We start from the raw sequence: 72089 nt of genomic DNA, 5'->3' as shown, positions 1-72089 counted from the left end.
TATAAGCTTTGCTATGTTTGGGGGAACATATTATGCTGTTGTTTTTGTTCTTTGCCTTTTTTTCAAGATGTCCTTTTGTGCTAGAGTCGTTGACCTCCCTGTCTTGATTGAAAGTTGGGAAGGTTTTCTCCTTGCTTGTTTCCTGTTTGACCATAAATTGTGTGATTGTAATAAGGAGGGCATTGGTTTCTGCAAGATAAGTCTTGATGGCCTGGATATCAGAGTTCAGATTGGTTAATTGATTGATCAGATCCTCTGCAATGGGTGGTTTTTTGAAGGCCTCTGATGTTAGAATTGTCTCTAGACCGCCCTCTATTGTATTCATAGGGACCTCAACCACATCTTCATTGGGGGATGTTAAAAACATGCCTCCTGTGCCCTCTCCTACCATCCAGATTATCTAAATTGTCAGTAGCGAAGGCAAACTCCTCAGCTATGCTTATGCCTGAGTTCTCATAAGGGTTAAAAATTACCCGACAGTGATCTAGAGTCCAGTCCAGAGGCGAAGCTGAGGGGGTGTTCTGTTCTTGCTCCGGCTCCTGTATTTTGACTATGGGAGAGAAGTAGGTTTTATCTCTGTTTGTTTTGTTTTCTTTCTTTTCCCAAGCGGGGGAGATGATATTAACGGAGACAGAGATTTGTCACTGTTTCTGTAGGTCTGTCTTGTTCTGATTACCATGGTTCTTTAAAATAGAGTCACAGAGTCTTTAAGCAACCAAGAGTTTTAGGTACAAGTTAAGAAGTTAGTAAGTGTTAGTTGGTATTTAGTAGAGATTGCTGCAATGACTTGATAAAGCACGCCAGTATATCTTGATGTTATTTTTTATACTTGGCCTTAATCTTAATAATTTTTTATACTAGTCCTTATATCATCTGCTGTTTTGTTTTGTTCCCTTGCAATTCGTACCAATTTAGCAGAGAATTGTGCTTTGAAAGAGCTCTGAAGTAAAAACAGCTCAAAGAGTGTTCCTTGAGTCAGCAGCCTTGCGTAGTAGAGGGCTCTCTGCTTCCTAGTATGTACTCCAGGGTAGCAGTCAGCAAACAAACGGAGACCAGATAAGAAAAAATAAAATAAAAGGAAAAATATGTAAAAAAAACCCTTTGGATATCTTGAGCACTGCAAGCCTTCCAACCAGCCAGGAAGAAAACAGTTTGAGGCAGGTAGAGATTCAACAGTGTGATCCTCTTCTTTCCTCACTCCTTCCCTCCTTCAAGGGAGGCTTAGGTGTTTTCCACACACAGTTGCAGATAAAACCTTTAAGACTGCCTTAACTACACTTGAACAGTCTTCGGTAAATGCAAGGAGTTCAAGGACAGCAGTCTTCAATTAAAATTGAGAGTTTAAAATAATACAAGAGCAATTAATATCAGCTTCAAAACTTGCCCTTGAGCTCGGCTGACGCTGCTCCTCCCGTTGCTCCATCTATATATATAAAAGAGTGATGGAATCCCGGTGATGGACAAAACAACAAAACTAAACACCCCACAACCTCCAAAATTGACAGCACAACTCCTCATCCACGCCTCTACGTTCATACAACAAAAAGAAAAGAAAAATAAAGTCATAATTAGAGGGAGAGGAATAATTGTTTTTATCCAATTGCTGCCAGTTAGAAGGCTAAGCTCTGCCCACTTGGTCTCCTAGCAACCCACTCAGCCCAGGGGATAGGCAGAGTTAGGCCTCACTTAGGCCTCTTCCACACTGCCTATAAAATACAGATTATCTGATTTGAACTGGATTATATGGCAGTGTAGACTCAAGGCTCTTCCACACATCTATATAACCCATTTATAATCTTATATTATCTGCTTTGAACTGGATTATCTTGACTTCACACTGCCAGATAATCTACTTCAGTGTGCATTTTATCCAGCTGGCTAGAAGGGGCCTCATATAATCCAGTTCTAAGCAGATAATATAAGATTATAAATATACAGTACAGTCTCACTTATCCAACATAAACAGGCCGGCAGAACATTGGATAAGTGAATATGTTGGATAATAAGAAGGGATTCAGGAAAAGCAGATTATACATCAAATTAGGTAATCATTATACAAATTAAACACCAAAACATCATCTTATACAACAAATTTGACAGAAAAGTAGTTCCATGCGCAGTAATGCTATGTAGTAATTACTGTATTTACAAATTTACCACCAAGATATCACAATGAATTTAAAACACTGACTACAAAAGCACTGACTACTAAAAGGCAGATTGCATTGGATAATCCAGAACATTGGATAAGTGAATGTTGTATAAGTGAGATTCTACTGTAATATGAAATAATTACTGTGGTATAATAATACAGAACAATATAATCTCTAAAACCAGGACAGTAAACAAAGAGCAACACTCTGAAAGCAGGGAAATTGGGAATTCCACAAAGGAAACAATCAGGGCCAGCTAACCCCTCCCAAGAAAGGATTCTTCCAGAAAGGAAGCTGAGAAGGGAGTGAAGCAGTGTGTATTACCAAAGTCATTATTATTACTATCATTACTATTATTATGTTGCTGTGAACCATGAAAATGAACACAATCTGGCTCCAAGTATTCAAAAACACTAAAATCACAATATATAAAAAAAACTGTGGTATAATAAAAGAGAACAATACAATCTCTAAAATCACAACACTAAATAAAGAACAACACTCTGAAAACAGGGGAATTCCACACAGGAAACAATCAGAGCCAGCTAATACCTCCCAACAAAGTATTCCCATCACCAAAGTCTGGCAAATCCTCTCTTTTCTGAGGGCTACAGACAGTAGAAGCACTTAAAATATCGCAAAAAAAAAAACACCACTCTGAAAACAAGGGAATTCTAGACAGGAAACAATCAGGGCCATCTAACACCTCCCAACAAAAAATTCACTCAGGGAGGAACCAGCCAGTCTTTAAAGCTGCAAGGCCATTACATGTTAATCATTTTGCCTAATTGCAGCATTCATACTTGCCTTCAACAGACAAAAAAATCAGAAATATTGTATATTCGCAAGCTTTAGGAAATAATATCACCTGATGCCGCAGCGTGTTAAAGTGCTGAGCTGCTGAATTTCTGGACCGAAAGGTCGCAGGTTTGAATTGGGGGAGCAGAGAGAGACCCCCCTGTTAGCCCCAGCTTCTGCCAACCCTAAAGTTCAAAAACATGCAAATGAGAGTACATGAATAGGTACTGCTCCAGCGGGAAGGTAACGGTGCTCCATGCAGTCATGCCACATGACCTTCCAGGAGTCTATGGACAAAGTCAGCTCATCGGCTTAGAAATGGAGATGAGCTCCAACCCCCAGAGTCAGACATGACTGGACTTAATTTCAGGGGAAAACCTTTACCCTTTACCTTAACTACCACCAATTCCTCAATACTTTATTTCCCATACCACCATACTTTGCCACAGTAACGTGTGGCCGGGCACAGCCTAGTGTGTGTATATATATATATATATATATATATATATATATATATATATATTAGAAAAACAATATAATTTAAAACATATAGAAATATGGAAAGAAGAATTAAATAGTAATGAAAAAAAATCAAAACTTGGATAAATATAATTCAAAAATTAAATACTTAAGAATTATGGTAACACAACAGAAACATTTGGCAATGCGGCATTGAACCCCACACCAACTAACCCATATTACAAAAAGTACATCAAAACTGTGAAAGAGAAAGGAATTATGAGATTCATATTTAACAAATTAATAGAAAAACAATACAATTTTAAACCCACACTGTTAGAAGCATGGAAAGAGGAAATAAATCAGAAAGACATAGACATGTGAATAAATCCAGTAAAAAAATAATCTCATGATCAAAAAAATACAACGGAAAATACTGACTGAATGGCAGAGAACCCCCCAGCAATTAGCACATATTACGAAAAAATACCCCTAAATTCTGTTGCCATTAATGTGGGCAAACTAGAACTTTTATCCATATGTGGTGGGATTGTTTCAAGATACAAGATTTCTATAAAAAAATAAAGGTGGAAATGCAGGTAATATTAGGGCAAAAATAGTGTTGAATAAAACACAGTTTTTTACCCTCAAACTGGAATGGAAAAGCTACAAATAAAGATTGGGATGAGATGAGAAAATATATTTTAGCTGCACCTCAAGCTACAGTTGCCCTAAGATGTAAAGAGTATTAAAAATGGGAGACACAAATATGGTATGAAAATTTAGCAGATTATATGCATGAAAAATTGCATTTTGAAAAATAAATATACTATCGGATATCCTAGGGGAAAATGGGAAGGGAAATGGGAAGAACTGATAGCCAAGGTAAAAGGCAACCGAAAATACAAGGAATTGAACCATACCATCCTTATGATCAAACAAATAGAATGAACAATAAAGAAAATGTATGACTGTTCCTGGAGGGAGGCGTGACAGGGAGAGGAGAGGGGGGAAACAGTGCAAAAGGAATGGATATAAGTAGGAGCAAAGTACGAAATTAATAAGGTGTACAATAGGTGACACCAAAAGGGGGCAAATATATATATGGATATAGGGCTATGTGATCAATAAAAAAATGTTTCAAAATTAGGGTTGCCAACATTTCATTTCTTTTTGTAAAAGTGTTTTTATTAAATCCTTTTCAACAAGATATAAAATGTACATACATGGGGGTTTTAAATCAGGGGAAGTAAGGGGAGGGAAAAGGAGTATGGGAAAGAGGTTGAAAAACAATGAGGGAAAAATTTCCTTACTATTTTGTTACAGTAATTGTGTACATGGGGGGCTTCTGGGGCTCATTTCTAACTCATTTTTGGAGCTATTGGGGTGAAATCTGCTACAATAGTAGAACACTTTTAGCACTATTACCCCATATATATATATATATATATACACACACACACACATATACATACACACACACACATTGTATACATTGCCTTTGTTGTTTCTAAAAGTTCTCATGAGGAAATGTGGATATGTTCCAAATAATAATAAAAATTAAGTACATCAAAACTATGTTGGCATAAATGTGGGGAAATAAGAACCTTTATTAGATATGTTGTCGAAGGCTTTCATGGCCGGGATCACAGGGTTGTTGTATGTCTTTCGGGCTGTGTGGCCATGTTCCAGAAGCATTCTCTCCTGACGTTTCGCCCACATCTATGGCAGGCATCCTCAGAGGTTGTGAGGTATGGAGAAAACTAAGCAAAGAGGTTAATATATATCTGTGGAAAGTCTAGGGTGAGAGAGGTCAGTGTGAATGTTGTGTAGTTAATCACTTTAATTAGCATTGAAAAGCTTATCTGCTGTCTTCTTCCTGCCTCTGGGGCATCCTTTGTTTAGAGTCGTTAACTGCCCTTGGTTGATTCATGTCTGGAAATCCTCTGTTTTCAGAGTATTGCTTTTTATTTACTGTTCTGATTTTTGAGTTTTTTAATACTGGTAGCCAGATTTTGTTCATTTTCATGGTTTCTTCCTTTCTGTTGAAGTTGTCCACATGCTTGTGGATTTCAATGGCTTCTCTGTGTAGTCTGACATGATAGTTGTTAGAATGGTCCAGCATTTTTGTGTTCTCAAATAGTATTCTGTGTCCAGGCTGGTTCATCAAATGCTCTGCTATGGCTGATTTCTCTGGTTGAATTAGTCTGCAGTGCCTTTCATGTTCTTTGACTCTTGTTTGGGCGCTGCATTTGGTGGTCCCTATGTAGACTTGTCCACAGCTGCATGGTATCCGGTAGACTCCTGCAGAAGAGAGAGGAACATGCTTCTGGAACATGGCCACACAGCCCGAAAGACATACAACAACCCTTTATTAGATACTAGCTTCGGGACCCGGTGGTGCCTGGATCATTTGAAAAAGGCATTGTTTGACCCTGTTCCAAGTGTAGCCTAGATCCAATGTCAGTTGGGTTCAGTGGGTGTGGGTGAACTACAACTCCCATATGCAAGTCCCACTGTCCATGGTCCATGGTCCTCCAAACAACGGCAGGATGTAAAGTGGGTCATGGGTGGTCTGTGTGCCAGGTTTGGTCCAATTCTGTCATTCGTGTCAATTCCAGTGGTGTCAGGAAGTGAGTGAAGCTACTGTAAATCCCATCATCCATGGTCCGTTGTCCCTCAAGCCATAACAGGACGTAAAGTGGGTGTTGGGGGGGGGTATGTGTGCCAAGTTTGGTCTAGAGCAGTCATTGGTGAGGGTTGCAGTTGTCTGAGGAAGTGTGTGAAGGGACTGAGAATCTCATCATCCCTGGTCCGTTGTTCCCTCAAACAGCAGGAGGAAGTAAAGGGGCCACATTGCACCTTTGTGTCAAGTTTAGTATAATTTCGTCATTCATGGGCATCACAGTGGTCTGTGGGAGGTAAATCGGATGAAGGTACTGGAAATCCCATCATCCTTGGTTGATTCTCTCGCAAACCGCACCAGGACATAAAGTGGAACACATTGCTCCTGTGTGTCAAATTTGGTACAGTTTTGTCATTCATGGGTATCACAGTGGTCTGTGGGAGGTGAATTGGGTGAGGGTACTGTAAATCCCATCATCCATGGTCCCTCCTCCCCGAACTGGACTAGGACGTAAAGTGGGCCACATAGCACCTGTGTGTCAAGTTTGGTACAGTTTAGTTATTCATGGGCATCACATTGGTCTGTGGGAGATGAATTAGATGAAGGAACTGCAAATCCCATCATCTTGGTCCATCCTTGCCCAAACTGCTGGAGCGTGTAAAGTGTGTCATTTGGGATATGTGTGCCAAGTTTGGTTCAGTTCTGTCATTTGTGGCAGTTTCTGTGGTCTGAAGAAGTGAGTGAAGGTACTGCAAATCCCATCATCCTGCCCCAATCTGCACCAGGACATAAAGGAGGCAACAGGGGTTCTGTGTGACAAGTTTGATCCATTTCTGTCACTGGTGAGCATCACAGTGGTCTATGGGAGCTGAAGCAATTGAAAGTACTGCAAATCCCATTATCCATGGTCCATCCTCCCCCAAATGGCACCAGGACATAAAGTGCATCATGGGGGATAAGTGTGGCAAGTTTGGGCCAGGTCCGTCATTCCTGGCAGTCACAGTGGCCTATGAAATGTCAGTTGGGTTCAGTGGGTGTGGGTGAACTACAACTTCCATATGGAAGTGACATCATCCATAGTCCATCCTCTTCCAAACAATGCCAGGATCTAGGGTGGGCCATGGGTGGTCTGTGCACCAAGTTTGGTCGCGATCTGACATCAGCTGGGTTCCGTGCTGTCTGGATAGGGGTAAACTACAACTCCCAGATCTGAGGTAAATCACCCCCAAACCAGGCATGCATGCACAGTTGGCCATGTTGGGTGTGTGTGCCAAGTTTGGTCGAGATCTGACATGAGCTGGGTTCAGTGCTTTCTGGATGCAGGTGAACTATAACTCCCAAAATCAAGGTCCATTCCCACTACCCCCTTAGTATGTTCAGTTGCTCATGGGGCTTCTCTGTGCCAAGTTTGATCCCAATCCATTGTCGGTGGGGGTCACAGTGCCAGTGAAGGCACTGCAAGTCCCATCATCCGTGGCAAGTGTGGTCCAGATGCATTGTTGGTTGTGTGAACAGTACTCCCTGGAAATAGGTCAAGTACAAGTCTTGTAAATCACGGTGTGAATTCTCCCCTAACCAGTTGCTGATCAATTCCTCTGTTCACTGTGTGCCAGGAAATTGTAGGAAAGGGTTAAGGTAGAGACAGTGGGCGGGGTCATGCAAATGAAGGGACCCTGGGATGTCCATTCTGGAGGACTATAACCTGCAAAGTCAGGTGAGGGAGTGACTTGGTGGCTCCAAAGCACTGGAAACTATAGCCTGTTTGTGGAGGCCGGAGGCTGGCTGTGTGAGCAGACACCTGTGCTACATACACACTTACAGATTTTTCACTTTTATTATGGACTAGCTTGGGGACCCGGCGGTGCCCGGGTTATTTGAGAAAGGCATTGTTGCCTGTTTTCCAAGTTTAGTCTAGGTCCAGGGTCAGCGGGGTTCAGTGGGTGCAGGTGAACTACAACTACCATATGAAAGTCCCATCATCCATGGTCCATCCCACTCCAAACAGCACCAGGATGTATAGTAGGTCATGGGGACTGTATGTGTCAGGTTTGGTCTTGATCAGACATTGGTGGGGGTTGTAGTGGTCTCAGGAAGTGAGTGAAGCTACTGCAAGACCCATCATCCATGGTGCAAACTCTTCCAAACCACACCGTGATGTAGAGTGGGTAATGGGGCCTCTGTGTCTGATTCGTACTGATTCGTTGTTACTAAGAGTCGCAGTGCTCTCAGGAAGCTAGTGAAGGTATTGCAAGTCCTATCATCCATGGTCCATCCCCTTCCAAACAGCTCTCAGGTGTAGAGTAGGACGTGGGGCCTCTATGTGCCAAGTTTGGTCTTGATCAGTCATTGGTGTGGGTCACAGCAGTCTCAGGAAGTTAGTGAAGGTACTGGAAGTCCCATCATCCATGTTACATCCCTCCCCACACCACACCAGGGTGTAAAGTGGGCCACATTGCATCTGTGTTCCAAGTTTGGTCCAGTTGTGTCATTTGTGGGGGTCGTAATGGTCTGTGGGAAGTGAATCTGGTGAAGCTACTGCAAATCCCATAATCCTTGGTCTGTCCTACCCCAAACTGCGTACATCATGGGGACTGTATGTGTCAAGGCTGTTAGAGTGAGTAGGCCGAAGCCTGTTGGTGGTAGTTTTTTGCCTCAGTGAAAACTGAGGAGGGGGAGTAAAAGTTTTCATAAAGAGAGCCAAAACCATCTTTAAAAGGAAAGATTAAAAAGATAATCATTATTTTCTCTTTAGTCTGCTGTGAATAGTAATGTTTCCCAATGAGCCAGGGAAAAACTGCTTTCTTTGGAACAATATTGAGGAGGGAAGATGGCATCCTCTTTTGGGGCCTAGCAGGGCAGAGCCAGCCTGTTTGGCCTGCAAGTATGTGCGAGAAGGATGAAAGGAGGCCAGGATTGGGGCTTTGGGGGCTAGCAGGGCAGAGCAGCCTGAAAAAGCCAAGACATGTCAGTAGAAGCGCTGAAGGGGGGGCGAAATGAGGGAGTAGAAGTTTTCATAAACATACCCGCAACCATTGTTTAAAAGGAAGCATGAAAACATAATTATTTTCCTTCATTAGTTGGATTCAGAATGCTGTGAATGTGTGAGTGAACTGTAATTCCTTGCACCCAAAGTTTTTTATTATCAGTATGCACGGTTAGCCATGTTGGGTCTATTTGGTTCAGATCCGTTGTCAGTGGGTTCATTCCCCCCAAACGGCACCAGGACATAGAATGGGTCATGGCGGTTAAGTGTGCCAAGTTTGGTCCAGATCTGTCCTTCTTGGTGGTCCCAGTGGCCTGTGAAAGTGGCGGCCAATCAGAAAGCTGGCACATACTCCACCCAGCCAATCAGAAAGTGGGCACATATTCCGCCTGGCCAATCAGAAAGCTGGCACATACACCGCCCGGCCAATCAGAAAGCTGCCACATACAAATATTCACTCTCATTATATATATAGATATATAGATATAGATAACAGATGTGGTAGAACTGTGATAAAGTACAAAATTGTATAAAAATAAAAAGTGAGATGGAGCAAATATTTGGGATAAAATTAGAGATAAATAAAGAATAATGTTTTATCCAGAAAATGAAAGGAAAAGGCAGGTTTAAAGAATGGGCCAAAAATACAAAACATATTATAGACACTGCACAAGCAACTGTTGCCTAGGGGTGGAAAGAGCACAAAAATGGGAAATTTAAAAATTGGTATGAATACTTAAAAGATCGTATGCTGCAGGATTATATTATGGAAATCAGAATTAAATATACAAATGGATATTTTAAGGAGAAATGGAAAGAGCTGATACACAGAATAAAAGGGAAAAGAAAATACAAGGAACTAAATCAGCCCATCTCGATGATCAAACAAATAAAATAATATTTTAAAAAGAAAGGTACAACTGTTCTCGAAGGCAGGGGTGTGTCACACCTCAGCGCTGGTTCACCTTGCTACAACACACAAACTCCACCACAGCAGGCTTGAGTTTTTCAGTTTATTGATAAAGAATAGCAAAACTTAATAAAAAGCAGAAAAGAAATCATTGATCCAATTGAGAGTGCAATCCATAAAACAGTTCAGAGTGTCCGTAGATAAAAGTACAGAGTAGGGTTGTCCAAAAATTCGTTATGATTCTTATTTCGGAATTATTTCGGATTGTTCTCGCTTTTTGAACCGATTATTGAGACGTTGTCCCTGGGCACAACTGGCAATTTAATTCGAACCATCGTTGGCCCATTCTCTAATTGTGTCTTAATGTTTCGTTAAATTTCCCCCCCCCCAATTTTTTATATATATTTTTTAAAAAATATATTTTTAATTTTTTTTTGTTTCTGCAACCTAACTTGAATGGGAGCCTAGCGCAGCCTAAAATGGCTGCCGCTCCCAGGCCAATCAGAGACTTCCATGATGGCTGGAAAAGGTGGGGGCTAGCATCCTCTGCGTCCACGTGGAAGATCTCCATAAAAAACCCCTCCCTAACCCTGGCAAGCCATTCTGGGGCTGGGTTACCGAGCAAAGAGGGTGGTTCGCAGCGCTAGTAGGAATCAAGCCGCCTGCATTGAGGGGAGAGAGAGGGTAAAGTTCTGGCTGTAGAGAGACACTGAGACAGGGGTTTGGGTCTGGTAAGGGCTGGCTTTTGTTGCTGGTTCGATATTGTGTGTATTTTTTGGGTAATTGGCTTGGGGCTTGTGGGATCTGGCAAAGAGTCCTTGCTTGAATAGAGGCATTAGGCAATTTTTAGTTTTCAAAGGACGTGGGCGCCAAGGCATTGCTTTCCTGACACTCCGTTTCTATTCCCAAGCCCTCTGCCTCTGATTGATTTCAGCAATCTCTAGATCAGCCTAAAAGGGTCCAAGGAAATCTATAGTTTCCAAAGGACGAGTGCATTCCTGCCAGGGCATTGCTTGCCGTCCTCTCCGTTTCTAGTACAAAGACCTCTGCCTCTGTTTTATTTCAGCAATCACAAGGATGTGGCGCACCCGCCAAGGCATTGCTTCCCTCACGCTCCATTTGCAATCCCAAGTCCCCGGGCTGAGTGTTATTGCAGCAATCACAAAGTCACACATTGATTTGAATCCATAAAGGGTACACTGCAAGTAATAGTTTCCAAAGGACGTGGTGCACCCGCCAAGGTATTGCTTCCCTCACGCTCCGTTTGTAATCCCAAGCCCCCGGGCTGAGTGTTATTGCAGCAATTACAAAGTCACACATTGATTTGAATCCATAAAGGGTACACTGCAAGTAATAGTTTCCAAAGGACTTTGCCAATCCTGTCAAGGCATTGCTTGGTGTGTGCTGCGTTTCTAATCCAAAGTCCTCCGCCAGAGTTTTATTTTTGCCATCACAAGGTCAGCCAGGGGCACCATCCATCAATAAGGTCCAAGGTAATTTATAGTTTCCAAAGGACATTGCCAATCCTGTCAAGGCATTGCTTGGCGTGTGCTGCGTTTCTAATCCAAAGTCCTCGGCCAGAGTTTCATTTTTGCAATCACAAAGTCATCCAGTGGCACCATTGATCAAAAGGTTCAAAGGCAATTTATAGTTTCCAAAGGACAGTGGCACTCCTGCCAAGGCATTGCTTGGCGTGTGCTGCGTTTCTAATCCAAAGTCTACACAAGTAGAAGAGGGACTTTTACAGTGATAAGAACCCAATTGAACAGGAAATAAGACTTTCAAACCAGGAACAGGTTTCTTCAAATATTGAAAAATAGTGTATTATAAAAAGTTATGAAAATTTGCCAAAAATCATAGGAGACAGGAAACGTTCTGCAATTTGTTGAGCAAAGAGTGTTGAATGTGATCTCCCACTGTACCAAATTTGATGAGGATAGCTCAAGAAATGAGGGCATGAGAGCCCTGTAAAAGTCCCCCCCGGTTTCCTTTTTTTTTTTGGCGATTGCGCATGCGCGTCCGCCATTTTAGAAACATTAAGAATCATTATGAATTTTTGGAAATATCTGAAATTTTTGGGTGAAAAATTCAGAAATACTTTCTATATCGAAGCGCCGGCACCCCCTACTTTAGAAACGAGAATTGAAACATTTTTTCCATTGATCGGACAAGCCTAGTACAGAGTCCCAAAAATAGCAAGGCAATTCTGAAGAAACCAGAAAACATGAGCTCCAAAAGTATATCCAAACACAGATTCCAAACATGAGACGAGACATGAACCGAAACTAAGCAAAAGTTGAATCTCCAACAGCGATGTTGCTCTGACTGAAACCTTTCCAAATTACATCTCCTATAAAACATCCTTGCAAGCTAGAAACACATTCCTCTGAGCTCTAGCCCCCCCATGCTTGCCTCCAATTCTCACGGAGCATCTGGGGCCCGATCTCAACTTCAACCTGGAATCCCTGTTTAACACAAATACATCCCCCTCATTCCCATCTGGGCTTTGTTGATATTGACAATTCTCAGACTCCCGTGAAAGGTCATCCTTATCACAAACTTCAGCAGCATCTCTGCTAAATTCAGAGCATTTCACATTCCCCTGTTCTGTCTGTTTTTCTAAGCCATCAACACTTTCCAAATCCATCTGCATTTCAGAATCGTCAACATCCCAGGGACTAACTGCTGTTCAAACTGCTGTTCCACATTTCCTGGAATAGACTGCTCAAACCCAAATCCCCTTTCAAATCTCCCTTCATCATCAGACTGAACCACAACAGGGTGAGAGAGAGGGGCAAAACAGACAGATACAAGTAGTAGACAATTACAGTAACGAAAAGGCTAAGAATACATGTCAGACCAGAATGGTATAGTAAATGTGTGATTTTTTTTTGTCTTTTTTCCTTTTTCCTGTAATGTGAATGTGTCTACTTATATAATCTATTTTTTTTAAAGTCAAGCATGATTGGCAACAATGGAGTCCAGGAAGACAGTGTCCAGTATAGTCCTTTGGTTGACCGTTGTAAAATATTCTTGCTACCTCTCCACATTAAGCTTGGATTAATGAAGAACTTGGTGAAAGCAATGGGGAAAGCTAATTCTGCAAGATTTCAGTACTTGGTAAACAAGCATCCAAAGATCAGTGCAGCAAAACTGAAAGAGGGAATCTTCCCTGGGCCCCAAATTTGAGAGGTTTTGCAGGAGACAAACTTCAAAGAGTCTATCAATGGTGATAAAAAAGAAGCTTGGCAGGCTTTCATGTGGGTTTATCAAAACTTTCCGGGCAATTACAAATCTTCCACCTATGAAGCTGGCATTCAAAAGATGTTTGATATCTTTCAGAATTGTATGTTGTATGTCCTTGAAATTGCATTTTTCACATTTGCACCTCAATTTCTTTCCCGAAAATCTTGAAGCACTGAGTGACAAGCAAGGTGAACGATTCCACCAAGACATCCAACTAATGGAAAATACTACCAAGTTTTCTGGAATAAAAGCATGAAGGCAGATTATTGTTGGGTGTTACATCATGGTGAGTCAGATAAATTGCACAAACAAAAACATTCACAACAATTTTGGTGGTTAATTTTGTAGTAGTGGTCTAATTGTAGATAGGATTATTACATTGGTGAAATATGTTCATGATATCAGTGAAGTAAACAATATAGATGAACAGGGTTGTTGTGTGTTTTCCGGGCTGTATGGCCATGTTCCAGACGTATTCTCTCCTAACGTTTCACCCACATCTATAGCAGGCAGATGAACTTTGGTATATTCTGTTGCCTGCACATTTCTGAGGGATGGTTGTTTTGTGCTACTACAAAACTGAATGCATATTTGAATTTAGCATGAAAAGTTGATCTATAAAAGTACATTTCATTTATGATGAGAAAATAAAGTTTTATTTTGTTGTCTTGTGTTATAAGTAAAAATGAAATGCAGTTCAAGCAATGGACAACACAAACATTAAAAAGCAAATCAATAAACAGTCAACTGACATTATATTAGTGAGGCATGATGTAAATTTGACTTATGACTGTATGACTATTTCCTATTTACAGTTGTGATATCATAAATGCCCCATAACACACCTAAAGGGCCCGTTAGGTGTCCCGAGGGATGGAGGTTTGTGACACTATTGAGTGGGGCACTGCATGGGAAGGTGACCAATCTCTCCTTAGCAGTGAGTAATGGTACAAAAAGCAGAAGCAAAGATCCCTTGGGTTCCTGTCATAGCTATTTGTCAGACTATTGATCACTTGTGGGGTGACCCTGATGACATCAGCCTGTAGTACCCCACTCACTAATGCTGTAGAACACTATTGCTCCAAATTGCTTACCGGCTCTTAAGGTGGTTTTCAGGGACTGGATTTGGAGAAGGAGATCATGGCCAACTTGCAACAATTAAGTTAAATCAATGAAAGAATAACTGATTTATTTTTACATTGATTAAAATTAATCAGCATGGGGTCTAACTACATTTCTTTAGGGAAGAAATTCAGTTTTTTGGTCCTACTTGGAAATATCCATCACAGGTCATGCCCACAAGACTATGAAAGTAGTCTCCCGAACAGGTAGTTAAGGGGTTCAGCTTTAATAATTCTGTACAGTAGTAATATTTTACCTGTTCACACTGTCTGTGAGGTGCCATACAACCCTTCTTTTCTGTTTCTGCCATTTTCAACTATTCCTTGTGTACCACTGGTAAAACACACCTTAGTTTCAGCTCATTTTAAGTTAAATGAGTTATATATGAGTCATAGAAAAGATGATTGCCTGTTAAAATATCAACTGATTATCACAGGTCCCAAGTAAAGTTCACAGAGTCTCTTATACCAAATCATCAGGGTAATCAAAGTGTTCTTTCATGTTATATCGTCAACCTATAATTACATCAGAATTAATGGTATGCATATTAAAACTGGCTTTTGAAAAAGGTCATTTACCAGTGAAAAAATGATATTGGTTATAAATGCAGGGAATAAGGTCTTGACAAATTTTGAGGTCGAAAAAATAGTTGTTGAAGAGATTATTGAAATTCAGCTTTCTAGTGTGATGACCTGACTTTTGGTCATCTAATTAACGAATTGATTACCAAGGAAGTGGCAACTGGAGCATAAAACATGTGCTTTTATTGTATGAGTTATGTAACATTTAGTTCATCCGAATAGGAGACTCATTAACCTCTAGGTAACCTCTTTTGGCTACTTTATCCTACAAAGGGAAAAAAGATTGAGGCACATAATCGAACATGAACAATGAATCCTCTTTCTCCAGGGTTTTGTTTCTAATGAATGGGTGTTCATTTGCTTGACTTCTATACAAAACTCAGTTCAGCTTGACAAAGTCATTGGGAAATTTCAAATATTGTTTGAAATTACTTGAAAAAAAACATACAAAGAAATTATGGTAGGCCAAAGGATATAATAATCCGAGCTAGGAGGAACTTCAAAGATAATGTAATCCAATCTGTTCTTAATGCAACAAATCCATTACTCCAGATTCCTATATGGCTACAGGAAACTCTCAAAGAAGAGTACACCAACCTTCCTATGCAACATGCTCCAATAGGAAAGAGCTCATACCATCAGGAAGTCCATCCTGATGTGAAAGTAAACAAAGAACTTTAAAATACTTTATAAGAATCTGGAATAAATGTAAAATAAGATCAAACAGTAAAATACCATTATGGATATCATTTCAAGAGGCATTTCATAAAACTGACAAGGAAACTACTGAAAACACAGGGATGAAATGTATAGACTTAATAGTGTTTGTAAAAAGGTATCATAAAGTTAAACCACAACAAAAACTGTTGGAAGAAGGGAGGCAGCTTAACTACTGGTATAAATATAGGCAACTTTATGTATGATATGAAATGAATAAAATATTTGATTTTGAAGAATACAAATCAGAATTTGAAATCATTTAATACATGGATGTTGTCCGCTTGACTAGAACATTTTTAATAACAATTTTTATTTCCTTTTGCTATTTTAAATCGACATGTGTGTGTGTGTGGGGGGGGGGAGTGAGGGGGTAGTGGGAGAGGGAAGAAAAAGAAAAAGAAAGAGCAAAAAAAGAAGTGTGTAAAAAGGGGGGTGCAGGTGGTAGTAAAAGGGGAGGGGATGTGACAAAGGTAAAATGAGAAGTATATCTGGTTGGGTGTGTGTGTGTTGGTTGTGTTTCTGGTTGCCTTTCTTCAGGTCTTGCTTCTTCTATTTGTCTCTCTCTTTACTGGCAGATTTCTTCTTATTTCTTCTCCTGTTTCATATAATCCTCTAATATTGTCCAATCAGTCTCCTTCATCCGTTTTCCTTGGTGTTTCTTCAGTAGGTATGTTAGTCTACTTACTAGAATATTTTTGCTGAAAACAGAATTAAAAGAAGAGCAAGTGAAAGACTGATTTAAATGGGCTCAAAATATTGGACACAATTCTGAACTGGAAAGATGGGAAAATATTTGGTCAATCAGTCTGAAACATTTCTTGACCTCAAAGAATTTTTTAAATAAAATGATGTGTCAGTGGTACTGGACTCCGGTCAAATTGCCAAAGGTACTAAAAATCTATGTTGGAAATGTGAAATTATGGGATTTTTTTTTTATCATATGTGGTGGATATGTGAGAAATGTAAAAATGCTTCCTGGTTTTGAATATTAAGTATATAAAATAGTGAGAATGTAGAGTAGAAATAGGCAAGTTGTAAGATATGACATTAGTGGGATGATAACGTTTTAACATATTTCTTCAAATAATAAAGCGAGAAGCCAATTTTAGTTGAATTTGAATTTTGTCTTTCAATTATAGTTTAGGAGAGAGCAGGTGAGAGTTAGCTTCAGTGTTTAAGGTTAGATGGGTTATATTGAGAATATAAACTATGTTTAACATAATCACTAACTTAATTCATTGAATAATAAAGACTTCAATTCCTGGATGAAATAAATATTGTTTTTAAAGGAACTCTGTCTTAATATTTTCTTTTACTTTTCTTTATTGTATTTTGAAACCAAAAGTTTGGATCATACCCTCTGAAACAACATAAAGCTAATTTACTTCATTGTGTGAAGGCAACTATTCAAGTATTTTAACATGGCTTCATTGCTTTTTCACAACAATAGTAGCATTTATCAATTGTGGGATTCATAAATTTTTGGAGAGTGTTGAAAAAGCAGAAGTGTAATTAATTACATTGTTGTTTAAAGGGAGCAGACTAATAACAAGTTGTAGGGAAACAAGTTGTCCAGGAACACTTGGGCTCTCTAAACGAATTCAAGTCCCCAGGGCCAGATCAGCTACACCCAAGAGTACTGAAGGAACTAGCGGAAGTTATTTCAGAACCACTGGCAATTATCTTTGAGAGTTCTTGGAAAACGGGAGAAGTCCCAGCAGATTGGAGGAGGGCGAATGTGGTCCCTATCTTCAAGAAGGGAAAAAAGAACGACCCAAACAATTACCGTCCGGTCAGCCTCACATCAATACCAGGCAAAATTCTGGAAAAGATCATTAAGGAAGTGGTCTGCGAACACTTAGAAACAAATGCGGTCATTGCTAATAGTAAAACACGGATTTACCAAAAACAGGTCATGCCAGACTAATCTGATCTCTTTTTTCGATAGAGTTACGAGTTGGGTCGATACAGGGAATGCTGTGGATGTAGCGTACCTGGATTTCAGTAAGGCCTTCGACAAAGTCCCCCACGACCTTCTGGCAAATAAACTAGTAAAATGTGGGCTAGACAAAACTACGGTTAGGTGGATCTGTAATTGGCTAAGCGAACGAACCCAAAGGGTGCTCACCAATGCGTCGTCTTCATCATGGAAAGAAGTGACAAGTGGAGTGCCGCAGGGCTCCGTCCTGGGCCCGGTTCTGTTCAACATCTTTATTAACGACTTAGACGAAGGGTTAGAAGGCACGATCATCAAGTTTGCAGACGACACAAAACTGGGAAGGATAGCTAACACTCCAGAAGACAGGAGCAGAATTCAAAACGATCTTGACAGACTAGAGAGATGGGCCGAAACTAACAAAATGAAGTTCAACAGGGACAAATGCAAGATACTTCACTTCGGCCTGCATCAATAGGGGAATAGCGTCTAGATCCAGGGAAGTTATGCTCCCCCTCTATTCTGCCTTGGTCAGACCACACCTGGAATACTGTGTCCAATTTTGGGCACCACAGTTGAAGGGAGATGTTGACAAGCTGGAAAGCGTCCAGAGGAGGGCGACTAAAATGATTAAGGGTCTGGAGAACAAGCCCTATGAGGAGCGGCTTAAAGAGCTGGGCATGTTTAGCCTGCAGAAGAGAAGGCTGAGAGGAGACATGATAGCCATGTACAAATACGTGAAGGGAAGTCATAGGGAAGAGGGAGCAAGCTTGTTTTCTGCTGCCCTGCAGACTAGGACACGGAACAATGGCTTCAAACTACAGGAAAGGAGATTCCACCTGAACATCAGGAAGAACTTCCTCACTGTGAGAGCTGTTCGACAGTGGAACTCTCTCCCCGGGGCCGTGGTGGAGGCTCCTTCCTTGGAGGCTTTTAAGCAGAGGCTGGATGGCCATCTGTCGGGGGTGCTTTGAATGCGATTTCCTGCTTCTTAGCAGGGGGTTGGACTAGATGGCCCATGTGGTCTCTTCCAACTCTACTATTCTATGATTCTATGATTCTATGAATAGGGGATAGCAAATCAGACAGAGAGTGGGAAATTTGTAGTTTTTAAATAGTTGTTCAGGTGTGGTTTAGTTGAAGAAAATGTAGTTGTGAAGAATGTATAAAGAGCTTGTTCATGTGTTTTATTATGTCTTTCTTTTATTTTACTTTAAAATAAGTATTTGAACATGGCTATTTGTTTGTTCCTCAAGCATCTATTCCACAGGCTAAACATGAAAATATTTTCCAGTCTTTCCTCAGAAGACTTACAACCTTATCACGTGGGGCAGCCCCCCCCCCCCCCCGGATATTTGCATCTATGTACATCTTGAAAGTTGAACCCAAATATAAACATAAAAATTCTGTTTGATATACACCTTATACACATAGTCTGAAGGTAATTTTATAAACAGTATTTTAAAAATAGTTTTGTGCATGAATATATGGAAATATCAGGACCTAAAGATATCAATATCTCAGCCATCCATGTGGACAGTTTCAGAGTTTGGAGAATTTTACATTTCAGAATTCAGGATAATGGGTGCTGAACCTTCTCAACCTTTTCGCTAAGATCGAGTGTAGGATCAGTTCTTATCAGTAATATGATAATAATATAAAAACAATAATAGTTCTTATTTTAGCAACACATATAGCCGTCTTATTATTTATTCATTTTTGATTAAAGCAATTCTATAAAATCAGGAACCCATTGGTGCTTTACATTTGCTCATGTAGAGGGATCATATAGTGATGGAGTGGAGATTGCTAGTAGTTCTATGCCATCTAGTTTAGACAACCACTTGTGCCATGGTGTGATATCATTGTAAAGAAAGTTAGAATCAAAATTACATGAAACAGATATATTTCCTCCACTTTAAAGAAATGAGAAAAATACTAAACAGTTTATTGAAGAGCTGTTTAACTTATGGTTTAAATATACATATAAAAATTCTAACAACAACACCAGCATCAATCTGTCCATGTTTAAAACATTATCTGTTTAAACAAATTGCGAAGCATAATCAATATAAGCAGTTAAGAGAATATATAAAATTAAAAATTTATTTCTGGTAATAAACCTATACACTCAAAAATAAATTCAAATCCTTAGATCCTGCCAGATTACAATTACTATGAATAAATTCTCACTTCACTTAAATTAAGTAGGACAGAAGGTCCCTCAAGAACCTATTTGAGACATATTGCACTAATTGTACTAATAAAACAACTGTGCAGGTTTCAAGAAAATATAGTATACCACAAGAAGAGAAGTTCGGAAAATATGAAGGAATGAGACATAGTTCAGAATGAGAAATACACCCTGGACTACAACAACCTAAAATCAGTATCTGAAAAGGTTAAAGAAATATATTAATATTATTTATAAATTGTATAAATGCACAATTAAACTACATAAAATTAGCAAGGATGTGGTAACACAGGAGATTGGTAACATATATTAATAATCTGTCCCCCAATAGTTAGGTTTTGGCAGAAAATATTAAATTGAATAAGGTACGTGTTGCAGAAAAAGAATACTATAGAGGACGTTAGTAATATTAAAAATGAACATGAAAGATTGATAAATACTTGATATCATACTTGGTTTTGACATATAAAGTCCTATATAATTTAAATCTAGGATATATATTTATTTTTTATTTATTTACCCTATTCAAGCCCCACCTTTCTCTACCCCGAAGGGGACTATTTGAAAGACTATGTTTCCCTAAACAAGCCTGTTTGGACTCTTAACATCTTCATTGGGGAATCCTGTTCTCAGTCCCTCAGCCTTCTCAGGTTTGTTTGGTGGAAACAAAGGATAAAGCCTTCTCAGATCCCATCTACATTGCCATATAATCCAGTTTCTGAATCCAGATTATCTATGGTGCTATGGTGGATTTATATAATCCAGTTCAAAGCACTTAATCTGGATTCAAAAACTGAATTATATGGCAGATCCAGCCTCAGGCCCAATCTACACCGTCATATAATGTAGTTTTAGAATGCAGATTAACTTCATTGAGCTCGATAATACTGAAGTATAGACAAATATAATCCAGTTCAATGCAGTTAATCTATATGCAGTTCCAGGGTAATCCATGTTATCCTCTTTGAACTGGATTATGTATAAACTGCCATATTATTGATAAGTATTAAACAGATAATCCAAACTATCTTCTTTGAAATAAATTATATGAGCCTACAGTGCCATATAATCCAATTCAAAGCAGATAATCTGGATTTTATGTGGCAGTGAAGATGGGGCATCAGATGGGATTTACACTACCATGTATCCCAGGACCTGATCCCAGATTATCTGCTTTGAACTGGATTATATGAGTCTACACTGCCAGATAATCTGGGATAAGAAGATAATCTAGGAACAGATATTGAAATATAAGGTAGTATAGATCCAGCCTCAGATGACGATCTCATTGCCATTTTGTCAGCAAGTGAAAAATGTTCTGGTGCAATAGATTTTCTTGGAATTGACTTGGGGATCTTTTAATTGTGTGCTGTGTTTATTGTGCACCCTGCTGATTTTTATCCTTTAATAAATCTGTTTTAAAGATTTATTTTAAAGATGTTTGATTTCAGAGGTGGCTTAATTGTGCATTGCAAATAACATTTTATATTATTGCATGCCCATTTCTAACTCTTTTTCTTTGCGTTTGTTTTAATTTTGTACAATGCCTTTTGGTCCCAAAAAGGGTGAGATACAAATGTATCACATCTGGAAATTTATGAAAATAGGTTTACTCACTTCTGATAATATTTGAACCTAGTCAGATCACACAATTATTTACGAAACTATCAAAGCCTAACTAATCCAATGCTAGAAACAATTAAAGGTGTCAATGAGTTTATGAGACAATAGTAGCATACTCATTTCATCAAAAAGCTATTAAGTTTCACCATTAACATATTTGATAGAAATATACAGGAGCTTTGGGAAATCAAAGGATTTTTGAGTCTGTGTGGAAAGTGGATGATTGCTGCAAATGGTATTGTTGTCGACCGCGTTTTAGGGGATCAGGCCCTTAAGGAGAGACCCGATCCGGTCCTGAGAGAACGGACCTTGGCGAAGCCAAAAGGAGAATTACGAGCCGCAATACAACCTGAAGCCGAAATGAAGAAGGTCCGCCAAAGTTGAAGGAAAATCCGCCAAGGAGTCTTTATTGAGCAATTCAGCTGAAGAGGACTCTAGTAGCGATCATTCGGTCTACTAGGGTACCATACAATCAAAATAAAGCCATATTTATACAAAATTTCAGTCTGACAGCCCTTTGAATTTCCCGCCCTGCTCCCCCGTCCATCTGATCGTTGATAGGCTAGAAGGTCGAACGAGGCGGGCTTTCGTTTCCCGCCTTGCTCCGTTGGCCCAATAGGAAGCTGCCTTTTGTCTCTACTCGGGCCAATCAGGAAAGAGAAGGCGGGAGTTATTGAAACAATGAGGTGACAGGGCAGGAACTATCAGATTAAGTCCTGCTAGACCGATTTCTAAAAGGGTGCTTAATTTATTAATGGCAGCAATCAAGGGTGTCCGGGTTTCTGTCACGTATACAGATTTTAGATATGCCTTGGGGTGTCAGAGGTGGAAGCAAAGATGGGTGGTGATGAGCCATATTGACAGGCTCTGCAGGGCGCCTTCCTGAGGTGTCCTGGATTTTCCTTTGGGTGAGATATGACAATGTTTGCCTTGGGGCGAATCACCTTTAGGTCAACACTCCGAATTCGGCGACTCAAGCCCTATATTGTCCATGCAATTTGAATTTGATTGGATTTAGCGGGGGCAGATTATCCTTTTGTTTTTGGGAAAGGAAGCCTGGGTCATAGGAAATGGGATAAGTTCTGGGGTTCAGGTTGAGTTCAAAATATTTCCTATTTGATTTCATGATTTGACAATTATATGAAATAAAATGAAAAATAAAATAAAGTTGGAATATAAACCATGCTGGGAAAAATACATATTTTCCGGGGATCCCAAAGAGTACAAATACATATAGGCAGATAGATAGATTTCATGGAAATAAGGGAGAATCCATAAAAGTGAGTTACATTGCATAAAGGGGAATCATGAATGATATAAACAATTGAAAATATTTGATAAGAACGAAGTTCATAACATCTGGAGAACCCAGCATGGAAATTCATAAAAGTGGAGTTTTAGCAGCATGATTTTACAATTCATGAAGTTGTTATCTCTTGCCTCAGGCTAAAAGGTCAAACACCTTTTGTGCAGAGAGTCACAGTAAACTCCAGTAAAAAGTCTCAATCACCTTCTACTATAAATATATGGAATATAGAACATAAAGTCTTGATTTTTGAACTATCTTTTACAAAGTCCTGGGGGGGGGGGGTGGTCACCTCGATCACAGTATTAAAGTTGTTTGCCTGATTGGGAAATAAAACTATCAGAGTATATAATTTTTGGGGTGGTGGTGGTGAAGAAAGTAATACGTACATGTCCATTTACATTTCTGACAGATACACTTCCGTTGCAGCATGATGTAGAGCGAGCTACATCTATTTTTGAGTTGTTCTGATCTAGGTGTACCTGCCTACCTCCTCCCTGAAACCTTAGGTCAAGAAACACTCCAGGCTCTGAAGTTTTACAGTGCCTCAGTCTTTGGAAGAATTTGAACAATGGTGTGAAAGTATGGGCAGCAACTTTGTATCTAAATGAGATAGAAAAAATACCCAGGGATCAGTTTAATCTATTTTTCTATTCTCTCTAATTTAATCCTGGGGACTGGCATCTGTTTCATCCGAAGGTACTGTGGGGTTACAGGTCCATCTCAATTTTCACTAATTTTTCAATTCATCCACACATTATATGACAGCTTCAGAGATACTTGGAAGACAAAGAAAAATATTTTTGGGGAAACTGCCAACACAATATTTGTCACAATCCTGATTTCTCCTTTAGTGTTTACCACTTCCACTCAAATCTTCTTCATCCTTACTTGAAAGGGATAATGATTCATGAATGTAATGTAGTGGTTTGAGCATTGTTCTATGACTCTGGTGCCAAGGGCTTGAATCCTTGCTCATCTATGGAAATCCACCATCTACACTGCCATATAATCCAGTTTCTGAATCTAGATTATCTGCTTCTGTTATTGAGCAATATCCTTCATGAAAGATTTATAGTTCACCAAGAGATTTCAAGCAAAGAATAGGTTTTTCTTTTTTTTAATTAAAATACTTTCCAGAAATCCAGAATTGCAAAATGCTAAAGCGCTAGAGCAGGGGTCCCCAAACTAAGGCCCGGGGGCCGGATGCGGCCCTCCAAGGTCATTTACCTGGCCCCCACCCTCAGTTTTATAATATATTTTTATATCTGTTTTAATAATATAATATATTGTATATACATATAATATTGATAATAATCTTATGTTATACAATATAATACTAATAGTAATATCATACAATAATATTAATTATATGTTATATATTACATATTATATAATAGTATATATAGTTCAATATACAGTAGAGTCTCACTTATCCAAAACTCGCTAATCCAACGTTCTGGATTATCCAACGCATTTTTGTAGTCCATGTTTTCAATACATCGTGATATTTTGGTGCTAAATTCGTAAATACAGTAATTACTACATAGCATTACTGCGTAATGAACTACTTTTTCTGTCAAATTTGTTGTAGAACATGATGTTTTGGTGCATAATTTGTAAAATCTTAACCTAATTTGATGTTCAATAGGCTTTTCCTTAATGCTTCCTTATTATCCAACATATTCACTTATCCATCATTCTGCCGACCCTTTTATGTTGGATAAGTGAGACTCTACTGTAGTAATATATAATGCTAATATTATGTTATGCTAATAATATCATATATTGTATGTACATACAGCTGCTCTGAGAAGGGTGAGATATAAATGTAGTAAATAAACGCAGTAAATAAATAATTAATTTTAGACTTTGGCTCGGCCAAAGTCTGACATGACTTGAAGTCACACAACAACAACAATCCTAATTAACTTGGTCAGTAGCAGGCCCACACTTTCCATTGAAATCCTGATAGGTTTATGTTGGTGAAGATTGTTTTCATTTTTAAATATTGTATTGCTCTTTCATTGTTGTTGTTTTGCACTACAAATAAGACATGTGCAGTGTGCATAGGAATTTGTTCGTATTTTTTTTTTCAAATGATAATTCGGCCCCTCAACAGTCTGAAGGATTGTGGACCGGCCCTTTGCTTTAAAAGTTTGAGGACCCCTGCGCTAGAGGCTCGAATGAACCTAGCAGTAGCTGTACCCTACGAACTCTATCAAATTCAATCCCTTAATAAAATGTATCAATTTGATGGTTTCTGTGTAGTTTGTATCTTTTCTATACTGTGTACTGTGTAATTCCTTATATGAAGTGTATAAACTGTTTCTAATACATGTATCAAAGTGTAACTTGAAGGCAGCCACCTGTTCATGCCATGTATTTGCATAATCTCTTGGGAAAGGGGACCTTGACTAAGAAATCCCCACCCCCACCCCGCAGCTATTACCCATGCCAAAGAACTATCAGAACCATTGTGTGTATGTATAGATAATGATCCTCTTTACCAACAAAATAAAGTCAGGATGTTTGCCCATTTAACCTGAAGCTGAAAGTCTGCCACTCCTGCAGAAGAGGGGGCTTAGTAGATGTGCATTCATTAACTTTCTATGTTGGCAGCCAAGTCCTTGATTGTCTAAAATCATCAACTTTGTAATCTGTGACTGGATCTACACTGCCACACAATCCAGATTATCAAAGCAGATAATCCACATTATCTATTTTGAACTGGATTATATGAGTCTTCACTACTATATAATTCAGCTCAAAGCAGAAAATCTGGATTTTATATGGCAGTTTAGATGGGACCACAATCTTGCACCTTTTTCTCACATGGAAACAGACACTTGAGTTAATCAGACACTCATCAGCATATCAGCACCATTATTTCCTTATGGACTGTGCCGTTCCAGGGGGTGTCTCTGCAATGGATTTGTTCTTTGGACTGACTAAGCACTGGCTGCTATTTTTCCTGCTCTGGAAAACTCCTCCTGCAGGCTGTAATGTCAAGGAAATCCTGAGCCACTCTGAGCACACATCCTAGCTTGCCTCTTTTTCAGCCAATCCTGGAAGGGAGCGGGAAGTTTGAATAGCTGTCAAAACTGTATAAGATGTCTAGCATTTTTCTGTGAGTTCATGCTTGTACTTTTTGAAGCACAGCCCTAATAAATAAACTAAACTAAAATACTGAACGTTAACTAAAACATTAAACGCTAACTGACTTGAAACACAAAAGTGCTTTGATACCCCCCTTCCCATTTCTTACTATAATAAAAAGAAAACAGGAATAAAATGCAATTAATAATTTTAAAAAATCTTTATTTCTATCCCGCCTTATCTCCGCATGGGCAAACAGCGGCAAACGTTTAATGCCATAAAATGTTATCAGATACAATTGTATTATTACAGGGCCAACTAAATAGTTTTACTGTAATTTGTAGTAACCATAGTCATAAACTATTACATCATTAAATTTCCTTGCTCAAAAAAGTCCAAAAATTATTTTTAATATTTTAAAAACCCTTTATTATGCTTATCCTACTTACTCCAGTGTAAGAGAGTGTTATTTGTCCAATTTCACCTAATGGGTTTCCATGGCTGGGTCTGGTCTCCAGTCATAGCCCAATGCTCAAATCCCTACACTGCACTGGCCCTCGGTGGAGATTGTAGCTGGCATTAAAGCAGAAAATGGTATAGTGCATCTGATAAAGGGACTGTATAGCTGCCAGAAGAGCCAAGAAATAAAATAACAGTAAACAGTAAATTGCCACTGCTAGAGGCTTCTAGAATTGACAAATCCTTCCTTTAGGGGGTTCCGTAAAAGGATGTTTACATATCTTAGTTTTTTACAGAACTGGTTGGATGGTCCTGGGATTTTGTAGGGATTGAGTATTGCAAAAATAGCCTTGAGGCTTTTTGACCATCTCCATCCTTCATGGATTACTTTGATCCATTTTGATTTTAAAGCAAAAGAAACAAGAATACCTTGCAAAAATCAAAAGAAACATCGCCTCAAAAGCCAGACAAGATGAGTTATAACCCAGTATTATATCTTTATTTGGGATAGGCAAAGGGAATCAGATTAATAGCACAATTCTATTCTGAAAAAATGTCCCACTGAATTCATTGTACTGTAGATGTTATGAATAGTCCACACAATGAAGCAACAAAATCTGTGTGTGTGTGAGAGAGAGAGGGGGGGGGGAACAAATCACAAAACAAGTTTTCTCTGAATTCGTATGTCAATGGCATAAGGTTTTGAGAAATAACTTTGTCACTATCTGTACTATTTAATAGAGATGAGTATGGATATGTGGAAAGTGTTTTTTCCTCAGACTGCTCTTCACATCAATGCAAAGGACTTCAGGGGTTGGTTAAGAAAGTATAAAATGCCTTACTCTTTTAGAAATGCATTGTTGTGCTCTCAAGTTTCTTCATACATAATGCCATAAACCTTTTATGATTGTTCTGTGGTTTTGCAGGTTGAATATTTAATTACCGAACATGACAACTATTAAAAATGTTCAAAATTATAATTTTAAAAATCAGTGAGAAAAAGAATACCTAACTTGCCCTGTCCTATATTAGTAGTAATTAAATTCCCCTTGTCACGAAATGCTGTGTTCACAACATCTGGTAAATGTGATATTATGTTGTGATTGCTAATCTTTCTGTTTGCTTGTTCATTTGTATATAGTTTTCTAGGAAAAATATATCCCAGCATCCTCGTGGAATAATAAAGCCTTAGTAGGGAAGTACCAATCAGCTCACTGCATATTATGAATAGTAAATGAATGGCTCTTTTAAACAGCCCGATACAGCTTAGCACAATAAAACAACATTGAAAACCAATTAATAAACACAACGAGTATTTGTTCGACAACTGCAAAGAAAATGGGATGGAAATTAGGTGTCATGGCAAGTTTTTACTAAATATTTGCTCCAAATTGGATCTATATTTATATTAATAAAATATTTCAAATACATAGTCTAGTTTTACATTCTTCAAGGGCGTAAATCCTTTTTGGGCATCATACTCTGGGTAAAATAAATGTAAACGGATGCAATGGGATACTATGGTGGCAGGTTCTGTCCCTGACCTATGTATCTGTATCAACATCTAAAATGGATTAATATCTTGAATTTTACAGATGAGGAGAAATCCATTTGATTCACATTTTAATATGAATGTATTTATCCAGCACTATCAGACAAGCTGAAACACAATTCTACTGCAGCAGTTTAACTTCACTTGTGCAAGTGGAGATGTAATTTATCAGTTCAATGTTGACTTATTTTGCAACACATCTCTAAATACACTTATTGTATATTTTATAAGGGCAGTTCTACACTGTGAAATAAAGGAAGCTGGATCCAGCTTCGAAGTCACCGATTTCAGCCCACTTTACAGTCCAAAAGGGACTCTCTATGGACTATTCTAGGCAGGCTCTATATCCCAGGATCTGATTCCAGGTTTTCTGATTTAAACTGGATTATGAGTTTGCACTGAGATCCTAGGATATAGGGGCTGTCTGAAAGGGCCCTAAGCTGCCTCAGTGGCAGCAGGGAATCCGCACTACACATCTGTGCCAAACCCAGTTAGGTGCTGCTGGGGAGGGGTCCAACTGCCACTCCCTCCCTTGTGTTACTGTTGGCTATGGCTACAGAAGTAACACAGCAATTTACCTGATCCTGAGTGGTTCTTTCTCCTTCTTCTGTATAGTGTGACTCACAAAATAGGATGGGAGTGGAAAAGCCTTTCTCTTTGCTCTCCTCTCCCCCCACCCCCCAGATGTCTTGTTTAACCCAATTTTCTTCATCTGGTCTCCTTATTTCATGGTTGGTAATTATCTCCTATTTCCCTATCTTATTCTGACACCATTGGTAAGCTCTATTATTATTTTATTTATTTACTCTGTTTATACCCCTCCTTTCTCTACCCCACGAGGGACTCAAGGCAGCTTACATAGAGGCAATTATTCAATGCCTAAAAACATATACCATTTAAAAATTAAAATTAAATTAGATTAAAATCAGACATATTAAACATTTAAAAACATTTCATTCCATTACATAAAAAATCACGCCATCCATAGTCGTTCTCTCTATAAGTTCTCTCGGGGCAGTTCCACACAGCGGAAAAGTCTGTGCCAACTCGGGTCGGAAGGTTGGAGGCAAATGAGGCATCACCAATGTACCACTGGCTTCCCAAAACAAAGAAAGAGCCTGTTTTGTATTTGACCAGTTTTTTGGTTTTTGTTATCCACCAGTTTCAGTACATTTGCAAGAGTGGAAAATGAAAATCTTTAATGCTATCTAAACACATTTATAACATCACTTTTGAAAATGTCTCAAACTGGATGTCTGGTGTTATCTTTATGATTGATTATGTTTGAGGCATCACAATAGTGTTTCAAAATAAATAGAGATAACCTTTAAAAGACATATCAATTACTAAAAGATAACTTACCATATATACTCGAAAATAAACCAAGTTTTTCAGCCCTTATTTATGAGCTGAAAAAGCTTCCCCGGCTTATAATCGGGTCAAGGTCAAGGCCAGCAACAGAGCCTGCAGGCTATTGCTTGCAATATGTGATCTATTTCTTTCTTCTGCCTTATCAGTGTGTTTTCTTTTGCAAAGCCTCCCTTGCTCTTGATCAAGGGAATGTTTTGAAAAGACAAAGACACCCTTGCAAGTCAGGAAGAAGAAAAATATATATTCATTAATCTTATGAAAGCATTTCCCCCTGAAATATTTGTTAAACTCTCCTACAGATATATAGGCATTAACCCATTGCAAGCTTTTGCCATCTCTATGTACTTTTATATGTGTATCTCTCTATATACATTAATTTTATATATGAATTTCCCCTCATATGTTTGCAGGTCTTTGCAAATCCTTTATACAGATAGATCCATGTACGTGTGTATCTGTAGCCATACATATACATTATTTTTATATATGAATTTACCCTCATATGTTTGCAAGTCTCTGCAAATATCTATATAGAGATGTCTGGATAGATATGAATATATTCTTACCTACCTATATATAGGGCCTGCAAATATTACAGGGGGAAAATGAACACACAAATATATATAGACATGTATGTGTGTGTGTGTGTGTATATATATAAATATATATATATATATATATATATATATATATATATATATATATATATGGCTTGCAAATATTGTAGAGGAAATGCACACACACACACACAGAGGGGATTTGCAAACATTTAAGGGGAAAATGCATATGTGAAATTAGTATCTAGAACTATAGATCTATATCTAGCTCTGCATTGTTTACATAAGCATTGAATGTTTGCCTGTTACTATGTTGGAAGCTGGCCTGAGTCCCCATGGGGAGATAGGGTGGGATCCAAATGAAGTTTATTATTATTATTATTATTATTATTATTATTATTATTATTATTATTTGGTTATTGGTGATACCATATTGTTTTTGTTGCCCCTACTTTTCCACTTATAGAGCTAGTTTATGGTTTTTCTTTGAAATATGGTAAATACTCTTGTTTTGCAAAACAATTAAAGTTTATTAAACAGACTCATTTCGAGAACGCAAACAAACCGGGGAGGTGGCTCTCCAGAAGATTAAGGGAAAAAAAGGACGCAACCTATATAAACAAAATTAAAACAGGGGACAAAATATATGTAGAGGAAAAGGAAATTTTAAATCAATTTAAAGAATTTTACGATAAATTGTACAAGAAAGATCAGGTAGACAAAGAAAAAATAAATGGTTATCTAGGGAAATTAAATTTACAAAAGATAAAAGATGAAGACAGATTAACACTTAACGAGGAAATCTCGGAGAAAGAAATATACCAGGCAATTAAAAAGCTAGACGGAACTAAAACTCCAGGCCCGGACGGAATGTCCGCAATCTATTATAAAGTCTTTGAAAAAGAATTGGTACCATATCTACAAAAAATTATGAATCTCATAAGGGAAAGAGGAAACATGCCAGACTCGTGGAAGGATGCTTTAATCACAGTAATTCATAAAGAAAATTCGGATCAGGAGGACATAAAAAACTACAGACCAATTTCATTGCTTAATGTCGACTATAAATTTTTTTCCAGTATATTAGCAGAAAGGTTAAAAGGTTCTTAAAAAATTGGATTAAGGAAGATCAGGTTGGCTTTCTACCCAATAGACAGATAAAGGACAATGTCAGGACTGTAATTGATTTAATAGATTACTATGAAAAAAACAATAAAAAAGAAGCACTTTTCCTAGCGATTGATGCTGAAAAGGCTTTTGATAGGGTTAATTGGGATTTTTTCAAATTATTAGCGCAAGAGTTAGACATGGGATATTATTTTAGGAATTCATTGGAGGCCATTTACCAAAACCAAAAGACAAAAATTAGAATAAATGGACGGGAAACAGAATCAGTGCAAATAGAGAGGGGAACAAGACAGGGCTGCCCCCTATCACCACTAATTTTTATAATGACATTAGAGATTTTATTAAATAATATTAGAGAAAACAAAGAGCTTCAAGGAGCAAAAATTCACGGGATGCACTACAAGGTGAAAGCTTATGCGGATGATGTAATTTGCTTTATAGAGAATCCAGTAGAAACAGGGAGGAAATGGCTAGAAGTAATTAAACAATATGGGGAATTGGCAGGCTTAAAAATTAACACGAACAAAACTAAAGCCCTAACAAAAAACATAACCCAAAAACAACAGGAATTAATATCAAATCAACTAGGAATTTCAATATCTCCGAAAATAAAATATTTAGGTATTACGATTACATCAAAAAACATACAATTAGCACAAAACAATTATGACAAGGTATGGCAAGAAATAAAAAGAGACCTAGATAAATGGAAAAATTTGAAAATCTCATTATGGGGTAGAATTTCGACTATTAAAATGAACATATTACCAAGGATGCTCTATCTCTTCCAAAACTTGCCTATACTAAGAAATCAGAAAAAATTCAAAATCTGGAACAAAGATCTGACCGATTTTATATGGCAAGGAAAGAAACCCAGAATTAAAATGAAATATTTAACAGATGATAAAAGAAGAGGAGGCTTTGGGGCACCAAACTTAAAACTATATTACGAAGCTTGTAACCTATTATGGATCAAAGAGTGGATAAAATTAGAAAATCGGAAAATCTTAAATGTGGAAGGATCAGATCTAAGGGCGGGATGGCATTCATACCTATGGTATGACAGGAGTAAAATAGAAAAAAATTTCTACAACCACCCGATTAGAGCAGCACTTATAAAAACGTGGTATAAATATAAGGGCAGATTATATAATAGGACTCCAACATGGATCTCCTCGATAGAGGCAGTACAGAGAAGACTACTGGGATGGGATTATTGGCCAAAATATGATGAACTACTTAAAAAAGAAGGTCCAGAGATTGTATTAAAAACACAACAGGAATTGACAGAGGATAAATTAAAGATATCGTGGTTACAATATATGCAACTCAAGGAATACTTTAAAAGAGATAAAATGGTGGGCTTTATGGATAAAAACAACTTGTGGGACAGAATTCTATTTTCGGAAGGGAAACTCATATCAAAAATTTATAAGGTATTACTAGAATGGGATACAGAACCGGACTACGTCAAAAATTGCATGACAAAATGGGCAAAAGACATTGGCAGGCCAATTTTAGTAGAAGAGTGGGAATCATGCTGGAACAGAAAATTAAAATTGACATATGCTTCAGATCTAAAAGAAAATTGGATGAAGCTATTTTATAGGTGGCATATAACCCCCAAAAAGCTTGGATTAATTAATAAAACCACAAATAGCAAATGCTGGAAGTGTGGAAAGGAGGAAGGAACATACTACCACATTTGGTGGAAGTGCAAAAAAGCAAAGGAATTTGGGTCGATGATTCATGAAACCACCCAGGCAATGTTAGAAATTAAGTTTACTAGACTACCGGAACTGTACCTATTAGGAATTTCCAAAATGCAGGCAGGCTCAAATGAGGAAAAGATGGTGACTTATTTAACAACGGCAGCAAGGATTGTTTACTCTAGATGTTGGAGACAAAAAGAAATACCCTCAAAGGCAGAGTGGCTAATTAAAATATCAGAAATTAAAAATATGGATAGATTAACATATTTATTAGCCAAATATCATGGAAAGCAAAGAAAAGAAACTAATTGGCAATTGGTAGATAAGGACAGGTTGCTTACCTGTAACCATGTTTCTTCGAGTGTACTCTGTGAATTCACACTAATGGAGAAGCTGCGCCTGCGCAGGTTCCGACGGAAACTCTTCCAAGCTGAAGTTCAAATTTTGGCGGTAACCACGCCCCCCTTCCCAAGGGGCATATAAGGCAGCCCCAGGCGCCCGCTCTCCAGTTCCTACGCCGCCAAGGCAACGAGAAAGGGAGAGGTTTGCCAGAGGGGAAGGAAGGGCGGGTTTGTGTGAATTCACAGAGTACACTCGAAGAAACATGGTTACAGGTAAGCAACCTGTCCTTTTTCTTCGTGTACTCTGTGAATGCACACTAATGGAGACTGACACGCTAAGGTCCCGGATGGTGGGACAAGGCAAACTCGACAACCAGTGAATGTCCAAACATAAGTTTATTAGGACACATTGAGATAACAGTCCCAAGAGACCAGTGCAAAAAGTTGTCCGAAAGGACCAGTGCAATGCAAACATGAGCAGAGTAGAAGAGAAAAACATAACATATAGAAAAATGTTCAATAACATAATAGAAACACGCAATTGCGTATAGTGCATATAAACGCTCTCCCAGGGGGGAGAGGGGAAAAAACATCATGGCCTTTGACATGCCCGCCAGGGTCAATAAGGCGTTACAAAGCAACAGAGCAACTGCTCAACACAATCAGGGAAAGACATATCCCCAGAGGTAGGTATGGGGAGAAAAACTGGCCCATAACTTGAAGGAGAGGTATAGAGAGTCACCTGCGGGTGAGTATAGTCAGGATAGGCAAGATGAGAGTACTGATCTTGGGAAGGCCGAGTCCTTTAGGGCTTTATTGTCTAGCCTGTAGTGAGAGACAAATGTAAGAGGGTTCGACCAGATTGCCGCTTTACATATGGAGTCAAGCGGAATACCTCTAAGGAAGGCGGTCGAAGCCGAGAGGCCTCTAGTCGACCTCGGACGGATGGATGGAGGAGGAGGGCGCTTGGCTAGTTCGTAGGCCAACTCAATGGCCTGCGCAATCCAATGGGACAACCTTTGGGAAGAGATGGGGTTACCCAACTTGTCCGGGGCATAGGCGACAAAGAGTCTTTGAGTCTTACGGATGTCCTTGGTACGGTCCCTGTAGAAGAGGAGTGCCCTGCGAACGTCGAGAAGGTGCAGTTTTTGTTCGAGAGGAGAGGAGGGGTTAGAGAAGAAAGCTGGTAGGACAATGTCCTGATTGAGGTGGAAAGCTGACACCGCCTTAGGGAGAAAGGTAATGTCCGGGCGAAGAACAGCGCGGTCATGGTGGAAACGTAGGTAAGGCTCATCGACCCTGAGAGCAGCAAGCTCGGATGGCCGTCGTGCCGACGTGATTGCCACTAGAAAGGCCAGCTTCCACGAAAGCAATCGGAGATCGGTCGAGGCAAGCGGTTCGAAGGGAGCAGAAGTGAGTTGAGAAAGTACAAGTTCGAGGTTCCAGCCCGGCGTAGGTGGTAGCGACGGTGGGCAGATGTTGTTGTAGCCTCGGAGAAATGTTTTAATCAAGTGGTGAGAGAAGAGAGATGGCTGACCATGGCGTTGAAAAGACCAGGAAAGAGCCGCGAGATAAGCCTTAATAGAAGCGAGAGAGAGTTTCTTCTCGACGAGGGTCATAAGGAAGTCGAGGACCACCGATACCGAGGTTGGAAAGGTGTCGACGTTACGGGATCGAAGGAAGGCGTGAAAGCGAGAGAGTTTGTAGGTATAAGCCTTGGTAGTAGACGGCTTATGGGCTGCTCAAAGAACATCTTGCAGGTTCTGCGGAAGGGCGGCTAGGTAAGAATCCTCCATGCAGTGAGATGAAGGGAAGGAAGGTCCGGGTGAAGAATTTGGCCGTCCTCTCTCTCGAGAGAAGGTGCGGCGAAGGAGGTAGAGGGCGAAACGTTCCTCTGGAGAGACGAAGAAGGGCTGGATACCACGGTTGGCGGGGCCAGGCCGGAGCTATGAGAATCGCTGTGACCAAGATCGAGAGGAGTCTTTCGAGAACCTTCGGTATGAGGGGAATCGGTGGAAAAAGATAAAGCATCTCCGCTGACCAGTCCAGCAGAAAGGCGTCCCCTAGACAGCCGGGGAAGGAGTTCGGGGGAAGTCTCGCTCCGTAGCGGGGTAGCTGAGCGTTCCGGGGAGACGCGAAGAGATCCAGAGTAGGCCGTCCCCAGTGTAGGAACAGATCGTCGAGGATCTCGGGATCGAGCTTCCACTCATGAGAGGAAGATGTCATCCTGCTGAGGGCATCCGCCAAGTCGTTCTGGGCACCCGGAAGGTGAATCGCGGAGACTTGTACGTCGTGGGCTATGCACCAAAACCAGAGACGGGAGGAGAGGTGCATCAACTTCCTCGAGCCCGTACCGCCCTGTTTGTTGATGTAGAATACTGCTACCAGATTGTCCGATTGAATGAGGATGGATTTGTGACAGATGAGGCGGGAGAAAGCTTTCAGAGCTTTGAGAATGGCGAGAAGCTCGAGGAAGTTTATGTGGTTGGTCCTCTCGGATGGGGACCAAAGATCCTGGACCGTTAGACCGCTCATGTGGGCTCCCCAAGCGTAGGTGGAGGAGTCCGTGGTTATGGTTAGAGAGGGCGGGGTTGGATGAAATGGAAGGCCCCTGCACACGTTCCGGTGAGACGTCCACCATGAAAGGGACTGGCGGACGATCGACGGTACCGACAAGTACTTGGAGTTGTGGTGGTAGAACGGCTTGAAAGTGTCTATAAACCACCTTTGTAGGACCCGAAGATGCAACCTGGCAAAGGGGGTTGTGAGAACCGTGGAGGCCATGTGGCCTAGAAGGACTTGAATGGCACGGGCTCTGACCCTCCGGGCGGATCGACATAGGGCGATCTGGTGTCGGAGAGCTAGGAATCTGTCGAGCGGTAGTGAAACAGTCTCTGCGACGGAGTCGAAGAGGGCTCCGATGAACCGGATTTGGGTCGACGGAGAGAGATTTGACTTCTCGGCGTTGAGTTGGAGGCCGAGAGATTTTAGAAGACGCAGCGTGAAGGAGACGTGGCTTTCGAGAAGAACAGGGTCGGGTCCGACCAGAAGCCAGTCGTCCAGCTAAGGAAAGACCGTGATGCCATGTAGCCTGAGGTGGGCCGCTACAGCGGCGACGACCTTGGTAAAGACCCTTGGAGCCGTGACAAGACCGAAGGGTAAAACGGTAAATTGGTAGGTTTGGTCGAGAACTTTGAAACAGAGGAAACGTCTGTGAGCCTCCCGTATCGCCACGTGGAAGTAGGCGTCTCGTAAGTCTATGGAGGCAAAGTAGTCTCCCCGCTGCAGCATTGGGAGGATAGAGGCAATAGAGACCATCCTGAATTTGGAAGGGCGAATGAATATATTGAGGGCCCTTAGGTCCAGAATGGGGCGTAGCCCGCCCCCCCCTTTTTGGGACTGTAAAGTATCTGGAGAAGAAATTTAGAGGATCCAGTTCGGGAGGGGAGGGACGGATGGCCCCTTTGGCCAATAAGGCATCGATTTCGGCCAGAATCTCTGGAGAAGGAGTTGAACAGAGAATGCGACCTGTAGGTGGGAGCTCTGTGAACTCTAAGGCGTAGCCGTCTTGGACAATGCGAAGAACCCATGCATCTGAAGTAATGGATTCCCACCGACTGTAAAAGGGGGCCAGGCGGTCGGCGAAGGCACAGGAGGGTCGAGGTAGCGTGGGCTCTACATCGGTAGCGGACGAGGAGCTTTGGAAGGGGATGGCGTCAGGCACGCCGGTTAGCCTGCGGAGGAGCGGGGGTGGTACGACCGCGTTGCTTTTGCGGATGAGGTCCCCGACGAGGTTGGTGATGGCTTTGATTGTTCGAGCCCGAGGGCCGCTTGAAAGAATGGTGTCGGAAAGATTGTGGCGGGAAGCGGCGGAAGCGGTGAGGGAACCAGCGGGTGCGCTGTGGTTGCGGTTGGTCGCCACATTTAGACGCAAGAATTTTAAAGTCATGATTAGACTTGAGCTTGTCGTCGGTACCGGAATTAAATAGTCCGAGTGCATCAAAGGGAAGGTCCTCAATGACCTGTCTGGAAGATGAAGAGAGACCCGAAGACCTCAGCCAGGCGTGACGACGGATGGATATCGCGTGAGCAATCATCTTGCCCGCAGTATCGCCTGTATGCTTCGCCATCTGTATTTGGTGGTGGGCAAGCGAGTCAGCTTCCTGTTGGAGGGTAGTAAGGACGGAGCGGTCTTCGTCCGACAGCTTAGTGAAGAAGGGCTGTGCCTTCTCCCAGATAATTTGTTGGTAGGCGCCCATGCAGGCTGCATAGTTCGCCATCCGGCAAAGCAAAAGGGCTCCAGAGTAAAGTTTTCGACCCACGGCGTCGAAGCGCTTCCCTTCTCTGTCGGCCGGAGTGTTCGACTGATGACCTGAGGATTGAGAGGCCTTGACGACCAGGGAGTTGGGGTCGGGGTGGTGTTTGAGCCACTCCAAGGTATCATCGTCGGTACGGTACCAAGTCTCGATCCTCTTCGAGGTCGGAGGAATGGAGGAAGGGGTTTTCCAGGAGGCCTGGATAACATCCAAGAGATAAGGCAGGAAGGGGAGTAGCGTGGCCGGCGGAGCTTGGGCCTGCACCCTTTTGAAGACTGGATCAGACACTGCCTTGGAAGTCTGTTTGATCTCCAAACCCAGGGCGTCGGCCATTCTGACCATTTGATCAGAGAAAGCACGAATATTGTCAGTAGGAGAAGGCGGGTCCGCCTCATACGCATCGTGAGGAGGAGAGAGGTCGAGACCGAGAGAGACTACCGAAGCAGAGAGAACAGAGTCTGGGCGGTCAATGTCAGCATCTTCCTCCTCAGGCCCTTGGGGGGACTGAGGGGGAGAAGAAAGCACAGTCTCAGGGGGAGGCATGGCCTCGCGAGAAGAGAGTGCCGGGAGCCGAGAATCCTTAGAGGCTGAGGCCTGGGCCGCCCGAGCCAGGCGAGCCGTTTGTCTACCACGCTCCGGTGTCGAGGTGGGAGGGAAGAGCTGTTGGCGCGAAGAGTGAGGCGGCGCAGGCGGCTCCGGTACCGGCACCCTGACCACCGTTTGGGTAGAGTGGTGGGGTGAGTCCTGCAGCTCCCCGTCGGATAGGGGGTGCAACGGAGATTGAGAAACGTCTCTAGGCCTCTGGGCTGGCACGATAGGAGAAGACCTTCTCGAGGAGGTAGCCGAGGAGGACAGCGGGTCTCTCCTTGAGGAGGCCGAGGAGGAGGAGCGCTGAGTCAGCCGTCTTTTTGTCGGCGGTTGCTTGGATGCAACCCTCAAGGACTTGCCAGGTGTGGGAGGAACCACAGCTGAGTCAGATTGCGCTCGACGAGACTCCTCGTGAGCCCTCTTAAAGGCTATCTTAATGGCAGAGGAGGAAGGCGGGGAGCCGATACGAGAGCGGATCGACGTCACCGAAGCCAGAGAGCTCGACGTCGAGGAAGGCCCCACCTTGCCGGAACGGGTCGATACAGTAGCCGTCGTCACAGTACACGGCGGTTTTGCCGGTTTAGCAGTCCTGGAAGTCCTGGACGCCCTGGACGAGACCGAAGAGGCTTTAGTTGTCGGAGGCTTGGCTGTTGGCGCCGACATTGCTCTCAGGGCTGAAGAAGACGACGCACCCGATGTCGACGGAGTCGGTTCTGGCGCGAGAGATCTTTCGTAGAGCGCCGCTCTAAGCCTAGCGGCTCTGTTCTTCCTGGCCTGAGCTGTGAGAGCTAGGCAGAAACGGCAGGTACCGACCACATGAGCCTCGCCAAGACAGAAGAGGCACTTGGCGTGGCCGTCCGAATCAGGAATTTTAGCAGCACACTGCGTGCAGCGCTTGAAACGAGTAGTAGACATGCGAAGAGTCCGAAGTGAACCTTGCGGCGGAAAAAAAGGAACTGGAGAGCGGGCGCCTGGGGCTGCCTTATATGCCCCTTGGGAAGGGGGGCGTGGTTACCGCCAAAATTTGAACTTCAGCTTGGAAGAGTTTCCGTCGGAACCTGCGCAGGCGCAGCTTCTCCATTAGTGTGAATTCACAGAGTACACGAAGAAAATATATATATATATAATTAGTTAAGAGATTGGGAAATAAATATATACGATCAAAGTGCAATTTAAAAAAAAAAGGAATAATAACATTGTAATTGCGTTTATGCTGATTTATATTAGCAATATATAAAAAAAGAGGCCACCCACACCAATCCGGAGAAGACAACAAATCGAAGGATCCCGAAGAATCAAATGGAGACAGTATGCAAGAAACATGGAAAAGTGGAATACACTCGTCGGACAGGACTCGGAAGTCATTTTTATTCCCCCCCCAAACCCTTTTTCCATTTTCCTCTATTTCTTAATTTTCTATGTCCCTTTGGCCGATGTTATCCCAGTACTTCCTACCCCCCCCCGAATCCTACCCCTATCCCCGTTGAAGCTGCCCCCCTTCACCTCCTCTTTTTCTTTTCTTTTTCTTTTCTTCTTTCTTTCTCTCCTTTCCCCCTAAAAAAGAAAAGAAAAGAAATATGGTAAATACTCAAAAACATTTAACCTACTGATGCCTCGATTAATGAAATTTTATTGGTATCTATTTTTATTTTGAAATTTACCCATAGCTGTTGCATTTCCCACCCTCGGCTTATACTCGAGTCAATAAGTTATCCCAGTTTTTTGTGGTAAAATTAGGTGCCTCGGCTTATATTCGGGTCGGCTTATACTCGAGTATATACGGTAATTCATTTTCATTCATATGAGACAAATATTTGCTTTCACTGATTGCAGAGGCACAATATTTAAATCAGAATCTTATCACATCATCATCAATAGATAGATATAGATACCTTGTTAGCTTTCTAGAAAGAGGAGAGCAAAGTAATAAATTTGATATATGAGTAAGATAGTGGGATTAATTGTTAAATCTTTAAAAATCATGTCGACAATTTCATTTCTGAACCCAAAATTACTTAGTCTTGACTATTCACAAAGACAGCAGTATAAAATATGAAAAGAACATTGTGGTGGAGTAATTCCTTTCCCAACACGGAACCTGGTCAACCTCTTTTTCAGCCAATCAGGGGAGGGAGTGGGAGGTTTGAATAGCTGTCAGAACTGTATAAGAAGTTTTGTGCTTTTCTATATGCTTATGCTTGTACCTTTTGAAGTAAATTGCTTGTCAAATCATAATAAGTCTCTGTGATTTGTTTTCAACCTGGTGAGTTTGCTTCTCTGTCGGGGCCTATCTGGTTTAGATTACATCACAGAGAGCAGACTCTCTAACTCCAGTCCTAGCTGAAATCATGACATTAGCACAAATAATGTTTCTATATAAGACCAAGAGTTTTTTATACAAACCAAATGATTTTTCCTCAAAAAAGTTGTGAAGTGTGAAAAAAATGTGCTAAAGCTTGCCAGCTGGGATAAATTTTGAAATTGTGTTGTGTATGTGATAATGAAATGAGCAAAGCACTATGCAATGCTAATGACAAAAGAATTGCTTTACCAAGTCCTGCCATTTGGCAGCAAACATTTTATATTTATCTATTTTCTGCAATGTTCAATCTTTTCCCCCAAACCCTTCCATGACAAATTTGTGAATGCATGCAATTATCTCATGTACTGAATGGCTGATTAACTCTCAGTGATTGTTATTTTGCATGTTATGTAATCTTGCTCAGTATTCTATTTGACTTTAATTGTATTCTCAGATTTAGATGTAAAAGATTTATCCTTGATTGAGAATTTAGCTGCACAAATATAAAAATGCAGATGATGGTGTTGAAAATAAGGCAATTAATCCTCATGTGTGGGAGATCCATAGATCCATACGTCTCCATATTTTTAGTTGAGTATGTGGCTGATATGTTCTGAAAGATATAAAAGAATGACTGAGAATTACTGAAGAGCCCAGTCTTATTTCTACTGCGTCAACATACAATTATTCCCTTAGAAAATAGGGGTTCCTTCCAGTTTTCCGTTTCCTCAGAGTGCTTTCTGAATTTTCTCCATTGGTGTTTTCAGCCTCATGTTTCATTTCAAGATGGCTGAGGTTTTCCTTTCTATCTTACATCTCTCCGTACCTCTGCAACCTCCATAACTTCCCACATTTTCTGTTCTGCAAAATTCCTGATAACTACTTATCTTGGACTTCAATCAAAGTGTAGAAAACTATAGAGGCTGCAGACTTATAGAGAAATTATTATACAATTAAACAGTAGAGGCACATAACAATTTCATAATGCAGGTAAAATAGGAGAATGTCACCAACATTGGATTCCCTTACTTCCCAAAAACTATTTCATTTATATCATGTAGGATGAAGATGACAAAATGGGAATTATTATTTATTTATATATTTGACACAGCATTAGTGTCATATTATCTTTATGACTCTCTCATAGCCCATAAATATGATGAAATATAACCATTACTTGTTTGCTTTTATTTTCTGTCTCATCCACACTGAACATCAAGGAACTCATGAATTTTGTGAGATGCCAATGAGAAATCCAGAAGACGTACATGGAAGCCTCTGTTTCTGTGTTACAAAATTTGAACAAATAAACTAAATAAATATTTCAAGCGAATTATATCACTTTTTTTAAAAAAAAACCCATCATATATGAGCATATATGAACATATATGCTTGAGACATACATGTAAACAAGTCTGAGTTCCTGTCTAAACACCACGATAATTTCGTTCTGATTGTTCTCTTTTTCTGTGAGCAGAAAGAAGAAGGAAACAGAGTTCATATCCTTCTGCTAAATCTCCAGGGTAAGTTTATTTTGATTATATTTTATCTTGTTTTGCTTTGTATACTGTATATTTGAAAGTCAGATATGGGTTTTATAGTATGTTTGAAGAAAAGATCTGGAATTTTCATCATCTCCTTTCATTTAGGTAGGCCTTGTTTAAACAGTCATTGACAGATGGATAGACATATTAGACACTTGAAGCAAAAACAGAAAAAGAATCTCTGTACCTTAAAGAGTGGCAAATTAATTGCAGCATAAATTTTAATGGAACAGAGTACAGTACACCATCGGATTTATCAAGTGGTTGTTTAACTTGCTTTATATACAGAACAGAATAAAGAGAATATATATTTAACCTGAGAATCATGCAGAGCGCGTGGTACACTGTTCCACATGCAACTATCTCTGTCTGTTATCCCTCAAGGTCATAAATTGTTTACCCCACAGTGCCATTTGCCATGCAGGTACAGGTATGTAGTACTGCTAAGGGAAGGCAGACCATATCTCACTGGCATTGGGCAGCCTATTTCTACAGTGCCTTACTTCCTTCTGCCGCACCCATGGCCATTTTCCTCCTGCCACCACCAACACAGTTCACTGCAGGTTTCCAGACAATGTGTGATGATGTGGAGATCTGCCTTTTGCAAGTTACCATGCTGAATGTTTCTTTTTAAAATATTATTTATATTTTATGGCATGTGGCATTTAGGTATATAGTATTTATTTGCTGGAACAAGATGTGTCTATCTTTAATAATGCAGACTATTGTTCAATGGTGTGGCAAAAATGCTATCATTTTCCAATGTTGTGATATGATTAGGTCATGCAAATTTGTTAATTGTCTTGTAAATAAATTTGCTGCCATTGCTTTTATTGTAATGTTTTTGTAAATTACGTGGTGACTCCAATTCAGAGATGTCTACTAACAAATGCTAAGGCTCTTTCCCAGATGCATTGGCTTAAGGAGAACCATTAAATGGATCCTCCCACTTCCAATAGTGGGCATTAATAGAGGAATTTGGCATGTATGAGAGAACAAAAGGTGGGTAAAACTGGCTTTAGCAGTCTGGTGGAAAAGAATAGATTGGAAAACAGGTGGTTTACAGGAACAAAGAATTCGCAATCCCTACTCAACCTTAAAATGATAGCTGGTTTAGAAAGAAAAGCTGTGATATTATGATGTGTATTTGTACCTGTTTTATGTGAAATAATAAGGTTATAAAATCTAAGTCTAATAAATGCATGCCATCTATAAGTAAATTTAAATAATCATAGGAGACAAGAAGCCCATTGCTGAAGTCTTCTGTTAGTCTTTAATCAGTAATAAATCATCAAATGATTGGATTTCTCTCTGTAGGAAAATGCTTACATGAAATCTGTGCTATATTTTCAATTGTATATGTGAATTCCTTTGTAAGCTATCACTGGAAGATAATCACTGGTGGCTAGTCATCGTGTTTCTTAGATTCTTGGAACTTTGTATCTATGTTTTTCTCATTTTTTGTTCTTGGCATGTCCTTCAATTTAGATGCATATTGCAAATTAAATGCTTAAAAAGGATAGAAGTTTGACATGGAAGCTTATAAAATAAAGACAAAATTCTTTAAGAGTATAGTGCTAATGGCTATGCTGTTAAGAGTTTAAATACTCACTCTAACTATTGTGTTTGCTGATGGCAATCCTCTTTTCTGCTACCTGCCCTCGTAAGGCATTACTACCACACTGGACCTTTGCATCCTTTCACTGATGGACGACTATGATCCAATAGATGTTTTCTCTGTGAGAGGTGATTTTCAGAACTTCCTACTTTTCCTTGTGCTAGCTACCACTCATTTTACGAGCATTCCTTCTGCAGATCCTGTCTGCAGTTGGTAAAGTATAAAGTTTCTCCAGTGTAGATGTGTGGAAGTCAGAGTACTAGAGAGAGGATGAAAGTGGTTTGTTTGAGGATATTTTCCTGCCAGACACGTGGGTTTTAGGTTGGGGCAAGCTGTGGCAGGTGCTGCCTAGTAGTCATTATGTTGCCAAATAAAATTATTGCACAAAGAGGTGCTAATTACCTCCTTATACAATCATATAAAAACTGTATATGCTACTATAAAATCTCAGGAACATTCTTGCTAATGTCTGATTCTTTTCAGATAGGCAAAAGATTCTGTGGTTGCCCCTCACTCCAGTTAAGAAATCTGGCTTCAAAACAAGACTAAAGGGACATAATGAGATATGATACTGGGCATGGAGGAAAAATTCAACTTGAAAAGAAATTTAGATGCACTTCCAACCTTATCTAGGGCCCCTTCCACACAGCTGGATTATATGGTAGTGTGAACTCAGATAACCCAGTTCAAAACAGATATTGTGGATTATTTGCATTGATATTTTGGGTTATACGGCTGTGTGGAAGGGCTCTAATTCATCCTTACTTTTGCTTATAATGGAATGTTGTTTTTTTAATTAAGGAAAAAATCACAAACAAACCCCATGAAAGTAGAAAATGAGTTAAAATCAGACTGTTAGCAAAAGCCCTGCAGGGTTTTGAACAGAATAAAGCCTCTGAGATCAGAGAGCTCCATCTGTCCACCACCTTACCTTCAGTTTTCTACCCTAAGGCTGGTTAAATTAATAGCAGCACAGAAAAGAGAACATGCTGCTAATTTTAGCCCCAAAGTACATGCAGAATTTATCTAGAGCTCAACAAAAGATAGACCTTCACATGCTGGAAATCTCTGTGCTCGGGAAGTGTTAATTTTAATTTCCTTCATTGGGAAAAATGCATAAATTGCTATAGTGAAACATGATAGTATGAAACAGAGCTCTTGAATTGTTAGTTCCCTCTAGCATAGTGCCTGAACTTTACTGCCTAAATTAATTGTCATTTGAAGGGACGAGGGTGGAAACACATATTTACAAATTCTTTTTAAAACTTCATTCAATAAAAAATAGAATAAAAGGAACTTTTACTATGTTTATGTGACGAAAGACACAAGAAATAGTGGCAAGGTCTTGCTTGTCCATGGCTTAGGCCAACACTCAGAACTCTGATATGAAGTGAGGTTCTTTCTGCATTCTGTCTCTTTGATAAAGATGAGGAGTGAATCATCTGGTAGCTAAACCATACATTCTATCATCTTTGCCCTGTGGATTTCAAGCATGACACTCTCAGACATGATCTGGAATTTTCATGGTAGATAGATAAATTGAGCTTTTTTCATCTTTTTCTAAGGGGCTGCACAAAGAGCAAAGTATTTATATTTTGCCCTTCTCTATAAAATTAGCTAATTAAAGAAATGATGGGAATATTTAATAGTCTTTTATAGAAAGGATTAAGTGCCTTGAAACATTTAACTTAAAACTCTGGTATCCAAATAAATGCAGGGTAAAAGAGAATGTAATTTCATTTCTTTTGAAGTTTCTAAAGCAAAAATAGATAATAGCAAATTTATTTAAAGTCAAGTATTTTCTATATAATGGGCCCCTGGTGGCACAGTGTGTTAAAGCGCTGAGCTGCTGAACTTGCAGACCAAAAGGTCCCAAGTTCAAATCCCGGGAGCGGAATGAGCGCCTGCTATTAGCCCCAGCTCCTGCCAACCTAGCAGTTCGAAAACATGCAAATGTGAGTAGATCAATAGGTACCGCTCCGGTGGGAAGGTAACGGCGCTTCATGCAGTCATGCCAGCCACATGACCTTGGAGGTGTCTATGGACAATGCCAGCTCTTCGGCTTAGAAATGGAGATGAGCACCAACCCCCAGAGTCGGTCATGACTGGACTTAATGTCAGGGGAAACCTTTACCTTTACCTACTTTCTATATTCAAAACGTGTTCAAATTGCAGATCTATTCAGATCCTTCCAGCCCTAGTTTCTCTTGCAGATGAATGACACTCCTGCAGCAAGCTGGAAGAAATCTTAAGATATGATGAAGGGGAGTAAAATTAATGCACACATGTGTGACTCATGGCACACCATGATATATGTGCAAGTTCTGTATTGATTAAACCTTGGAAATGCTGTTTGCTGGACTACAAGTTCCAACATGTCCAGATCAACAGAAAAATTATCGTCTTAAAAGTAATGTTTCCTGGTTCTAGTTTTTGTGAGTGGGAGACTCGCCAATGACATTAAAACAATCAAAATGTGTGTAGATTTTCTAGAATTCTATCCCCATAGCAGGTTCAGTGATAAATGTCATCACTCAGTAGTCCTGGAGAAACTAAATGTTGTTGGTTCTTATTTGATATTCTTGGTTTTCATCTGAAAGTCTTGAAGATTATAGACAACTCTTGGGAGGGGGGTGCCCAAGATGGCTATGTGATGGATATGAACCTTTATTATTGTTTTATTTTCCTTGATTAAACTGACACTGTTTTAAAAAGTTGATTTTGGTGGAAATAGCTATTTATAAAAGAATAGTTACAAACCTGTTGGCAACAAAAATGAGACTAGGAACACAATATTGTATTTAGATAGTAGCCGTTCACAAATCTAACCAGCCTGTCATGCTTTTTCTAGTATATGGCATTCTTTTCCCCATTCTCTTCCTCTCACTACAACCATTCGGCATTTTGTCATGGCTGAGTACACTCAGTCCTCATCAAACTATTCTGGAGTTCTTCCCTCTTTAGGATCTACCTTCAATTTTTTTCCCTGCAAATCAGCTGATGCTCATTTGCATAATAGTGCCATTTTGGTTATGAAAGTATCCTGAGAATGATACATACATAATACAGAACTCATTCCTTTGATTGGTCCCCATAAGAGAGAGCAAAAGTTATTTGTTCTCATGGCAGGAAGTAAGATGTTGAACTTAGGGCCCTTCCATGCCGCCCTTTATCCCAGGATCTGATCCCAGATTATCTGCTTTAAACTGGAATATGCGAGTCCCCACTGCCAGATAACCTGGGATAAACAGATAATCTGGGATTAGATCCTGGGATATAGGGGCAGTGTGGAAGGGCCCTTGATGATTTTATGGCTGTATTTTAATCTGTATTTTTATCTGTTTTTGCCAATGTTTTTTATTATTTTTATGTCAATGTTTATTTTTATTTATGTGTAGTTTTTGCTGTTTGATGTGCTTTATGTTTCTTATTGTATCTGCTCGGGCTTTCGCCCCATGTATGCCGCCCCGAGTCCCTTCGGGGAGATGGAGGCGGGGTATAAGAAATAAAGATTGATTGATTGATTAGATACATATTTTGGCACGGAGGGGGAAGGAATGTGCTGCTTCAGCAGTGGAAAATCCAGCCCCTTCTGATAAAGATTCAACGCAAGAATAGATAGTGGAATCGTGGGCTATAAGTGACCCCCAAGTCTGTTTTTGTGGCCCTCAATTCTTCAGATTTTCTAGGTTTTGGCCAAAAAAAGAGAGATAAGATTCCTTCCCCATAAGCTACTGGAAGTGGTGATTCATATTTTGCAGTCTCCTTCTCCAATACTCATTAACATCCTCCCTAAGTTTTCAAAGGCATAAGTGGACTTTTAGACATAAAAAAGAATCAAAGAGTCAAGGAGCAGAAAATCAGGCTTGCACAGCTGCTGACCGTGTCCTACAGGCACCCATATTGGAAGCTGGAAAATGACATTTTTTGAATTTCAAACTCTAGAACACACAATCAACATGGCCAACTGACCATATTTATTGTGGAAATGTTGAACTTTGAGAGGCGCTTGTAATACATAACTGCACATCCCGTCTGTGAGAATAGTCAGCATTTTTACTGATAGAAATTATGACAATAATAGTTGGAAAGACTTTAAAATCATAATCCAGTCTCACTATTGCAGAACAAAAAACATTTTTGTTTGTAGATCTGTTATCTCATGAAGTAAAAAAATCAGTTTCTTTCAAACTTCATAGGAATAGACTTGTAAATTTCCTCGTTGCAGTCTGGAATTTCAAGTTCCTGAATGAAAACTTGTTCAAAGCCAATCAGCTGATCATGAGAATAAGGTAAGGTTGCATGTACATAGCTTTTCTGTTTCTGAAATTGTCAATATCATATAGAAGATATTACCTTTAAAAAGGGGGGGGGGACAAGACTAAGCATAATACTGGAAACTGGAAAATATTGATACAAGTGTCAATTTTTAACACGTTAGGTGGAAAATTTTCACAGGGACATAACTACTGGATTATTCTTCCAGGGCATTTGATTATAATCTTTCCATCCATCTCTTCTAATGCCTAATATTGGGGTGGGGGTAGGTGGGTTATCAGATTCTTCATGCCATTTGGGCAAGAAGGACCATTTCCTTTCTTTTGGACAAGCTAAGTTCCTTTCTATCTTGCGAATCACATAATATGTGAAATCACAAGGCTCCCCAGTATCTGAAGCCTTAATATGAATATCATAGGATATTCAACATAATAATTCATCTTGCCTATGAATAATTAAGATAGTATTAATTTTCTTCTCTAACATTAATGAATGTGGCACCAATTCCAGCAGAGACAAGGTAGTTAGTCTGGATCTCTAAGGTCATAGCTGTGAGAGTCTACATGGAGGAAAAGAACCAATCTGTTCATTATAGAATCATAGAATCATAGAATAGTAGAGTTGGAAGAGACCTCATGGGCCATCCAGTCCAACCCCCTGCCAAGAAGCAGGAAATCACATTCAGAGCACCCCCGACAGATGGCCATCCAGCCTCTGCTTAAAAGCCTCCAAGGAAGGAGCCTCCACCACAGCCCGGGGGAGAGAGTTCCACTGTCGAACAGCCCTCACAGTGAGGAAGTTCTTCCTGATGTTCAGGTGGAATCTCCTTTCCTGTACTTTGAAGCCATTGTTCCGTGTCCTAGTCTCCAGGGCAGCAGAAAACAAGCTTGCTCCCTCCTCCCTATGACTTCCCTTCACGTATTTGTACATGGCTATCGTGTCTCCTCTCAGCCTTCTCTTCTGCAGGCTAAACATGCCAAGCTCTTTAAGCCGCTCCTCATAGGGCTTGTTCTCCAGACCCTTAATCATTTTAGTCGCCCTCCTCTGGACGCTTTCCAGCTTGTCAACATCTCCCTTCAACTGTGGTGCCCAGAATTGGACGCAGTATTCCAGGTGTGGTCTGACCAAGGCAGAATAGAGGAGGAGCATGACTTCCCTGGATCTAGACGCTATACCCCTATTGATGCAGGCCAGAATCCCATTGGCTTTTTTAGCTGCTGCATCACATTGTTGGCTCATGTTTAACTTGTTGTCCAAGGTCTTTTTCGCACACACTGCTGTCAAGCCAGGTGTCCCCCATTCTGTATCTTTGATTTCCATTTTTTCTGCCGAAATGAAGTATCTTGCATTTGTCCCTGTTGAACTTCATTTTGTTAGTTTCGGTCCATCTCTCTAGTCTGTCAAGATCGTTTTGAATTCTGCTCCTGTCTTCTGGAGTGTTAGCTATCCCTCCCAGTTTTGTGTCGTCTGCAAACTTGATGATCGTGCCTTCTAACCCTTCGTCTAAGTCGTTAATAAAGATGTTGAACAGAACCGGGCCCAGGACGGAGCCCTGCGGCACTCCATTTGTCACTTCTTTATACTTCTTTATACATTATACTTTTACAAAGCTGCTGTAGTTCAATTTAAAAATTTACTTAAGTCATGAAAGTCAAGCTAAATTAAAAATAAAGTTTACACAATGCATATCATAGAACCCAAATTCTGTTTTTTAAAATGCTAGGAAATAATACCTTTCCTTAGCTGGCTTACTTGTAGTCAAGAAGCCAAGCCATGGTCATATGCCAATATCCTGTATCCTTGTCATAACATTATGATGTCCGTGAGTGTGCATTGATTCTTCCTCTGGCTCCCTCTCTGTATCTCAGATTAATTAGTTCTCCTTAATTTGTAATACATTTGGGATGAATGACTGGATGACTCAGTGCTACATAATAGAAGGAAAAAGAGAGAGAATTCTTGTTTACCTCCTCTTGGTAGACTTATCTAGAAAACTGGGTAATAGATACAAGTCAGAATCTCTTTGGTATGTAGTTGTTGTTTGACTTTAAGTCATTTCTAATTTATGGTGATCCCAACATCCATTTATTAGGAAGTTTTCTTGGCTAGATTTGCTAAAAGGGAAGTTTGTTTTTACCTTCCTCATAGGCAGAGAGTATGTGACTTGCTAATGGGCTTCCATGATTGAATGGAAATTGGATCCTGGTCAGCAGAGTTGTAGTCCAGTGCTCAAACCACTACGGCCCCTTCCACACAGCTGTAAAATCCACATTGAACTGGATTATATGGCAGTGTAGACTCAGATAATCCAGTTCAAAGCAGATATTGTGAATTATCTGCCTTAATATTCTAAGTTATATGGCTGTGTGGAAAGGCCCTACATTATGCTATCTTTCTCTCTTTAGTTTGGTATGCCCTGATTCTAGAAGTAGTATTGGTTGATTTTTAATCAGAATATAATCATATGGTAGAATGATCATTGTAGAACATATATATTTACATGGTATGCAACTTAGTATTTTGGGGTACTCTTTACAGTGTCTAAATAATGTTGAAAGAACAAGGACACAAATAATTTACATCCTTGTTTTTTTTCTGAAATAAAGAACTGATTGTTATTACCTGTCCTTACTTGTTTATTTCTATATATGCAAATGTTAAAAGATATATATAATTTTGTAATAGAAAAAAACAAAGGTTTGGGCACAATTCAGTGGTTATATATGAGTTTATATAGTTAAACTGTCTAGATTTAATTTATTCAGCATATGCTTAGAATAATTTAAGTTTATACTCCACGTAGAGCTACACACTAACTGCTAAACAAACATGATTCTTCATCAGTGACTGTACCAAGCATCTACTTTCTTTTTTAAAAAAACCAGGGATTGAATCCATAATTTATAATATAGAAGTGTTTTCTGGTGAATTTTCCCAGATACACTTGTGCAATGGGGCTTACCAGTAGAGAATTCAATGCAGATTTTGTTCAACCAGAGAAGTCAGCCATAGTAGGGCACTTGATGAACCAACCTGGACACAGCATATTATTTGAGAAGACAGAAATGCTAGACCTCTCTAACAACTACCATGTTGGACCACGTCAGTTTACACAGAGAAGCCATTGAAATCCACAATCTGTGGATAATTTCAACAGAAAGGAGGAAACCATGAAAATGAACAAAATCTGGCTACCAGTATACTAAAAATCAGAACAGTAAACAAAGCAATTCCAGACATGAAACAATCAGGGACAGCTAACACCTCCAAACAAAGGAAGAAGCCAGGCCTTGAGGCCACAGGGCCATCAAATGCTAATCAAGGTGATTAATTACAACATCCACACCTGCCTCCAACAGACAAGAGTTCTTTCTCCCATCCTCGTTCTTCCACAGATATCTAAACCTCCCCTGACTAGTTTCCAACAGACCCCGCAACTTCTGAGGATGCCTGCCATAGACGTGGGCGAAACGTCAGGAGAGAAAACGTCTGGAACATGGCCATACAGCCCGAAAGGCTCAGAGTAACCCAGTTCAATGCATTTTTTTTTAAAAGACAGTTTTAGTTTGTATGAAAATTATTCTTTCTTTGCAATGTTTATTATTAAGTTTCAACTTGGCTGTAATGAATTGATAGTAGTTATCTTGCTGAAGGTCACTGATCTGAAGTATGTTACTAGGTATTATGGAGAGCAATTAATTTCAAGGCAAAAAAATCAAGGCACTCTTTGCCGGCTTCATGACAGTAGCCAATCCAGCTAAAAAAAATCAAGCTTAATTAATCAAATCCTAGAATTGTTTATGATTCACCATCTAACGTTGAAGTGTCGTGAATGGTTAAAAGTAGATTTTTCTTTTCTACCTCTGTTGGTTGATTTACTGCCTGCTACCACTAAATGTGTTTCATCGATCCAGTCTTTACTCTGAACTTTAGCATTTTCAGTGGCTAAAATTCATTGCTAGATGGCATTGACAGTAAAATAATTAGCTTAATTAGACCAATTCATTAAATCAATATATTTGGAAATCATAAATATACTTATGTGTAAGTTCCTGAATTCGCAAGACACAAATTCAATAACAATATTGATTTAAGGTCCTTTAAAGACTGTTTTGTATTTACTGTGTGTTGCTAACTGTTATTAGTAATGTGTATGAAGCAATCAGAGTTAAATACTTGAATCCTACAGAGTTGATGTAAAAGAGCTAGGGGTATACATGGTGAGCTCTTTTCAAAGATTAAAATTCAGCTGATAAACAGTTTTGTGTGAATTGTCTCCAGCAGCTTGCGACTTTTCTTGAGCAACTGATCAGCAGATATTTAAGTCAAATTTTGTCTTTCGAAAAATGCTATTTCAAACTGGAAAGAGGACCCATGTACACAAAACCTATTTTCACATGACGTATATCTAGCTAATAATGCACATCTGGTAGATGACTGTTGTGAGTATAGCCAATAAAATCGGTGGGAGATTTAAGCACATATATAATTAAATGTACCACTCTGGTTAAACCTAACACAAATAGTGCTTAACTTCTAATAGATCATGTGTTTCCATGGAAACTTTAAGGTCTGTAAGTGCACTTACTACTGGGGTAAGGTAATAATGTAATGCAAGATAAAGTAGAGGAAACATCTTCACAAGAGTATTTACTGCATTGTTAGTCTCCAAATTGACAAAGATCATAGTTGATAAACCTAGTGGAAGCTTTAAGCATGTGGATAACTCCCTAGTTAAAAGTACTTCAGACAGTGCTTAACTTTCAAAAGGTCATATATTTTCTAGCAAACATTCATGAAATAGAATAGAACATGAAATAGAAGGATATTCTTTACAAGGATGTTGACTGCAATATCCTTTAAAGGCACTGTATGATCTTGGAAGCGGGGAAATCCATGGAGCAGCATAAGGCTTCATCCCCTTACCATTGGTGATTGTGGGATCCCTTCCCATGACATTTCCCCACTGTCCCCAGCTTCCCCCCTTCCTCCCCAGTTTCTTTGATGATGAGTCGGGTGTACACCCAGCTCAGCTGGGCTCCACTTCTTTGTGCTGCTGGCATACTGCGGAGCCCCACCAGTCGTAGCCCTGTCTCATTTGATGGACCCTGGGAGACTCCGTGCTGGAAGCATGCCAGCGGTGTCGAGAAGTACAGAGAATACGCTTTTGGGCCTCAATGTGATGAGGTCCTTAGTACTTGTTTCAGTGACTGTCAATGAATTCCAGGTACTATAGGCTATATTTCAGAGGATTGAACTGACAAAACCACCTTTAAGTATCCCTTACCTAAGAAAACCCTATGAATCCACAGGGTTGCCATAAGTTGACAGCAACTTGAAGGTGCATGCTCGTTCACACACACACGCACACACACACACACCACTTATTCTGATGTTTCAATAGGAGAGATATGCACATTTTTGACCACAGAAGTTCACTGCATATTTGTAAACATTAACATGATTTGATTTGCTTGTGTATCAGTATTCGGTAACAGTATTTTTAAACAACTTTTTTCAAGAATCAGTTTTGTTTCAGACTTCTCTGTAACTCTTACTTTAGCTTAACACAGTGTTGCAAGTTATACATTTAGCTAGAGCATGGCCTCTTTGTACTTATAGATAACAGCAAACTTTATTGTAGTAGCATTATTTCCTCTACATGCATTTTCTTTCTTTCTTTCCCTAGGCAGAGAGTGCCACCTTTGAAGTTTATCAAACTTCTACTTCAAAAAGTATTTGCAAATATACATTATGAAATGTCTTGGGGGGGAAAGGAAGTACAGCTTTGGTTAATAGTGACTCCTGCTGGGAGAAAAAAAGCTGCAGGTAAAATGAGCAGATTCAAAAGAAAAAGGATTCATGGGAATGAAAAGTGTTAATTTCTGTTGTATTGCATCCTCAGCTTCCCATTGAAATCAAGATGTCTAAGAATTCACTTCCATTTCACTTAAATGAACATTATTTGTAACTCACTATATAATTATCTAAATGTAGGAATAACATTGTTTCAGTTTTTTAAAAAATCATAAAGTGAATAAAAAGCAGTAGTTATACTATTTGTGGTTTTGAAAATGTTTCTTCAAAACTTTTTGTATCAAGACTGAATATCCATGGCTGCTCCCGGTGAGGGGGTGTCTTTGGTGGCCTTTCTAGATAGAGACCAGGATTAAAACATCTGCGTATCAGGGTGGTTCCAGACAACACCTTTAATGCAGGTCTTCCCGCATCAAAAAAGGGGCTGTCCAGATGATGTTTGTGGAAACCACAAATTAATTCACCACAAACCAGAAAAACCCTGGTTTGTGACGAATTAATTTGATAGTGGGTTTATTCCGTGCCTTCCAGAAAGGTGCAGGATAAACTCACTACTTCCATTGTCTGGAATGCAGTCCTGATAGCTGTCTTGCGGTTTTCCAGACTAAATTAGCCAGGAAAACCACAAGGACACCTACCCCCTCCCAAAAAGCCCCCCAAACTGCTTTGAAAAGTAAGAAAAAACTTACCTTGCCTCCATTAGTGGTCTGAGAGCTCTCCTGGCGTGTAGCAATGATGTGCCAGGAGAGCGGGGGGTCGCTCCTCCCCTCCCCCCACCGCTCTCCTGGCACATCATTACTACACGCCAGGAGAGCTCTCAGACCACTAATGGAGGCAAGGTACGTTTTTTCTTACTTTTCAAAGCGGTTTGGGGGGCTCTTCGGGAGAGGGTGACAGTATCCAGGTGTTCTCCTGGAAAGTTCCGGGATAACATCTGGACACACACTCCAGAAAACGCTAATGTTCCTGGGATAAATGCCTGTCTAGAAGTGCCCAGCATGACAAGGCAGGGGTGGGGTAAGGGGTTTTCTATGCTGTGAGAGCCCTCTTTTGAAACTCTTTCTGCTTTTTTTCAACTCATCTTTGGTGCAGTATAAGTTTCATATTGTTGCCTATTGGAGCTGGGTAGAAATTTCCCCCCCTCTTCAGAGGGTTTTTTTTTTTTGCCAACTCCATACTACCTGTCAGTGAATTGACTCAGAGTGGTGTCTTTAAATAGTTTTTTTTGGGGGGGGGGGAATTGGTGTATACTTTGTCACCATTTGTGTCTGTTGGCTCTCCCTTTTTGAGTTCTAGGACTTGAGGATAGGGATGTTCCCTAGACCTGCATTCCAAAGTATGACAGTCTTGGGTACGAAATATCGAAATAATTTGGATTGTTCTCAAGGTCAAGTATTTTTGACAAGGGGAGTGTTGGGAGGTTTTGACTCAGGTCTTTAGACTCCAGTCAGGTTGCTCTCCCTCTCTAGCATGTTGTCCAGGTTTTAATCTTAAATAGTTAATATGTCAAATAAAGTGGCCCTTATTTCATCCAATCTCATGTGTCTGGTCTCATTTTTTCAGGGTTGTCCTAAGAAAGAGAAGAAATTGTGCTTTGTACAAACCTCACTGCAGTACTTTGAACACCACAAATTGTGAAAATGACCAGCAAGTTGTCACATGTCTGAAGGAAGGTGACCAAAATGGTTAAAGGTCTAGAAGCCACAGTCTATGTGTAACATTTGAGAGGCTGAGTATGCTCAGCCTAGAGAAAAGACAGCCATTTTTGAATATCTGAAGGGCTAGCATGTAAAAGATGCAGAAAATTTATTTTCTGCAGTTCCAAAAACTAGGACATGAACTAACGGGTTCAGGTTAAAAGAAAAAGGTTTCTACCTAAAAATTAGGAAAAACATCCTGACAACAAGAGCTGCTCAACAGTGGAGGCAGGTGGACCTTGGCGGGGGGGGGGGGGGGGGGGGAGCTCTACGCCTTCTATGTACTGGTTTGCACTTTTTACCTTTGTCAACTTGTTATAGACACAGGGTCTATTCCCATCCCAATTTGCACTTCCAAGAATTTGCAGCACTTTATCAGTCACCTTGTGTTTACAATATTTATATGATGCACCTTACCCAGTCTACTTTTACAACCTCTCCGTTTTAATCCATGTTTTTATTAGTTCTTGTCATTTGTTTTTATTGGCTAATGTTCAAATTTTTATATTTGTGCATGTCTTTTGTCTATTGTTGTGTTTTATATTGCTATTGTTTTTATTCGGGCTTGGCCCCATGTAAGCCGCCCTGAGTCCCTTTTGGGGAGATAGAGGTGGGATATAAAAATAAAGTTGTTGTTGTTGTTGTTGTTGTTGTTGTTGTTATTATTCTAGATGTGGATTTGTTCTCATAGGGCTTTTGGAGTCCCTTCAAATTCTATGATGGAACATGATAAAACGTCTGCTGGATAGGATCAAATACAAATCTAGTCCAGCATCTCTTGATAAGTGGCTAGCCTAAAACTGTAAATATCAGGATTATAGGTCCTGTCATGCTTTTAAACCATACTTTGTTCTTGTTTTGTACATTGTATACTGGATCATGTGATATGCCACATGTTCTCACCAGAATGGGATTGTTTATCACATACCGCTAGATTTATGGCTAGATACATAGAGAGAAAAAACGAATGTCTGAAAACTGCTAAAGCCCTTCTTGTGAGAAAATATGAAGGTGGAGAAATTACAACTCCTGAAAAAATAATGCTTTTGTTTGTTAAAAAAATAGGTACACCTATATGATTTTCAATGCCTTGCTTCTAAATATGCTGTACAGCTGCAAAACCTTCAGTCCTAACAACATCATTTGAGTACATAACCAAACCACAATGTTTTGTGAACTCTAGTTAACTGTTGTAAATTAATGTGGATGTTTGTTTAGATTTTATGTTATTATATAATTTCGTTTGACTAGGTGTAGTTTAATTTATTGATGTTAGGTGTAATTTACTGATGTTAGGTTTTAATTTGATGTTAGGTCTTAATGTTATTTTCATATGTGGGGTTTCTCTGGGATTTTATGTCAGTATTTGTTTGTTATGGAGGCACTGAATGTTTGCCGTTGTATGCTGGAATCTGCCCTGAGTCCCTTGGGGAGATAGGGTGGAATACATATAAAGTTGTTGTTGTTGTTGTTGTATGACACAGCAAACAAGATAGATATGCTGGATTTCATATCACAAAATCACAAGTTGAACACTTCCCAAGTGTCTAGGACTGTGTGATGTATTTTTGGATGATGCCCACAGACCCCTGTAGGGTGGCCTTTTGCAGTTGTTGTTGTTGTTGTTGTTGTTGTTGTTATTATTTTGTGCTGCAATCATCCTATTTTTTGAATATAGATCTAAATCTCTGAGAGACTACCCCCCCCCCCAAATACAGTTAGTCTGTAGTAGAAAGGGGGAAGATAAAAAGTTTGGTGTGGCTTACTTTTGAGAAATCCACCTGCCTCTTAGTAAACACAGCATTAGTTTCTGAGTGGATGCATGACTGACTGCATTATTATCAGTACTAGAATCCTTCCTGAGATTGATGTGAGGTTGACTGATTGGTGGGTGCTTGGGTCCTCTTTCTTGTCTCATTTGCCCTCCTCCAATCTCCTCTGCTCTTCTCCACAAATTCTTAGAGTATTGACAGTGGCTTTATATTATATCTGCAAATTCCTTTAGTACTCTTGAAACCATTTTATCCAGTCTTGGATGAATAATATTCATCCAAAGTAGTAAAAGAATATTATATCTTTACCTAATCTCTTATTTCATGACCTATTCTATTTTTGTTAGTTGGGAGAAGACTGGGACAAAGAAGACAATGAACAGCTCAGCCTTCTACACAATGACCCTGCTATTTCCTTATACCTTCCTTTTCTGTGAACAGTTTATTCTTTAATCTGAATATAGCTCATTTTTCTTATTTTTAACTTCTTATTTTCTTATTTTTAACTTGACAAGCAAGCTTGAGCTCATTCTGGCCTTTAGCTTTTGTGGCTTTTGTTCCACTGGTATTATTTACTGGCATTTTCTATTTAATTTACTTTTATTTACTTATATATTTCCTTTCATTTTGAAAGCATTCCAGAACAAGAGGGGAAAGGTGGAAGTAAACCGCAGGTGAATAAAGGGAGATGAGATATGAGGGTTATTTGAGTCCCACCCATGGAAGGAAAGTGGGATAAAAATAAATAAATGATAATCATAATATAAAACATTTTTAGTAAAATGTAAATAGCAAAACATCAGGAAAACAGACATTCCCAACAACATATTCCCTGTATAGTTGTAACATTAACTGTTTCCATTAAATTGCAAATTTGATACTTTTTTTCAAACACAACATTATCAAGCACATCTACTTTAAATTAGATAGAATGCAATGAGCCGCACTTTTATTTTTCTCTGTGCTAACAGATTACCATATATTCTCATGCTTAATTCATGAGAATATATTTCATACCACTTCATACCACTTAACCAGTATAACCATTGCACTAGTATCTCCACAGTACCAGTATGCCACTGTATCTGTAGTGGTAGCCATATTTCAGAATAGAAAACCTTTGGGTCCATCTGCATAATATGACAATTTAATCTGACCTCCATATCCGTATGAGATAAGTTCATGTACTTTGTGTTGATTTAGAGGCAAAGCTGAAGGATTTTGGACACATCATGAGGAGACAGGAAAGCCTGGAAAAGATCACGATGCTGGGGAAAATGGAAGGAAAATGGAAGAGAGGCTGACCAAGGGCAAGATGGATGGACGGTATCCTTGAAGTGACTGGGTTGACCTTGAAGGAACTGGGGGTGGTGACGGCCAACAAGGAGCTCTGGCGTGGACTGGTTCATGAGGTCACGAAGAGTCGGAGACAACTAAACGACTAAGCAGCAGCAGCAACTTTGTCTTGATATGCAAAACTGTGGATAACAGGTTTTTTTAAATCGTGTCATAAGCAGAGAGAACATGTTTTTTCAGATGTAGATCAATGAAACCGTGGATATCAGTTCCATAGATGCAGTGGTCATGATGTAAATCCAGGCATAAGCCCATCATCCATCCTGTTGATAAATAGTTCAAAATAGAAAAAAGTAGTTCTTGTTCACTGCAAAATGAGTTCTGCAAAGAAAATGAAACTTTTTGCCCAACATAATTCAAACTAAGATTTATTGAATGTGAAAAGGGATCTGATAATTGTGTAGCTGCAAAAGAACCTGGCATCAATGGACAACTTAGAAGGAACCAGTGAAATCAAGCTTTCCTACAAAAAGTGCTGAAGTCTAAGAAATTTCTGTGTCACAAACCTGTATCTTTTGATGAAATTGAAAGGGATTAAAATGCCTAGGTCACTGAATGCAGATAAAATGGCTACATTGTGACTCAACCTAGCATTCAGATAAAAGCATTTCAGATGGCAAAAGAACAAAAACATTCAGTGACTGAAGGCATGGCACAGTTCAAAGCATCATCTGGTTGGTGTGGGCAATTCATTGAACTGTTATGGATTATTCCTTTGCCAGTGAGCAAAGATCTTGGAGAAGCTGCCTAAAGAATTAAATGAAAAGGTCACTTCATTTGATAGATTTATTATAAAGCAGAGGCAAAAGCATAACTTCAGTATGGCTAACATAATTGTCCCATCTTGTCGGGCAACCTCTAGCCCAATCAATCCTGAGACTTATATACATGTATGTCATAGAAATATAACACATACCAGGCATATAACACATGTGAATGTAAACTACAGATTCTAAAAAAAAAAAGGCTTATTGTACTTATGGAACATGGATTGATGAAATACCCAAAAAAGTATTTCATTGTGTTTATTTGGGGGGGGGGGGATGAAAAATACAAATATGTAAAGATCTACAAATTGGATGCCCACTTGTATAATCTGAAATATGTGTGTGTAAAGATGGTTCTGATGGCTACTTGTTTCCCCAGTGCTAGATGATTGGTTGGCTATGAGTTACCCATTGCATCATTTTAAAGTCATGCTGAATGGATAAGGTAAAATAGCAGTTGCTACAAAAAATTACTGATTACATAAATGTTTATTAGAGTCCCACTTATCCAACGTTCTGGATTATCCAACACACTTTTTTAGTCAATGTTTTCAATACATCGTGATATTTTGGTGCTAAATTCGTAAATACAGTAATTACTATGTAGCATTACTGCGCATTGAACCACTTTTTATGTCAAATTTATTGTATAACATGATGTTTTGGTGCTTAATTTGTAAAATCATAACCTAACTTGATGTTTAATAGGCTTTTCCTTAATCCCTCCTTATTATCCAACATATTCGCTTATCCAACATTCTACCGGCCCGTTTATGTTGGATAAGTGAGACTCTACTGTATAGTCAATTTCCCAGTGACACTGATGTATGGTATGATGCCACAGTTTAAGAATTCAAGTTTCTTTGGAAGATGAAGAACTTTAAAAGCCACAGGGAAGCCTTCTATGATACCCATCCAGTGGACACATTGCAAGAAAGTTAGTGAGAAGAAAAGACAGCAGTCACAAGAAGTTGAATAATTAACCGGATCTGGATCTGAATGAAATGAGAACTTGGTTCACAATCAATTATGAAATGGAGAATGACCTTGTAAATTTGTTACTATAGCCCAGGGATGTCAAACTTATTTTCACTGAGGGCCACAGCAGCCTTACAGTTGCCTTCAAAAGGCTCTTTGTAGTTGTAAAACTCTCTCTCTCTCTCTCTCTCTCTATATATATATATATATATATATATAGGAGAGGGGGGGGGAGATTTGATGTAATGAAAAATCAAAATGTGTAGTCCACACACTGCTTTGCCAGAGAAAGAAGATATGTGACATGCAGGTGAACAATAAAGAACAAATGGTTTATTCTTCTTAAAACCAGAACAATATATTATAATGTGCTCAGTTGCACCAACTCACATAATGTCCTTTCTTTTGTCCATGTGGATCAATTCCTTCCAGCAGCTCATGAAGCAAAGCACACTTCAAAATCGTGTTTCTCTCTCTGCTTCTTTCTTCCAACTGTCACTGCACCTGTTTAGCTCAAGCCTGAACAAAACTGCAACAGTATCAAAAACTCCCAGGCTTACCAGCTCTCCAGACATGGCTCAACCAATCAGCTTCATGCATCTTATTTTGCAGTTGACACACACATAAAATGATTTTAATGCTACAGCTTTACATTTTGTGCTTTAGAAAAAGTTCCTAGACTACACATGGATGTTAAGAGATATCTCACTTAGAAAGAAACATACTGGATTTTTAAGTTAAAAAATTATTCCCTCAAGGACTTAATGATAAAATAGACTATACCTGCTGTAACAAGTATACTCTATTTAACTGCTATCAGTGTATGATTGCTTTTGCTCGTATTAGAACATCAAAACAGAGCCAATGTTACTTGCAGAAACATAAGTAGAGAAGTGTTTGCCCTCCACAAAGCATTTGTTTATTTAGGGTGCTTTTGTATATCTATTGTATTTATATTGTTTCATTCCTTTGTTTAGTGTTGAGGAAGTACGTCTACTCCATACAACATTGAAGTAACAGCTACTTAAAGAAAGACAGAATAGACTACCTGAAGAAGTTTTATATGAAACTCTTACCAAAGCTACTGCTTGAAACAGTTTTATCATTTGTATACAGTTTCAGGATCACTACAGACATGTTTGTCTCTCCAATTCTTTTCTTTATGACTGATAATATCCCTGTGTGGGAACTTAAGATTGGGTATGAACTTTTTCCACAGATGTTTAGGAATATGCTGTACCTTATAAAAGAACTTCATGAGATATACTTTCAAGTAGGTTTTATGTATTAATTGAAGGCTATAGTTCATGATGTTATTTCTCTTGAAGATATTGTAAAGAGACATATATACATACTTTGTTTCTTTGTATACTTATAGATATCTGTGCATTACTTGTACTTGAGTATTCACAATTGACCATGTTGGGTCTGAGTGCCAAGTTTGGTCCAGATCTGTCACTTGCTGGGTTCAGTGTTCTCTGAATATGGGTCAACTTTAATTCTCTGATGCCAAGGTCAATCACCCCAAGTTGGCAGTGTTGGGTCTGTGTGCCAAGTTTGGTCCAGATCCATCATTAGTGGGATTCAGAGGGCTCACGGAATAAGATGAACTTTAAGTCCCAGAGTTAAAGGTCAATCACCCCCAGTTCACTAGTGTTTCCAGTTGGCCATGTGGAATTTGTGTGCCAAGTTTGGTCTAGACCTGTCATCGGATGGGTTCAGTGTTCTTTAAATATGGGTGAACTATAACTCCTGGTTGTCAAATCACCCCCAAACCCCGCCAGTATGCAAATTTGGCCATGTTGGTTCTGTGTACCAAGTTAGTTCCAGGTCCATCATTGGTGGGGTTCAGAGTGCTCTTAGATTGCAGGTGAACTATACATCCCAGTCCCTACAACTCCTATAAATCATGGCGAATTCTCCTCAGTTGCTGATCAATTCCTCTGTTTGTTGTGTGCCATAGGAAAGGGTAGGAAAGGGTTAAGAGGCAGTGGGCAGAGTCATGCAAATGAAAAGAAATAGGAACACTGGGATGTGCTCGCTGTAACCTGCAATGTCCAGTGAGGGTGTGACATGGTGGCTCCTCAGCACTCGGAACTATAGCCTGTTTGTGAAGGCTGGTGGCTGTGTGAGTGGACACCCATGCCACATACACACATACAGATTTTCACTTTTATTATGTGTGCATGTGTGTGTGCGTGTGCGTACGTGTGTGGATATATATATATATATATATATATATATATATAATCAGAGAATCAAAGAATATATATTGCCCTGGCACTAAAAGCCTTGCGCACCATATAAAATGATGTGATGTGCAAGATTTGGCTGTGGGCCTTGCATTTAATACATGGGCTATAGACCATTTCGGAACTTGGATGCCATCTCCAAAAGAAACTACACAAAACATGTTAGAGGTCTGATCTTGATGGTTCCATGAAATGCAACTAATATTTTTGGCTTGTCATCAGAATTCCAGTTTCCAAAGCAACGCTCAGCCCGGTTGTCTTGGCAACAGAGATATTCATAGCCTGGTGGCAGTACATCAACTGTGTATTTTTGTAAGCAACCCCCACCCCTTGAAAATTAATTGAATTAAATACTTCTGTAAGAAAGGACACTTTCATTATAAAATGGAAGTAGTTTCAAGATGCTGAGTATGGTTATTATCATTATTCATTATTAATAGAATTAGGGTGTAGGAAATAATTAGAATTCTAAACAAATCGTAGAGTTTTCTTGCTCAACTATATGAAATATGGGGCCTTATACGTATTCAGAAGGATAATGAAGCAAATGTAGAATACTATTCTGTTCAATAAAACTTATGGCACTTTACATTTGTTTATCACTAAAATATTGTTTAATTGTTCTTGTAAAACACATTTTAATGTTCCTTTATTATTATAACATATACCAATACTTGCTTTGTTTTTTAAGAACTTCTGTATAGATTAATGCCTCTGCTTCAAGTGTTGTACTCTTCACATGGAAAAATAAAATCATAATTAGTAGTTTACATGTGTGTACACACACATGTAAAAATCTCTTCCCAATATTGGAAGTCTGTTAAGCATAAGAAACTTTTATTATTTATTTAAGCTTACCACTGATTGCAATTAGGATATTCTGAGTAAAATCTTGGCCGCCTTGTCACAACATTAGGTGCAGTTCGCACAGCAACAACTTGTGATACCAATTCATAGAGGATACATACAGAAAAAAAACAGTATAACACTTGTTAGTTCCTTTTCTACATGCTCTTCTCTGTTACATTTAAAGGCTGCTACCACATAAATGGGGTCAGCTGTATCGCACCTAGCCATATAATCATCACCTGACCTGGACAATGATAGTTCTTTAAATATTCTGAAAGTGTGGGAGGATGAATCCATGCATAAAGCACTTCTGCACAACATTGCTAGAAGTCTAGAAGTTGTCCACAGGAGTGAAAGGATGTGTATGTCATTCTGAGTGAAGAAAGAGCAATTATGGAAGCGATTATTACTGTACCACTTTAAGTAAGATCTCAGTGGTAGCCTACTGAAAAGGTAGAAAAAGTAGAAAAAGTAAGGCTTTAAAACGAATTCAAAGATAGAATTGTGTTAGTCTGAGTCAAGATGTATAGGCTTGCAGTATAAAATTGCTTTATACTTTTGTATTCTGTTATACTCTTTATATTCATTTTATACTATTATATTCTTTAGAGCAAAGGGATATTTTACCACCCTAAAGACTTACTGAAACAACAAAGTTGGTAGAATAAGCTTTGGTAGATAAAGTCTGTTTTTTTCCAGCCCTTTCCACATTGCCCTATATCTCAGGATCTGATTCCAGATTATATGCTTTAAACTGAATTATATGAGTCCCCATGGTCAGATAATCTGGGATAAGAAGATAATCTGGGATCAAATCCTGGAATATAGGGGCAGTGTGGAAGTGGCCTTTGATGCATCCAGAGAAGTAGATTTGGGACCCATCTATACTGGTCACATATGCTGGAACTGATCTGGAGTGGAATACTCTGGATTAGCAGAGGTCTGCACAGCAAGCCACTGAGAGTGGTTCTCAGTTAGTGGGTGTCTGCATTGTCTGACAATGAGCCATCCTGGTGGCAGGAAGGATTTTGCATGTCCTACCAGCACCAAATCCAGTTCAATACTGCTGGACAACCATCTTTACAGTCTCCATCATATCTTTCTCTTGGTAGCAACCATGTTCTGGCACTGGCCAGAATGCCAGATGACATGGGAGAGGGAAGGGAAAAAAGGAGGACTCCATCTCCTTTCCCCAATTCCTTCTCTGATCACTCTGGTCGGCATTGGATATGCCATAAGTGATAACCACCACCAATTTCATGCCTTGTAGTATCCACTAAGTTGAGACATGTGCTATTCTAAGTGCCTGGAAAATTTCAGCCCACGAAAAGCAGCCATGGCCAATTTTGAAAGAATACTGGCCCAACTGTTTACACATGCTCAACATGTGTGTGAGCTATAGAGCTTTAAAAACCTTCAGGTACCCCCTGACTTTGGTTAATATGGCACAAAGCCATGTTAAGCCACCTTGTTGTTAGGGCGAATCAAACTCATGTATCATGTGAATGCTACAAGGTCCATTCACCCCCACTCTGCCTGTGTAGATGGGCCCGTAGTCTATGAATGGTTATGTTATCAACTTCCTTCTCCTATTCTCTAAGGTACTACAAGATTTTTTGCACTAAAAATAGTTTTTATACTTGACTCAGGGTGAGTCTACACTATATGATAAATCCAGGGCTAATCTGAAGCAGAAATGCTCCAGATTGGCTCTAAAGACAACTAAATGCACCATCCTTAAGCTATGATGGTGTGAGAGAGGAGAAAAGCTTTGGATGTGATGTCTGTCTGCACAGAGACAGGTTCTGGTTGGTGGACTTCTCCCTGGATGAAGGAGATGATGGCAAATCACCCAGATCTGCCCTCCTCCTCAAAGCCCTTACACTGCAATCATGACAACCAAGTGGTTTGGCATGAATGAAGTGGGGTAGTTGCGAATACCATCATGCTCACACTGCCAAAAGCAAATCTGTAAGGACATCTAAGGCTGTCACTACACTTACTTTAATTATATTGACACAAAAATTTACTGATTACACTTTCAAAGTCTAATAATTGAGAAGTGATATTATTACTATTTCATCTCATGCCATGTACACAAAGCTTAAAAGAAATGTGAGGTAATTATTAAATGGATAAAGTGATTTAGTAACCTTTCTTCTCATTGTTTGAAGCTCTTTCTTTCTTTCTTTCTTTCTTCTTTTTCTTATCCTTTTTTGCTGGACATACAGAAATATGGTGGGCTATTTTTAAGGACTGAGAGATCTCATGGGAACTGGCATAGTTTTTGATGAAAGAATATGACAAAATAATATAACTGTGACTTGGCAGTGGAACTGTATTTACAGATATACAAGTGAAATCAACATCTTGATAATTTCCTGGAAATTAAAGATGACAACATTTAAAGAAATAAATAAGGCTAAGGTCAAAGAGGATTGTTTAGCTGACCAAAGAAATTGTTGAAGAAATATATAAGACGGTGAACTGTTGAGAGAACAAGTCAACCAGATGCTGATAAAGAGAAGTTGAAGAGGAGCTTTGGAAGAAATTGAGGTGTATACTGTTAGCGTCTTCAAGCAGAAGAATGAATTTGACATGGACTGGAATGGCTCAACACTTTCAAAGTAAGAAAATAGACAGTGTGGGATTTTTATTTATTTATTTATTTATTTATTTTGCAGGGGTGGGATGGGACAGCCTACTAAGAGCAAGGGTTTTCATATTAGAGATAAAATTGTATTTTTGAGAACTCTGTCAAGACCAAAGGTATTTATAACAGAGAGAAAAAATGATGATCTTGAACATCAGAGGAATAACAACAAGAAAGATTCTGTCCGGGAAGCAAAAGAGAGCATGAAAGAGCATGGGTTTTTAAAGATCTGGATGAACAACAAGTATGAGTAATCTGCTTATCTTAAGTATTTTTAATACAGCAGCTGAGATAACCTCCTGTGAGATTAGAATATGTATAAGAGATAAATTTAAAAGGTTGGCTTCTACTATTTTGAAGATAACATATATGTTACTGTGATATTTGATGTGGATATTGGATTTATCACAGAAAATACTTCTACAGGGATGTTTTTGATTATATCAAATTTAAAGAGAGGGTTTGAAAAATGTATATATACACACACAAGATAATTTAGATATAAACAAGATTGATTCATATGAATGAGGATTAATGGGACTTGTCTAAAATGTGGTGAAACAGTAGATAATGAAAAAAAGGTAAACATTAGGTTAGAATAAGATAGGAGGGCAGCCTTATTATTAAGGGGAAAAACTTCTTGTGTGATACTTTTTATTCAGATAGATTGCTGCAAAACTGAATGTAGAAAGGTAGAATAAGTCCTTGTAAATATGGCCCAATGTGAGCTTCAGGATATGCAGGGAGAGTTTTCTCTTAGTCTTCCCAACTTCACAGGCATTGTTGGTGAAGACAAGAAACAGTCTTTTCTGTGGTTGCTTTCAAGTAATGGAGCTCCTTTCTATGGGAGGTTTGGATGGTGCCCTCTTTGTTCTTCCACCAGCAGGTGATGGGGTTTCAGTGGCACAATGGGTTAAACCCTTGTGCCGGCTGAACTGTTGACCTGAAAGTTGAAGGTTCAAATCTGTGAGATGGAGTGAGCTCCTGTCCGTCAGCCTTTGCTTCTCATGTGGGGACATGAGAAAAGCCTCCCAGCAGGATGATAACACATCTGGGCGTCCCCTGGGCAACGTCTTTGTAGACAACCGATTCTCTCACATCAGAAGCAACTTGCAGTATATTCTCAATTTGTTTCTGATACAATAAAAAAAAACCCAGCAGGTGAAAACATGTTTTTGAGTTCTTTTAATTTCAGCTATTTATTTATTTATTTACAGCACCTTTCTCAACCCCGGAGGGGTCTCAAGGCAGCTTTACAACATAGGCAACAATTCAATGCCTTTAAAAACAGAGTATAATAAAATGACCATTTAAAATAAAATAAGATAATAAGATACAATTAAAACAATTAAAAGCATTAACCCAATACAACAGAGTAATTCACATGATCCATAAGCGTAGTCTGGGCTGTTCCAGTAGTTGGTTGCACATCTTTCATATCTATTATTGCACCAGATCTATAAAGCAATGGTCAAAAATCTGCGTCTTCACTTTTTTACAGAAGGTCAGGAGGGATGGGGCTGATCTAATCTCTCTGGGGAGAGAGTTCTACAGCCAAGGGGCCACCACCACGAAGGCCCTGTCTCTTGTCCCCACCAATCGTGCCTGTGAAGATGGAAGATATGTTTGGACAGGTAAGCTGGGCCAGAACCGTTTAGGGCTTTATAGGCTAAAGCCAGTACTTTGAATTGTGTTCAGTAGCAGACTGACAGCCAGGGGAACTGGCAGAACAGGGGTGTTGTATGATTCCTGTACACAGCTCTGATGAGCAATCTGGCTAGCGCCTGTTGGACCAGTTGAAGCTTCTGAACAGTCTTCAAAGGCAACCCCACGTAGAGTGCATTGCAATAATCTATTTGGGATGTAACCAGAGCGTGGACTACCATGGCCAAGTCAGACTTCCCAAGGTACAGGTGCAACTGGAGCACAGGTTTTAATTGTGCAAAATCTCCCCTGCCCACTGTTGGGATTCCAGGCTCAGCAATGAGTCCAGGAGAACTCCTAAGCTGTGAATCTGCGTCTTCAGGGGGAGTGTAACCCCATCCAACACAGGCTGTAACCCTATTCCCTGTTCGGCTTTGCGACTGACCAGGAGGACCTCTGTCTTTTTTGGATTCGATTTCAATTTGTTTGCCCCCGTCACAGCTGTCAAGCACTGGTTCAGGATCTGAACAGCCTCCTTAATAACAGGTGGGAAGGAGTGATAGAGTTCGATGTCATCTGTTCACATCTGTACGTCATCTGCGTACGGATGACATCAAACTGTCCCAACAGCTTCATGTAGATGTTAAACAACATGGGAAACAGTATTAAACCCTGTGGGACCCCACAGGACAAAGACTGTGGGGTCAAGCAGATGTCCCCCAACAACACCTCTGGGGGCAACCCTCCAGGAAGGACCGGAGCCACTGCAGAACAATATTTCTAAGGCCCATTCCTGCAAGGCATGCCAGAAGAATACTGTGGTCTACAGTATCAAAGCCCATTGAGAGGTCCAGCAGAACCAACAGGGACACACTCCCACTGTCCATTTCCTGGCGTAGATCATCCACTAAGGTGACCAAGACTGTTTCAGTTCCATGTCCCGGCCTAAAGCCAGACTCTGCTGGGTCCAGATAATCAGTGTCTACTAAGAATGCCAAGAGTTGCAAGGCCTCCACACATTCCAAGACTTTGCCCAAAAAGGGGAGATTGGAAACTGGCTGAACGTTAGCGAATTGAATGGGGTCCAGTGGTTTTCTAACAGCTTGTTTTAACCTGGCTGGAATGCTGCATTCCTGTAAGGAGGCATTAACCAACACCTTCACCCACTCTGCCAAACTCCCTCTAGCTTCCTTTACCAGCCAGGATGAGAAGGGGTCTGGGATGCATGTGGTTGGCTTCCCCTCTCCAAGCACCTTGTCCGCATCTTCGAACTTCACCAATTGAAAAGAATTCATCAAAACCAGACAAGCAAGTGCTCGTGTTACATTCTCAGAGACTGCTGTTAATAAGGTGTCAAAGCCGGAGTGGATCAGAATGACTTTGTCCGCAAAGAACCAAGCAAATGCTTCGCAGAGGGCTGTTGTGTTTTCAGGGATCCGAGATGGGATTTAACCAAACTTTAACAACTCGAAACAGCTCTGCCAGACAGTTCCTTGTAGACGCAATATTAGCTTCAAAGAAAGATTTTTTTTTACGACATCTATTGCCGCGGCGTATGCCCTTAGATAGGCACACAGCTGTGTTCCATCTGATTTGCTACGCTCTAAATGCCGCACGCACTCTAGTTCCATCTCCTTTCACTTCATCACTGCCAGCTCCTCGTTGAACCAAGGAGCTGGTTTAGCTTGGCTATTCGAAAGGGGACGTTCTGGAGCAATTGTGTCTATTGCCCTAGTTATCTCCTATAGAACTATAGAATTATAATATGTATACAAATTATTTTAAAATCTTTTTAAGACTAGGTTTTCAATATTTTTTCACTGTTTTAATTATGTTTAAATAATACTGGTATTTAATTATTTTTAAATGTTTAAAATTAATGTTTTAGCTGATTCTTAAAATATTGTAAACTGCTTTGAATCCCTTTTTGGGGAACAGTTGGATATAAGTTCAACAAATAAATAAATAAAAACAGTTCTTCTCTTACTTTTTGTAAGTTTTTTCTTCCCATACTTGGGATTTGAGTCTCCATGAGACCATATTGAGTAGCTGCCACCACCCATTGATTTAAGCCCCCTTGAATGGGAGATTACTGGAGAAAAAAAGATCCCCTGTGCACATGTACACTGAGCAAAAAGGCATGTGAAAGAGAGCAAGAAAAGAAGAATTTTTAAAAGATGGTTTTATTCTAAGCAAGGTATCAACAAGATAAAGGTATCTCTTACATGAAGGCATCTGCCTTCAGGCATACTTAGGAGAAGTAACAAAGTTGCAAAACAATCTGAATTGTACCTTAGCTAGAGGTTAAAAGAAATACATTTTTCCTGTTTACAGTCTGATAAATATAACATTACAGTGCACAATGAAATGCCCTTATGGCTTCAACGTGGTATACTGCATATTGTCTGAGTTATGACGCTAATCTTGCGAGAGCTAGAGACTGTCAAACTTCTAAGCAGAATAAAGCCTGCTGTTCACAGGTGTTTTACAGAATCCCCTGCAAGCTTATATCATGGCATCTATCACCACTGTCATTCACCTAAGATATATATCTCAGGAATGAGAGTATCTGCTTCCTCTCTTATTTAGATGTTTAGTCAGTGAGCTAACGCCTTACATGTTGTAGAATTCCTTCAGACAATTTGTCTTTTGCTTTGTTCCCCATAGATTTAGAGGCAGGTTTTGACCTTGGAGAACAACACTGACATTGTTACCAATGTCACAGGAACAGGCTTGTCGGCATGTTGGTACAACAGTGAACCTTGAAATCCAATCGCCAAGTTAAATCACCACCGGTTCTAACAATACACATTCTCTTTCATCATGGACTGACAACCTTTATTGGAGCTTGGGCAATATAAGCCATTCAGAATGAATGACCTGAAAGCTAGCAGCAAGTACAATGAAAAGATGGGAACCAATATACTTACTGATGTGTCTTATTATACAAATGCATATACAAATTATTATTATTTGTATATAAAATTACAATATTTATATATAACAAAATTATAAATTTCCAATGTTATTATTTCTGTTTTTAAAAGATTAATCTTGTTAGAATTTTCTTTCAGATGTGCCATGTGACCAATGAAGCACTGAAAAGCTGATACACTTTCTTTTAATTAGTCCATGTAATCTCAATATGTCAGCGAGAGAACAGTAGGATGTGACAAGACTTAAGTTGTTATCTGAGATAAATAGGATTTCAGTTCTATGGCTGGGGATGCAAAGAACATCCCTTTTTTTTCTTTGAGAAGAGGTTTTTTGACCTCATCAGATGGGGTGACTTTAGCATCCTAGGATGCTTTCACCCCATCTAAAGGATGAAGCCCCATGCCAGACATCACATGATGTTGAGTGATTTCTGGTGGAGGCCCCATCCCCAACCAGAGTAAAAGGATTGCTGGTTACTTTTCCCCTCAACATGGGGCCTTGCAGAGAGGGTGATGCTTTCCCTATGTGATGGGGAAAGCATCGGCAAGAGGGAGCTGCATTAAGATGACAGATTCACCCCGCTGTCCCTCTCTTTTCTCCTAGATGCCAGCCCTTACTTTGCCTGGTCTTTATGATGAGGCCCTTGGTGGGCTAAGGCACCTCCTTAAGAAAACAGTTCCATTGCTTATGACAGCTTTTGCATTTTGGGGTTTGTCTGTATGCATCCCTTAGAGAAAATACATTTACTAAAAGGCAGTGTACTTTGAAAAAAAAATGTAATGTGGCGTCAAGCATTGTTTTATACACAAAACATTTTGTACAAAGCTCTTCTGTAGATGAACTTTTCAGAAAAATGCCAAAATACAATAAATAAGTACACAAATAAATAAATGAAAAGTATAGAAATCTCCAATAATTTCACCCAACAGGGAAAAAAGCCTTTTCAGATGATTCATTATTACATGTATAAATAAAATTAATCTTTAGTCTGAAAAGCATAATAGTCAAATGAGTGTTGCATGCTATGAAGTAGCTATTTAACTTCTAGTAGGTGCCAGGTCTAAATATATTATTCTTTAAAGAAAGTCCAACAGAATGGCATCAATTCACTGGTCAACAGTTTGTAAGCTCTGGAATATTTTCCATGTAGTCAGCCTAGCTGGAGTTGATGCTAATATGAGTGGGAAGGTTTAATTTAGTTTTTTAAAGAAATTTTCAGTAGATTGAAGAAAATACAATATTCATATGGGTGGGACTGATATCCACAATTGCATTTATCCACATCCATCAAAACATATCCACTCTAGTTATTTTCTAGGTCTTGCAATGTGTCTCCATGTTATTCTTGGATTCAGTATTATATTCACATGTCCACGTAAAGTCTGGGAACATATCTCCTACGGATACAAAGGTTGTACTGTACTCTTTTCAGTGTTTAGAATTCCAACTTGGTGTTTGTCTAACTAGCCAAGAAACCAATATTATAATGTTTACTGCCAATCTCCAAGTTAAATGCATAGAAAATCTTAACTTGAATCTATTATAACCAAATCTCGTAAAATATTGTGTGATCTGAGCACTGGTTTCGTTCTTAGAGACCAGTATTGGAATTCCCATGTAAACTCTTCAGATTGCCTTGGGTAAGTCACACTCTTTCTGTCCCAAATCAAGGCAATAGTCTTGTCAAGAAAACTCCATGACAAATTTACCATAGGGTCACTATGAATTGGCAATGACTAAAAGACGTACAATAATAACAAAATCAGGAAAGCAAAACTAATCCATTATATTTTCCTGCTGAAATGAAGGTAAAATGGACCTATCTATCGTTTTGCATATAAAGGC

At 39.5% G+C, this 72089-nt stretch overlaps 2 long non-coding RNA genes across 2 annotated transcripts in view; one reads left to right on the top strand and one right to left on the bottom strand.

The window, feature by feature from the left end:
- Positions 1 to 13830: 13830 nt before the first annotated feature.
- LOC134297451 (uncharacterized) lies at positions 13831 to 60423 on the bottom strand. Its single transcript, XR_010004206.1, has 3 exons — positions 60300 to 60423; positions 39284 to 39334; positions 13831 to 16296 (listed from the first exon to the last, which is right to left on the bottom strand). It is a non-coding gene; the product is annotated as an uncharacterized LOC134297451 (long non-coding RNA).
- Positions 60424 to 64425: 4002 nt separating this feature from the next.
- The window catches only part of LOC134297450 (uncharacterized), an 8416-nt gene continuing 752 nt past the window's right edge, over positions 64426 to 72089 (top strand). The window contains exons 1-3 of the long non-coding RNA XR_010004205.1: positions 64426 to 65637; positions 67165 to 67297; positions 69975 to 72089. The exon at positions 69975 to 72089 is cut by the window's right edge and continues 752 nt beyond it. This is a non-coding gene — a long non-coding RNA (uncharacterized LOC134297450). The remainder of the gene's footprint in view (positions 65638 to 67164; positions 67298 to 69974) is intronic.

The sequence above is a fragment of the Anolis carolinensis genome, chromosome 3 (genome assembly GCF_035594765.1).
Source record: "Anolis carolinensis isolate JA03-04 chromosome 3, rAnoCar3.1.pri, whole genome shotgun sequence".
Taxonomy (NCBI): Eukaryota; Metazoa; Chordata; class Lepidosauria; order Squamata; family Dactyloidae; genus Anolis; species Anolis carolinensis.
The sequence above is the reverse complement of the archived record's forward strand: the minus strand, read 5'-3'. Positions and strand labels throughout refer to the sequence as shown.